General features: G+C 35.7%; 1 protein-coding gene across 1 annotated transcript; it reads right to left on the minus strand.

Moving 5' to 3' along the window:
• Positions 1-4,262: 4,262 nt before the first annotated feature.
• LOC100889966 (methylcrotonoyl-CoA carboxylase beta chain, mitochondrial) lies at positions 4,263-23,932 on the minus strand. The gene is made up of 10 exons (XM_030995784.1): positions 23,358-23,932; positions 22,499-22,677; positions 22,069-22,149; positions 20,446-20,624; positions 18,745-18,934; positions 7,025-7,116; positions 6,280-6,553; positions 5,424-5,519; positions 4,851-4,973; positions 4,263-4,349 (listed from the first exon to the last, which is right to left on the minus strand). The coding sequence occupies exons 1-10, from the start codon at positions 23,803-23,805 to the stop codon at positions 4,263-4,265; spliced, it is 1,749 nt and encodes a 582-aa protein (XP_030851644.1). The 5' UTR covers positions 23,806-23,932.
• Between the last annotated feature and the right edge of the window lie 48,157 nt (positions 23,933-72,089).

Genomic DNA, 72,089 nt, shown 5'->3' on the forward strand with positions numbered 1-72,089 from the left:
AGGGGTCTAAAGTGTGCTAGCTTTGAAAGACCCTATCCGATGAAAATACAACTTTATATCAATGGAAGACTGAATGAACGTACAATACAAATAAAATATAAGAAAAACGAATTACTTATTTCCTTTTAGTATTGCACAAAAGCAAAATAAAACCTAATTTTCCGCACACCTCTGAATTACGAGTCAACAGGGGTTCGTACATGTAGTTACGGTGACGACATTGCAGTTTAATTGCAATTACTGCAGTCATTCTCAAAACCCCACATAAGATAAAGTCATCAGTTGTAAGCTAGTTTTTAGGTTGACAACTATAGATTTTCAAAGGTCTAGACTTTGAGTTTTCAGAGAGCTGTTACTCCTCTGACAGACACTAAACTAGCATATAATTGATTGTATTGCAATCTATGACTTATATAAGCTTTCCTTTGAATGTAATTCATCTATTTCATTTCCACTGCCTACATGGTCTTAAATCACTCTGCTGAACTGAAAAATAAAACCAGTTTGTAGAATATAATTTTTCATTCATAACAATATCATTTTTGGTAGGATTTTAAGTAAAATCTTCACTTCAAAGATTTTGAAACCATTTCTTCATTCACACACACATGATTTGCCAGCCAATAATTCACAGTAAACATTAAACAACTTTCAATGTAAATACAATTGTTTCATTGCATAGTTTTTAATTCCCATTTAAACTCACAAATACATCAAATAATTACAATTTGAATATCATTCTTAGATGTCATGGAATTTTTGTTTAATGTGTTGAACGGTAATCAATGTACCAGACCAGTACAATACAAATTTCCAAGTAATTAATTTCAAAGTATGGTACAAGCCTTAATTGCCCATTTCAATGTCTGTTTAACAGACAGGGCAGTTAGCAAACGAGCAAGCAATCAAATAATTCATATATTTACAATCAGGCGCGTACGCAGGATTTTTTCAAGGGGGGGTTTTAACATTTATAAATCGGGCCGAAAATTTCGCAACGACTCAGCCAGCCGCTGAATAAGCGGGGGGGGGGGGGGGGGGGGGGGGGGGTAAGAGGACACATTTTTTTTTTGGGGGGGGGTCTTGAAGTTTGAAAATTTGACATTTTGCTCCGTTGGGGGGGGGGTAAGGTCAGCTTTTTTAGGTCAACCATGGGACTTTTTGTTTTTGTTTTTGTTTTTGTTTTTGTTTTAATAAAAAAAAAAAAAAAAAAAAAAAAAAAAAAAAAGATCCAAAAGGGGGGGGGGGGGGGGGGTTTTAGAGAAATTTAGGGGGGGTTTACACACAAAAAATTACCAAAGGGGTGGGGGGTTTAACCCCCCAAACACCCCCCCTGTGTACGCGCCTGTTTACAATATATCATAATTCACACACGCATACCCTGAGTTTATTGCAATATTTATTATTTACATGATATGCCCTCATTAAAGTGGATTGTTTCCTTTGGTCATTTCATTTCATAATCTAATTAACACTGTGCAATTATAATGCAAATATAATTAAATATGAATGTTTTATTCATCTTGCCAGCACCTTTTTGCACATGGCAAGTACACATGATTATTTAGTATGCACTGCTAATCTTGTAATGATTCATAAAATGTCATGCAATAAACTACAATGCATTTACTGAATTGGACCCAAATATGATGATGCATATTAACATAATACAGTCTTTAAATCAAGGTTCAAATTATAATTTAAGTAGAATTTTCAAAGTAAAGTGGTCCAAGGAAACTGACCGCCTGACACCCACGTCAATTAAAAGCCATTATACTTGTATGTCCCGCCACCTCAAAAGTAAAAACTATCAACAATATCTCAGAATCAAGTTTAAAATCTTGATTCCATAGACAAATAACTTGAATAGGTTGCACTGTTTATTTAAAATATTTGTACTTTTTCTGAAACGGAAATCACTATTATTTGTTTATTTTACATGTGACTTGACAAGAGCCCACTAACACATGTTAAGCATATCAATTTTCAAATATGAACTTTCATGAGACAAATTGAACCAGCTTTAACTTGGTCCATTTTTATTAATATGAGACAAAAGATTATAAATTTATAGAGTTATATCAAGTGTTTTGTCATTCCACCTTGAAATTAGAATGTACATGACAGCAACAGTTGCTATTTCACCAAGGCCACTTACCGTAAGTCAATTGTACATGCAAAGTCAATTGCATGAGATATCGCCATTTTCAACATGAAAAATAAAGCATAAGTACAGACAAAAATGATTTTAAAAAATGATTAAAAAGAAATTGTTTCGGTCATGAGGAAAATGACCCATGACTATTATTCAATGCTGTAAAATGTTGAATAATTTTTTTTTTAAACTTCATTTTCTGGTGTCCTCTCATTGGTTCTGAAACCATATGGTCTGTACTCCATTTGAATAAGAATTTAAGTTCCAATACTGAGGCTCCATCTACAGATGATTTGAATGAAAGATGCTAGACCGAGGTGTAAATTTCCCTTTGTAGAACAGGACTTAGCCGTTGCATCAGGTTTAAAGATAAAGTTGAGTTCTGGTCATGCGATTGCATTGCGAAAGAAACGGTGTGGGGTCGATCAGAAAATCTAGCATATGAGTATTGGTGTGTACTGCAAGGTTCTGGAATCATCAAAATGATAAGAAATTTGGCCCAGTCTTGGTAAAGTTACAAACACTGTACACAGAAAGATGTATATGGGACTGCACGAACATGTGGCATAAAAATATGTCCCATTTTTATACTGTTAAATGCCATATTTAGAATATGAAAGCATTTGAAGAGCCATGCTTTTCAAGGAACATGTTTTATCTGATGCTCTTCCAGACTAGCATAATAACAATGATAACGCTCACAAATTATTTTTCACCTCTTCCAAGAACTCAACCTTCTCTTTAAAGGTATTACAAAGTTTTGGGAAATATTGAAAAATGGATGGATAGTGATTCTTTACAATTTTGATATAAATGGATGCCCCTGTGGATGTATTAAAAGCACTAGATAATTTATCCCCTAAAACACTTCTGCTTTCGAGAACAATTGAATATAAAGATTCACTGGTGCTCCCCAGGTAAATTTTGATGAATTTCAAAATAGCGCCTGCGGCCGTTCAATGGTAGCTGCGACCATGAAAATCTCAGAATATGTAGTTGTGATATATAATTTCCGAACGGGAATTGCTAATCGGTCGATTATTGTCAAGAAACAATGTTTTATAGCTTAATTAATATCTCGACCTTGAGAGGGAGCTATACAACATAAAGTGTTTATTATTTACAATTTCATAACTTTAGACTCGATGTCGACCACGACGACGATCACTGAATATTGTAGGATCGCATATGCTTCCAATATGTTCATTTGAACCAAATTCATCACCATTACCAAAACTTTGTATTACCTTTAAGTAAATTACTGAATAAGTTAATACTGTCTTGGTAATAAAATGGCAGTAATACAATTTTAGCTCCATCAATTATTCCTTTTCAACTAAAATAACCCACAATTTCTAAAGTGCACACCATGTCTATTATATGTTGTTTGGAGATAGAGAGGCCCAAGGGTCGAGTGGTTTTGTCCTCTGAGTGGAACTGCCGATGTGTTGGAATCAAGCCCCTGCACAGCACTTTAACTTCATTGCTCCTCTCTACCAATGTCTTTATTGATAGGGTGCAAACACATTGTGATTGGATTAGCATACTATAAACACTTGCTGCATTCGATCATATAAGATACATAGGTTTTTTTTGTGGAAGCACACACACTTTGCCTTTTTCATTTTTGTAAATCTGAAAAGGTATACACAGAAAGGCATAATTTCAAGAGATTAAGTAATTGCATATATAGAGTACCAAAGTGTGACTTCATACTGGCCAAGTGGTCAAGGTTGCTGGTTCTCAACATCTCGGTGCTAAACAATGGTTTGGTGATCACACCAGCGCCAAACACTGAATTTGCCCTGCTCCAGCCAGTTGCTTGAATGATTTCGCAATGGACCTCTTGCGCAGGCACTGTTGTTAAGAACCAGTAAATGAAGGCGAGTGAATATGATGTACCGGTAAGCACTTTGGAACTCTATATGAATAGGAAAACAGTAATTTTGAAACATTCCAAGCATATCAACGTAGCACTTGATTAGCACTTGGGTAAAGTTACAGAGCATTTCTTACATGTAAAACCACAATGCATTCTAGCAGGGTTTTGGAATGCATTACATGAATACACACCAGCATGAGGGTCCTATGACTGCACCTTGAGGGATCACATTCGAAGCACAGCTCTGTTCTGATAGGCAAATGGCTGATTGCAAGCTTGTTGGGAAACGATGCTCAGGCATTGGCTCAAAACCTGGTGTTACAAAAAATGTTATTAATTTGGTCAATCTGCAATAAAAAGCACTTCCAGATAATAATTGATGCACTGATTTAGTTGGAATTTAGAGCTACCATAAAAACTAGGAAAAAATGTGTTATAACGAGACAAATTAAGAGTCGAATATAATTCATGTTATGGAGTAAATGCTCTCTAAACTAATACACATTTCTTTTTTACGTACTTCATGATCATCCTTGTTTTAATTTTTGTGAAAGTTCAGGTTTCATTGTTACCAGAACTTCAGATCACATTTACAGAAAGAATGTACAGAATATGTCTCAAAGAATCAAACTCCAAACTTAAGACTTCTTCCAATTTTGTATCCAGTATTTCCCCATCGCCATCACCTCCATCCACCCCCCCCCCCCCCCTCTCTCTCTCTGTATCTCAGTGTACATAACTGTGTAATTTAAAAGCAAGCATACTTGGGGAGATATCGATGGTACTCTCAACATGCTATTTCAATGCACTTACATTTCTGGTATCTTCTGGTGCAATGACCCCATCGTTCCACATTCTGCTTGAGGCAAAGACGGCAGTAGACTGTTTCTGGAATTTTTCTCTTAGTTTTTCTTCATCTTCAGGCTTCCCAGACTCCTACAAATTATACAAACAAAAGAAAATATATTATTTAAAGGGCATCATCGATAACCATAATAGGTGTCAAATAGGGTAATAAATTCTAATGACACAAGCGGTATAAAGAAGGTCATTACCATTCTTATTGCAATAAACATGAAAGTGTTATTCTTCTGAAACTTCTGGTGATCCAATCTGGTGATCCAATTTGCTCTTGCGATAATTGCTACAGGCTTTATTTCATCACCGGTATAGGGTTACGATTAGGATTAGGTATAGTGTTAGTTCCGGGGTTGAAGTGAAGAATTGATTAGTATGGAAAATTGACATGGAGTCATTGCCTGGGGAGCAAATGTGAGACAACTGAAAATTTGGCATTTTCAAGTTTCTAGGGTTTTTATCATCACTCCTCTGACAATATTCTCATCATAGAATCTGTTTATCCCGGTGAAAGTTGAAGCCACATACCTGAGCAGCAAGTGTTGCCATCTCTTCTGGATGCTGGAGTCCTACTCTCGCATTCGGCCACATGAATACAAAGCGAGGGTCAAAGGAGCTACTGCACTGTACATACACAAAAACAAAAAGGGAGGGAAAAGAATGCATGATTAGAAATGAGATTAATGCAACTGCATCTCAATTCTGCAGCCATCTTACTCCAATAAGCCATTTTCGTAATAAAACCAAGTTTTCATGAAGTGCTTCAATGTCAATTATTTCATAAAACTGTTACAATGCAAATTGCAAACATAATCATGTTGCCTGCAATGCAACTGTTCAAATACATTTATTTATACCAGGTAAATGAAATCATTCGTATCCAGGCACTTCAAACTCTCACCAGCCTACTTCTGTGAATTTTCTGCTCTGCTTACTTTAAAAATTGGTTGCTCTTAAAGGCATCGTTTAACAATGCTAAATCTGAGATGCATGGCCCTACGTGTTATCAGTTTCTTTGATATGATGTAATATTGAAGCCCTAAAAAAAAATTGCGCTTCAAAATGATCATAAAGTGCCTCAAAAAATTAAAAAATCTTTGAATGACGGGTTTTACCATACTAATTTCCCCCAAAAGACTGTAGTGTTATGAAAACCGTTAGGAAAACAAATTCTGAAATTTCTAATTCCAATCATAGGTATCTTGATAATCAGACAGGGGATCCGCTTGTAAATGTCATGAGTTTCCTGACTGACCTAAAGGTTTATAATTATCATGGCAGCATGAGCTAAATCCAGGATTTTGTTTTAGAATCTGAGGCAATGTTACTGAGTCACTTTATGGTTGGATTTTCCTTTAAGTCATTATTGCCAAATAATGCATACCATAGCGAAGCTACTTGAGCCATAGCTGCTTCCCACCATGACCGTGATCTTGGGCACCGTCATGCAGGCCACCACAGCAGCCATTTTGGCCCTTGCCTTGATGGTCTCGCCCATCAGCTCGTGGTCACCCTTGGCCCAGCTCTCGTCCTCGGACACCGACTGCAGGAAGATGAGGGGGATGTTACGATGCTGGCAAAGCTCTGCGAAGTGCGCCCCCTTGGTGGCGGCATCGTGGGACAGCTCACCGTCGTTTGCTGTGATTCCCACAAGGTGTCTAGCGGAGAGACAAGACAGACACTTTGTAATTTAGCGGATGTATGAAAAAGACTTCATAGTTCATCATTAGAATTTGTTGAATTACATATAGTTCTTCTAGAGAGAGAAAACGGATTATTGTACCCCTCAGAAACCATGCATGCTTCAAACATAGACATAGTGTGGAAAAAAAGTGTGTTGAATCGTTGGCAAAAAGTTGCAACCGCATCTCCTTTTTCAAATCCTCTTAATTCTTCTTCATGATGTGGAGATCAGGGTCCCGTCTTCCAAAGAGTTGCGATTGATCCAAATCAATCGCAAGTCCTCTAATCAATCGCAAGTTTGCAGTCTCCTGTCTCTTATGTACCTAGTTGCGATTGATATCAACTCTTTGTAATTAAGATGGGGGCCCTGCAGAGAAGTACTGCATAGACATATTACAGGTTTATAGATACAAAACCTTATTGGATATGTAGAGTAGAAGACTTACCCCCTCACAAAGGCAAATCCGGTAATGAGAGTAGGTCCATAAAGTTTTTTGAACTCGTGGAATCTGCTCCCATCCACTAATCTCGCTAAGATCTGAAATAGATAAAAGAAAAAAAATCTATAAAGAACAATTTATAGAGGCAAGAAAGCAGTCATCATAGACAGGTGGACCTTTAAACATAATTTAACATCAGAACTGGTTTTCAAGGACATGTACATAGTACTCTCTAGGGTAAATTTGAAAATATGTTTTTTAATTTTTTAATTAACATTCTACAAGATTAATTACCTACCAAGTGCACCTCTTTTAATGCTTTATCTACAGAATTTAAATTTTCCCAATTTTTTACTATCGGTATGAAAAATTGTTACATTTTTCAAATTTCCAAACCTTTTTGATATTAGAAAACATACCAGTAAATTGAATAATAATTTTGTTTTCTTTCAAGTTAATTCTTGGTAATAATCCTTTCAACAACCTTTTCAAGATCTCCATATGCAACACAATCTACATGAGTTTCAAAGCTAAACTCAAAGTCAAGGGTTTTCTTCAAGCTTGTACAAACAATCTGAGCTAACAAGCATGCCTATAGATAACTCACTAACTTTATGATTCAAGTGGTTTGATAATGAGGTCAAAGTCTACTTTGATGTTTGTTTTAAACATTACTGTTAGCTCACTTCTCATTCATAGAAGGCCATGCATAGAGCAGAAAAACTTGTCAATAAAATAACCCTTTTCAGTCAGACTGGGCATAAAGGCTCATTCACATAGTTCATAGTTCACGCAGTACACTGCGGCGGTGTATCTTTTAACAGATTAGTGAGCGTGTGTAGGACCTTTGTTGCAGGCAGCTTCTTGTTTCAACTTTTAAACACCATTTGAAATTCATTTAGTAGAACGGCTCGGTGTAAAAATGTCAGAGGAAAAAATGTCAGAGGTAAAAATGTCAGAGGTAAAAATGTCAGAGGTAAAAATGTCAGAGGAAAAAATGTCAGAGGTAAAAATGTCAGAGGAAAAAATGTCAGAGGTAAAAATGTCAGAGGAAAAAATGTCAGAGGTAAAAATGTCAGAGGTAAAAATGTCAGAGGTATAAATGTTAGAGGTATACAATAAAAACAAAAGCATGTGACAAGCTTGTTATAATTACACCCGGGTTATATATTTAATTAGGCTTATCGAAAAAGAACAGCGAGGGATATTCTGCAGTCGTTATTTCACTGCTGCTTTATTTTCCACTTTCCCAGTTTAAATTTATTTACCTTTCGGCCCAAAATTGTGACTTTTTGCCCGATTATTGCCGAAGGAAGACGGGGGGGGGAGGGTATTCTTCTTCTGGGGCACGGTGACCCGGCTGCTCTCCCCGTCCTCTTATATATATGCTTTGCTTTATATATCCTTCCGAACAGTGGTCAATGCCTAGGCAGAGCAGGCAGACTAATGGGACATGGTTTCTACTCCGAGTTTCGTGCCTTGCAAGCAGTCATCAGGCAACTGATAGCATTCTTAAAAGTACATGATTATCCTACAACCTTGGTACAAATACCTCTAAAAGACTAAAGACTTAACTAATAAAAATACAATTGGAATTACTCATGAGTATTCTTATTGCATTGTATTCAGGTATTGTAGTCTTATTTTTCATTTCATTTCATTTATTTTCATATTTCTCATAAACATACATTTATTTCAAATGAAGTACAAAATTGTTTTTATTTTAATAACAAATAATAATAACAAAGATAAGTGGTCAATATGAATTTGTGATTTAACTAAGAGAAATATGATGGGACCTACATGAAAGCAAGCTTGTAAGGCTGTAGGCCCCAGTAAAGTAATTGTGGTAATAAATGGAGGACGGATATGCATGTATTGTATAGCTCTTATTTTGAGCGTATTTGTACCAAGGTTGTAGAGGAATCATGTACTTTGATGAATGCTATCAGTAATTTGTCTGATGATCGCTTGCAAGGCATGAAACTCGGAGTAGCAACCATGCATGTCCCATTATTCTGCCTAGTTCAATATTTATTTACCGGTATATTATGCTTTTGTATAAGCAAATGGTACTGGTACACTGAGCAAACTTCCGGGGGGAAAGATTTCTAAAATCGAGAAGTTTGGCCATGTTTTATAGGCTGAGTTGTCGCTCCATGGTGTAATCATTAAATAAAAAGAAAAGTCAGTACAGCCCACAAAATAGGATCAGATATCTATGAACCTTCCCCCCCCCCCACTTCTCCTTCACTTTTGAAGATTGTTGGACATTTCAACTGCGTGGCAATGACTACTATTATATGTAATTTCCAATAAATGCATATTTCCGACAATTCCACTTTCTTGTGGGCTTGGTATTTTGATACTCTGAAAGTAGGGTCCATGCTGAAACAAAGCAGAAAGCCATGTTATCAGTGCTAACCGCACCATCACATTCCCGAAGTGCGCACGTTGCAATAAAATATTGTCGATTACTATTGCGGTATAAAATAGTCTGGGAAAAATCAATAAGCAGCTTTGTTACTCCGATACAAAGCAGAAAGCCGCCCACGTTACATCAATTAAAGAGAAGGTTGAGTTCTGGGGAAAAGTGAACAATAATGTGAGCGTTTGTTATCATTCTTATTATGCAAGTGTGGAAGAACATCAAAGAAAAAAGTTATTCCTTGAAAATCTATTTCAAATGACTTCATATCCCAGATATGACAAGTAACAGCTTTAAAATGAGGCCCGATTTGTATGCCATAATATGTTTGTGTAGTCCCATATCAATATCTTTCTGTGTACAGTGCTTGTTACTTTACCAAGACTGAGCCAAAGATTTTATCATTTTGATGACTCCAAAACCTTGCACTACACACCAATACTTACATGTTTATGCTAGATGATCAACCTTTTCTGATTGCTTCCACACCGTTTCTTTCACAATGCAACTTCGCAAGGCCAGAACTCAACTTTATCTTTAAATGCCAACCGCACCATCACATTTTAGAGAAGTGCGCGCTTTGCAGAGGTTCGGTTTAAATGACATCGTTATTTATAATTGTCGGAGAGTTTAAAATGGGGATGAGCTTCTAAATCGAGACAGTCTTTTACTTTTTGGAGCGGGTTTTTAGTTTTCGGAGCGACTTTTTACTTTTCGGAGCGACTTCTTGATTTTCTTATTCTTACTCCACTTCCTTTGCCGCCATTAGGTGCTAAAGCTTTAGCAGAGTTCGGGGCGCCCAGCCCTTATATGTAACTTTTCGTGATTCCTCGGGATTATGTAACTATTTTGTACTAAATGCACTACTCACTTTAACACTTGACTTTTGTCGAGAATTTTCATTTCTTCGTTTGGACTTTGTTCGTCTCTGGAACGTTACACGGGCTATGTTGCAGGCTGCCACCGGCCAAACCGGTCCGTTTCACAAACATTAACACATCAACCAAATCAAAATATCAAAAAATGTTAGACATTCATTATATGCAAGCCTGATCACAACAAAATAAATTTCAAAATCTATTTTCCACATTGTATTATCCTCAGGACATGTACGAAACACTTTGCTAATTTTTTTGCTTGTACCTCTGACATTTTTCCGACTGACATTTTTTCCTCTGACATTTTTACGACTGACATTTTTACCTCTGACATTTTTACCTCTGACATTTTTACCTCTGACATTTTTACCTCTGACATTTTTTTCCTCTGACAATTTTACCTCTGACATTTTTACCTCTGACATTTCTACCTCTGACATTTTTTCCTCTGACATTTTTTCCTCTGACATTTTTACCTCTGACATTTTTACCTGGCACCAGTAAAACATGTCGCAGTTAGGTTTATTTGTGATCTGGCCTTAATTCAGAGCTCCATGCTAACTTCGTTTAGGGAGTCCAGATTGACATTTTTATAGTCTGTATGCATGAACCCTATGTAAAAATTCAAAATTATGGGGGTCAGGATTTTAGGCACCTACATGTGTCCCAGGCTCCTCTTAGTGTCGAGCTATGCTTCATTGGATAGAAACACACATTTATCACCACCTTTCCTTGCAGATATGGCCTAAAGTCAGTTTATTCCTTTAAAATCCCTTAAATACCAAAGATCACAAAAGTTTTAGAGATTCAAGAGAAATTTGATCTGGTTCTCTGGTTCTGGTTCTGGATTTTACTCCGACAAAGCGGGATCCCGCATCACGTCAGAGGACTGACCTGGGGGTTGACCTGGTGGAGTTATTTCCGATTGGTGTTTGTGAAAAAACTGGAATATTTCATTCAATCTCATTCAATCACTTCTGCACTATTGTGATAAGCTTAAAAAATTAATGTCTCAAAGCAATTTCTATTCTTTCAAGTTTAATGATTCAGTATTTAAACTCCTGAATTTCACCCAGCATTCTAGGAGTTATCAGGTAAAAAGTAAGAATAAGAACAACGAACAAAATAAAACATGACGTACTGAACACAAGTCTGACTTGGGTTTTGTGTGCCACATTCTACTTCGAGCAATTACAGAAGTGGGGACTAGTCTATTCACAAATCCCTTTTCTTTGTCACTAGTTTGAGTGTATCTCAACTGCCAATATCTCTTTTGATACTATTTGAAGCTCAAATTTGTAACCCCAAACCAGAAAATCAACAAAAAGTTGCATGGTGTCAACAATGGTGTATTTGGTCAGGTTGATCAAATTTATTTGTTAGCATTTCCTGAAATCTACTTTCTTCCAGCTATCTATCTTTCAACATTTTGAATCACCAAACAATCAAGAAAGAGGAATTTTTGTAAAAGTGTTGTGTAGGCCTATGTTTGTCTGATTTTGAGTTTTTTTATACAGGATATGGCACTGGTTTTTTTAACTATGACCAAATACCTAAATGGCCCTTTGAGAGCCTGAAACTTTCCAAAGATAAAGAATTAGAAATCAGTAACAACTTTTTCTTGTAGCATGGACCTAGGTTAACCTCCCATAGCTTAACGAAAAATTTTCATCGTTGCTTTATGCTCATGAGGTATCCCTGAACAGCAAATTGTTTACGGAATTTTGTAACAAAATTGACATGCCATTTTTGTCGGAGCTGTAAAAAATATATAGCCACAAACAATATTTTTTTTTTCTATTGATGATTAATGAGCATGAGTGGATCTTAAAGAAACTTAACAGTAATCTGAATCAACTCCCCTATTTCAATGGAAAAGTACAATTGAAAATGGCGTTTCGGACGTTACATTGTCCGTAAACAATGTAGACCCTCATTTAACCCACTAGAACAACAAATTAATGAGATTGTATATGGTTTGAGTGAGTTTATTAGTTGCCCCAAGTGATTATATTAAAAGAAAATATAATTTAACTATAGTAGCGCTTATATTAGAAATATGCTCAAAATTTGAAAAAGTCGTCTCATTTTCCGTAAACAGTTTTGTAACGTCCGAAACAATTTTCAATTTGAAGTAGCAGAAAATATATGAACAGCAGGATATATCTATCATAACATTTTGTTAACATCTCATGGCAGCTACCCACCAAAACTAAACTTGCAATACATTACTACAATACTATTTTATAGTTAAAACCAATTTCCGTTAACAGTTGTAACGTCCGAAACAAATGTAACGTCCGAAACAAAAAATACCAATAAAATGATAGTAATCCATAGAGTGAATAAATCATAATGAAATAAGTTATTATAAGTCCTAACACAAGTCAAAACACAAATCAGTTCTTTCAAATCCATTAATTTTTTTTAATCACAAGAATGGTGTTTCGGATGTTACACAATTTTATTGTTAACACAAAGTCGACAAATTTCACCTAATTTTCGATCATATCTGCAAATTACCATTTCACAATGGACACTCCTGTTAAAAACACTATTTTGATGATTTTATTCAGATTTAAATATAAAAATGTGTAGAAATATGATGCCAAAAATCAAATAATCCGTAAAATATCTAAATTTTCTGCAAAATTGACTTATAAAACATAAAATATTGAAGCCACACTTTGTGATGCAAGGCATAGCTGGTTGCTTCAGTATATCCTTAATTGTAATTTATCAGAAAAAATCTCAACAAAAGTGACTCATGACAAATATTCAGCCACTTTAACAGCACTTTCTGGTATGCTGTTAGCACGTTTCGGACGTTACATTAAACTGTTAACAGACATTTTCATACTTTAACTAGTTCAAATGAGGGGCAATGATAGATGTGAGAATAGCAAATTTCATTTGTTCAACCTCTCCTTTTGCTATTTACATTAGTGTGTGTTTGCAAATCATGAGGTTTTCATTTTTATAGAGGTTGTTCCAAATGATGTCATATAACCAAAGATTGTATGGTCAATTTACACTATCTGGTAGGTTACAAAAATCAAAATCACCCACTTAAGCAATACCCAGTGTGCATGGTCATGACATGGATATGATACAGGTATATGAAGTTGATAAAATCAAGCAAATTAAAATGTATTTCTAAAAATTTATGAGAAATATGTATTTTCAGCTGAAAATACATTTTAAAAAGGGCACTCAGTACATGTAACTAATCTATGTAGAAAGGATTTCTACTGCCATTATCCAAAACTGGAATTGGCATTTACGCTTAATAATGATAACAATTTATCAAGCAATTTTATGAAATTGGCTTGCACACTACATGACACACTCATCGGTTGCATACATGTATATGTACAATTGATGAGCACAAAGGCTTCCATTATAAAACAATAATCAGTAATCAGTATCTGATACCTATTATAGAAACTTGTACAACATAATGTTGACATAGCTGTATATCTGCCAAATTTCCAAATGACAAGAAAATGCCAATTTGTGGGGGTAATTTAAGCATGAACATGAAAATAAGGTGTAGCCTCTTCAAAATTAATTAATTCATAATTTTTTCCTTTCATTGGATGAATTACCCTCAAATGTACTAGCCTTATTGTACAAATAATTTTCAAATGCTTGACCCTCATAACAAAATGTACATGTTAATGATCATTTCATGATCCTAAAGATACAGTAACTTCCTCAAATTTATGCAAAAATATCGGGATGTACAATGAATTAGGATTCCCATATTTCTTATTACTTAAATGGCTGGGGTTACTTTTGTATACTTTTATTTGTTAAAAGTATTTTTGTAATGTTTTGCTTACACTGTACACACTGTACATGTATGTGATAATGATATTATTGAATGACACACTACATGAATCTAGTTTAAGGCAAAGTACAAAGCAAGCCGATTAAACATCTATGTTGTAAAGTTTGAAGAAATTGATGATCTGATTGAAATGTTCACATCTTGTAACATCCGAAACAAACTATAGCATATATTGTACACTGTTGTTCATAACCTGCAAAAGAGAGTATGTTTGTAAGTGAATTTTCTAGGAGTTGTGATGACTACTATTGCTATTAGCTCCATATTTCACTTTGTTAGATCACATAAGCATTTTTAACTACACGTTCCTGAAATGAACAGTATACCTTACATAAATTGAGTATTCGATGAAGACAAACTAGGTATATGTGAAAAACTAATTAAAACTGCACAAGTTTTTCAATAAATGTTAAAGAAATATTTTTCTGCAAACAATTAATGTAACTTACATGTAGGTCAATAATACCTAAAGAAAAGCAATTAACTTGAATAAAGTTATGATGTTAACAGTGTGTAACGTCCGAAACACCAGTGGTGTGACATATGGAAATTATTAGGCAATGCACTGGTTCCCCAATTTTTTTGGCTGTATTTAACTTGTATCATCAGTTGTTATAATAAAATAAGTTTGACCTAAGAAAAAAGCATTTTACCTATTGAAATAAAAACATTTTATTGTCAAAACCCTAATTTGGAGCTATTTTTTACTTTCAAGGGACACAAAATCTGTATTTTTTAAGATAGAAACTCAAAAATTTGCATAAATAATCTCTGAATCATATTCTTAAAGACCAACATATTTGTTGGTGAAGTTAATAGCAAATGAGTTTTATATCACAGTTATTAGATATGCTATAGTTCACAATAAAATTGTAAAAACTCAAAGTATTCATATCTAGTGAATAAATAAGGAGATAGATTAAGGTCCAAAATTCGCATTTCTCAAAAATATGAATAGTCCTGATCCTAAAAATACATGTTTGAAGTGAGTAAACATGATTTCATTTCAGACCCTATTGTGGACACATTTGGTATATGTTAAAAAAACCAGTGCCATATGCATAATTGGTGAGCCAACTTTCAGGACAATCAGATAATCCCTTTATATGAATTTCTATAGAGGTCTAATCTCCCCTTTGTCACCTTGCACAATACTTGAGGAGTTAGATTGCTTTGAAACTCCTTTTTTCTAAAGTAATATTCTCTGTAACAGGGCATTCTCCTCCCTTTTGTGCTATACCGTTACATCATTTTAAAGCTGAGGGTTTACTCTTTCAGAATAAGACCTGAACTTTCAAGCCATTTCTGGCGACCTTACAGTATGTTGCTTTTGTGGTGCAGGGTCACATTTTGACTAATGTTGAACCCCTAATACATACAGAATAAAATATTTCTTGGCAATTGGTACACTTTAAAATCACAGCAAGGTGAAATCTATTCTCTTTACAATGACAGCTCGATGGCATAAGAAGGTGACACTTGAGATTCCTCTGGCTCTGTTTAGTGATATGAGGGTTAAAAAGTCACCCTTTCAGTACCACCAAGATCATGGACTATCATAATGATAGCAAGGTCTATTATAATGTTTGCTTAAAACACGACTCTTTTGGTCATTTCTCAACTTCTCATTACAACTCCAAAACAAAGTCTCATAGTAATAGAAATATTATATGGAAACAGTATGATAGTAGAATGAAATTGATAGGTAACGCAATAGTTTGACTCCTTTAAATCTCTTCAGACATTAGATGGCAACTCCTCTAATGTTGCAGCGAAATGTCAGCTATATTCAGTTAACATGGATAGCATGTAAGATTTTTTTTTTAAATAAAAAACTATAAAAGGCTTCACACTCATAATGTTCTGAAGACACGTGACCTTCTGAAATGTACATTGACCTTGAAATTGTAGTAATTACTTTAATCATTGAAGCACAATATTAAAGGCTCCTTTTCTATTACCGTTTTTATTCCCATTATCATTGACCTCCTAGTGCGACACACTTTTTAGAAAAGGTGATCTAGTATATGAGAATATGTTCTTGATATGATCCATTGATAGAGGTGTTATCAGTAGCAAACAATGAGATCAAAGGTGTGGAGATGCTATGATAGTAGATGAAAATTAATCTAAAAAAGATGTCACCAAGAACTCACATTATCACATAAGATCTAAACCTTTCATATTAGACCTACGGTACCAGTAAATCAATAAGGCCTGTTTTGAAAGCCCCTTTTTGGTAGTCGTCTACACAGTGATTTTTGGGGACGATTAATCGACTAGTCAGTAATACAGGTGCAGCGTTATAGCTACGGTGGGCGGCGCTGGGCACAGGGGATTTCCGTCCACCATTCTGATGGAAAACACTGCTTTGGCCCAGCACTAATTTCGCATAAAACCTGCTAAACATAACTATTTGTGAAGAAAAGAAGTACTTACATTCATATTTCCGTCTTTAACTTGTTTTATTTGCAATTGTAAAAGATTCCTGTTTTCGATTTGACAATAAATGATTATTTTTACCGATTTGCCGTGTGTTGTTCGTCTAAATATGTTACGATTCACGAAAACTTCCACAATGAATTTACTGTACGTACCGATGTATACCGGTACGTATTATACGTATACATGGGTAAATTCAATATGTGACCCGGCACCACAAAACCACCAAAAAGTCGCAAAAAATTATTTTCCTGATTTCATCTGATTATGAAAGAAGAAGTTCTCCTCATTAAAATGGTATATTACTTGTCCAAATTGAAGCTTTCTAACCCTTTCAATTTAGTGCGTGAAAAGAGCTGGTGAGGGAGGTTACTGGTATTAAATTGTGAGAAAGAGAGCTTTAAAGTTTGGGGCTATTCAAGCATGCGGAGCAAGCAAACCACAGGGAAATCAATAGAAGGGTGAATCAAAAGGCCATAGCAACCACTATGAAGAGATTTTCAGATTAGGCTGAAATTTGGCCTGATGGTCAAACATAGTCTGTTCATTATGTTTCTGAGGTTTCAATGTGTGGACTTAAGTCTTTCAAAAGTTATTATGTTGTAAATGTATAGAGTTGTAATTGGACAGATTAAGTGAACTGCAACATAGTGCCGAGACACCTGCACTAGACAATGCCTATTCATGGTGGACCCGGAGTCTTTTTGTTCCCCCTTACATAACACTGCTTGTCACCTATCTCGTTTTGTATACATCTGGGCAATTATTTGTAACCACATTATGAACTTGCTTTATACTTAATTCCCATACTGTTTTCTTTCTCACAGGAGGTTCAAAGTATTTTTACTATGACTTGCTCTTTCATTTCCAGTAGCCATCCTGATGATAATTAATGGAAGCTCGTTGACCGCCCGAGCTACCCGGGCATCTGCGTTGGTGCACCCCGGTACCATCCCACGGCTCTGCTGACGTACAAAACCTGGCATTGTAACGACGTTGTAGACTTTTTCGCAACTTGTCACTCTCAAATGTATAAAATATAATAATGTTCTTACTCTTGATCAACAAATTATGGATATGTGATGTACAATCAAGCTACTCGAAGTCGTTAACGGAGAATATAAGACAAACGCAAATCTGGAACTCGGATGTGAAAGCGGATACAAACAAAATGGCGCGCCGCACTGATTGCTATAACGGACCAATCACAGCCCGCGTAGCACGACCCGTTAGCAACGACCGACCATTTCCGGACTACAATAATTTCGCTCGGGAAAAGTGATCAAATTTTGGAAGAGACCGAAGGCTGTGCGAAAAAAACTGGTCTAGAAAAACCGTTTAAAACACATCTTCTACTATGTTTTAGACTTCCAAATTTTGATACTAGGTACAGAAAAGACCACTCTTTCAGAAAATGCAAAAAAACAAAAATCTATTTTTTTCACCTAAATTGACATTTTAGCTGATTACGGAGAATCGCTGGTTGCGACTTTTTGTTGGTTTTGTGGTGCCGGGTCACATATGGCCGCCCAGGCTCGTTCGATTACTGTTGCTATACATGTTTAGATCGTAATTTTCCAGAAGAAATGAATTAAAATACTATAATATATATTTATTTCATTATTTATATTGGAAAATTTGTCCAATATTATCACAATTACAGTGTTCATTTTTTGATTCATTGGGTTTGAGCCAAACTTGTTTTGATCAGCGCCTAGTACGCACATGTATTTATGTGTATAGCTCGTGATCGCGATGTTGCAGAGGTCAGAATTTGGGATTTAAAGATTGAGGGCATGTGTATCATCAAGCGCAGGCTCGGTACTCATGAAACTCATCAGCCAGCTAGATGTTTGCTTCTAAGTTAAGGTAAGGTGGGAATTTGATTTATTTAAACTTCCTTGACAATGTCTTAGAAAGTAGAATTATTGTGACCGAATTCTATTTCAAATCTATTTATGGTAGATTCTTTTTAGGCGATGTTCTCAGGTTCCCAATGAGTCATGGAGTATTTGGTTATCAAGTTCATTATTTGACTACTGGCTTTACCGGGCAGGTAGTTGATTAAACATTTAGTACTCGAAACGGGCCTAAAATCAATATGCTGGAAAAAAAATTGATTTACCTTTCTCATTTGACCTTTGACCTCTCCTGTCTTGCTGACCAGCCCAAGCAGCTCATCTTGGCTGTAGAGAGGTTCATTCCACTGGGTGGGGTCCGAGGGCGGGGTGACGTTGAGGGTAGAGATGGAGTCCCTTCCCATGGTGAACCCCTCCTCCTCGGTGGATGCAAAGTGATCCGTGCATCCGCTTACTCTGATCAATTACAACCATGATATTCAGGGTGGAAAAAGAAAGAAATACAATAATTTCTGCCGACAGCTTAATGGGGTTTAGGGTTTAAACTTAAAGTTTATGTCTAGTTATGGTAGCAAGTCAATTGGATCACCCCAATTTTGAGAAATCTACATTGGTTACCAGTACGCCAGAGAATAACATTCAAAATCTTGCTGATTGTATATAAAGCACTTCTTGGTCAAGCTCCCACCTATATCAAAGAACTGTTGAATTTCAAACCTAATCAACACAATCGCAACTTGCGCAGTTCCCGAGATACTTTGTTGCTACAGATCCCATCTATCAAAACAAAAATAACGCTAGGTGATCGAGCATTTGCTTGTGCAGCCCCAAAACTCTGGAATAACTTGCCATTTGAAGTCAGGAAATCACCATCTGTAAACGTCTTTAAGTCAAAACTGAAAACACTTCTTTTTAATTAACTGTACCGTAAATCTAAGCATATCAGGAGCTCTTGTAGCGCAGTAGAATATATACCTAATGTTGGATAGTTTCTGCGCTTTATAAATGTACTATTATTATTATTATTATTATTATTAAGTGGATTAAAAAAATTATGTCCTGGTATTTCTCCACTTTTATTACAAGATACATGTGCCAGATAGGTTGAAATTCCATCCATGCTTTCAGGGAGTGTTTCACAAAGACTAAGATCGACTTACGTTTGACTTGAACTATGCCAGGCCATTCATGCCACTGCTTGCTTTCACCATTTGTTGGCATTGGTCAAGAGACGTATATATCTACATAATTTACATTTTTTTATAATTCATTAATGAAGGAAAAAAATGTAAATTCTGTAGAGTTGTGACGAGCATTGAGAGACCAATTGTGAGAGCAACTACTGGCATGAATGGTCTGCCATAGTTCAAGTCCAACTTTGGTCGATCATGGTCTTTGTGAAACATCTCCTGGTAAATTTTGGGAATGAATCTGACAGGAATGTCTTTTTGAGGCCATCTGCTTGTTAGTGACCCGTGCAACAATATCATAGAGATTGATTTGTTGAACCTGAGCTACCCTTTCGTTTTATACATGGCAATCGTAAGAGGGGATTTATGTGCCTAGGCCAGCGACATAAGCTATTTTACCTCTCTTATTTCTTTGATATTCCACATGGGGACAAAAATTACACTGCAACATAAAATTGTCATTTTATCTACTAAATTCACAGAAATCTGGCTAAAGGTTTGAGGGCCTTAGCAAAACTATACATACTGTAGGTTTGTCCTCATTGGTCCATATTCTAATAATTCGGTTAAACCTGACTCTAGGTCTAAAATCATGGTTATACAAAAGGGAAACTTAGACCTCAGGCTATCATCACTTGTTAAACCTGATTTTGGACAAATGCCATAACCTAGCACTAGGTTTGACTTCTAGTACAATACGGGCCTTGTAATTTTACACAGAGTTCACAACTTTCTGGCTCTCTCTAAAAAAATTGTGAGTCATATCATACTAATTACCTGCAGTGTAACGTTGCTCCACCGAGATCCTCGGCCGACACCCTCTCACCCGTTGCTGCATGGACCAATGGTGGTCCAGCCAGGAAGATGGTACCGATCTTGTGCATGATGATGGCCTCATCTGCCATGGTGGGTACATATGCACCACCAGCGGTGCAGGAACCACACACTATTGCAATCTGGAAAGGGAAAAGGAAAGTTACGGCATTACAGCTAGAGTATAGTGTGTCCCTGGTTGGGTTCATAACCAGGAAGATGGTACCGATCTTGTGCATGATGATGGCCTCATCTGCCATGGTCGGTACATATATGCACCACCAGCGGTGCAAGAACCACACACTATTGCAATCTGGAAAGGGAAACAGAAAGTAATGGCATTATAGCTAGATTATAGTGTGTCTTTAGTGGGGTTCATAACCAGGAAGATGGTACCGATCTTGTGCATAATGATGGCCTCATCTGCCATGGTGGGTACATATGCTCCACCAGCGGTGCAAGAACCACACACTATTGCAATCTGGAAAGGGAAACGGAAACAGAAAGTTACGGCATTATAGCTAGAGTATGGTGTGTCTCTCTATATTATCATAACAAATAAATGCATCTGGGCTCTGTCTTGAGTTGCAATTGATTATAATCAATCGCAAGTCCTCCATTCAGTCACAAGTTTGCAGTCTCTTATCTCTCATGTATATGATATATCACTATCACTGTCTATTAGACAGGGTCCAGTTCAATCAATAATCACCATTTTTCTTCTCGGGACCTAGATATCTGGGGCTGTCATGCAGCATTGTCTAAATTACTACATGTAGTAGTGCATGCCTGATCCAAATAATTCAACTCCTGGTAGGGAAAATACAAATATAGATCGGTCAAACGCATCTTTTTGTTTAAAAAACCAACTGAAATGTGCGACGCATATACATGTTCGCTCCAATGTCAGAAACTTAGAAGTAGTGTTAGCATAAATATTGGAACATGTACATGTACACATGACAGAAGATCTACAGTACTTGTATTCTAAGATTTAGCACAGAAAGTATGAGGAGATCCTCAATAATCAAGCATTTTCACATCATCATGAAATGTATCTGTGTGCCTTAAAGTTCTTACCTATCGATAATAAAAGATAATACTGTAACTGATATTTCTAATGAAACTGAAAGTAGCTGATTTATGCATTTTCATATTATTATATACGGTAATTCTAAATGTAAAACAGAAGTTCAGGCTCTGTCGTTCCTTGTTTTTTTTAAGTCTGTTTGAGTAAATGCACAGAAATGTCAGAGAATTACTGAACAGTACAATGTCTTTCCACTTAACTTTCTTTCATTGGACTGCCCCCAGCCCCTAAAAAAGAGTATGTTTGGGTTAATACACAAAAATGTCAGAGAATACAATGTCTTTCTTTCATTGGATTGCCCCCCCCCCAAAAAAAAAAAAAAAAAAAAAAAAAAAAAAAATTATACGGTATAAAAAATATTAAAAAAATAAATAAATAAATACCGGTAAATAAATACATGTACTTATAAAATACATACCAGTAAATAAATAACATACAAATAATGTAATTAATACAAAATAGAACAAATTTAAGTATCTTGTTTGATGAGAACATACCTGGGATATTCCTTGAGCTGAGAGGATTGCTTCATTGTAGAAGACCCTGCCACCGTGATTCTTATCTGGAAAAATTTCAGACTGGAAGGAAGGATAAAGCAAAGAGACATCCAAACAATCTATTCAGGAATTCAAAAGTAGTGTTAGCTGATTTATCAAAAGAGCAAGTTATTTAGGAAAGGGATTTTCACATTGGCAAACTGTATTTTAATAATTTTTATTGGACACTTTCTAAAACAAAAATGTATAGAATCTGAATATGAAATACATGTCAAATTTAGGAAACGGACAAAGACGTAAATAGTAAAGGAGTGGTTTTCCAATGTTATCATCTGTTGCTAATTTACACATATTAAAAATTCATGGTGTTCAATAAAGAGTGGACAAAAATGTTACAAATTATTTGCTCTTTTTGATCGGCACAAGTCACCTGCAACGGTAAAAATGCTCCGCCACTGTCGATGATGTAGATCGCAGGAAGGGAATTCTGCTGACAAATCTCCTGCATTCTGAGCTGCTTCTTGACCGTGATAGGATAGCTTGTTCCTCCCTTGATGGTGGCATCTGATGCAGACACCGAACACCATGTACCCCTCACTTTCCCAATACCTGCAAATTTTGATAAAGTCGTACAAATAATGTAGATCTACAAATATTCAAGATAAACATAATGTTAGTCATTTCTCAATTGTTCTCCATCCTCTTATCAAGTCAAATATTAAAAAAATTAAAACCCCCAAATTGAAATACAACTGCAATTTAATAGGCTGCAAATCTAGATCTATAACTCCTAGTTTCATTTTCCATTCATACACCTGTATGAACAGGTTGGGGTCGTATATGAAAACAATTTATCTTAAATGCTAGGGAAACAATGTTAACTGTCATAACAAAAGTCAACTTGCGCAGAACTAAAACTTACTATTGGTGCTTGCGCAGATATCTCTAGATTCTAGAGGTCTATGCGAGCGCAGCTAGCTTTGCAGTCATTAACCTACGACTTGTCCCAAGTTCGATTTTCTCTATGCCATTTAATATTCATGGCAATTAATATCCTTTATCTAACATAAAAAATAAAATTGTTTTTAATAAAAACAGACCGCCATTGGCATACTATTGTATTGTCATATCTTATGCTTGTCAAGTGTTGAGTGTTCAGTGCAAGAAGAAGAGCATTTTAATGTCTCGACTAGATCTATACTTAACAGATATCTCAAAAAAAACTTAAAGTGCAAGCTTAAAAAGGGTTAAATCAGTGAGTGAGTGACAATAAACAGTAGAGATATTACCACAAACGTTGCTTGCAGCTGGAATTCTCCCGTACTCCATATCCCACCCAGCTAAAGAAGAGAGTTCAAGGAATTCATTATCGTAGTCATCCAAAAGAAGTCTTAATCTGTCTCTCACAAATATTTTCTTGTTCAACTCTGTGTGTTTTTTCATAGATTTTTCTCCACCTCCAGCATGCACAATGCCTAGAATTTCCTGAAGTTGTTCATTTAACTGATAATTGTGTACAAAATTAGTCTGGAAATCCACATGTCCTGTATCAACATCTCCTTCCAAGGGAACGAATGGTGTTTCTGAAGATTTTGATGCCGCACTGGAGCAAGTGCGGAACCGTGTACATTGCCATGGCGCGGTTGGTGTTTTCTGGAACTTCGAGGACGAGCAAGGACGGAAGACGTTTAGTCTTGGAGATCGAATCTTGCACAGCATTTGCATGAAAGTAGTCATGATGAATACGCTATTTTAAAGCAAAGCATTGGTTATATATCCCGATCACAATATTAAAAGATCAATAATTATGCAAACCGTCTTCTTCTCTGTTTTGACTTTGAGTGATCCTCCTCCCTCTTTTTCAGTCAAATGGTAGAATTAAATGGACAAAATAAAAATGAAATATAGAAGCGGCTACGCTTTTTGTTATTTTTGTAGTTGGTGTTGTTGTTGTTGTTGTTGTTGTTGTTGTTTTTGCTTCTGCTACAGTTGCTGTTATTGTTGTTGCTATTTTTGTTTCTATGTTATCATTATCGAGTGGAAAATTCATATCATTACCTGTAATTTCATCAGTTTAAAGTATTTTATGTAATTTTGTATATATTTTAATATGATTTATCAACCAGTGCAATATGAATTTATAATGTATTTTAATCTTTGTAAAACATGTATTATTCAGTCTTTGTACTGAGAAAGATGTTCGAATAAACCTTTATTAAATTGAATTAAATTGAATTATATCACTCCTTTTGTTACCCCCTCCTCCCCCCTCCCATCTCGTACAAAGAAATTCTTTGAACAAAACATGACATAGTTTGTGTTGGTATATCACATTATTAATTCTTCAGCAATAAAGGAACAGAGACATTATGACAAAGGCATACACGGAAAAGGAGAGCATAATAAGAAAAACACAGGACTTGATTAACGGTCCACGCAGGGCAGGAAACGTAAAAGTATACAACCCACTAAAAATATACAAATATACAACCCATTTAAAAATCAGCATAGTACGTAGTTTACAGATTAGGTAGCAAATGTGATAAATGTCAATAAGTATTTACAAATGTTGGAATATTATAGTAAATATTAAGTTCTTCATACAATCAGGGGTAATCCAGATAATGATAACTTTAATTGGCAAAAGAAATATAAATAAGGATTCAGGGATTAAAGCCCAATTAATTCAACATCCCCTTTCTTGTTATTACCGAACAATATTATAATACATGTATATTTAATTACCATGATTTCATTTACAAAGAATAATTTGTAGCGTAAAAGGAGCAAAACTGAATGGATCAAGAGGACACGTTATTACATTTTGTGAGAAATAAATGATTGAATGATAACCTTTTATTAAAATGCAAATAGCCTTTGGGATATCGTTTTGGTAACTACATTATCATTAGGAAAGAAAGAGTTCAATAGGTTTCTGGTATCCCTTTTAGGTTATACATTCTTTTTTTCTGACAAGAAAAACTAAAAGGCCATCAGCCCGTAACTTGTTCTTCCGTGATTCTCCTTTGGGGACAGGGGTGGGAACATGGGCCCCGATCACCACTAGTCCCCACCATGGGCATAAATCCTTACGTAATACCTATTGTTCAGGGGGGGGGGAATGAATGAATAGATCACCCCCCCTGAACAATAGGTATCAATGACAGATTTACGCCCATGGTCCCCACCCATTTCGATTGGGTAGCGAAAGGTTTCAAAACATCGAAATTCATCGATCCCCTGCCTGGAAAGCATCAAACGGGGGCCTGGATGGTCTCTATAATCTTCTTTACCCGGATGCACATATATGACATTGTATATCGTAATCTCTTTCTCTCTCTCTCTCTCTCTCACTGTCTCTCCCCTCTCTCTCTCTCTCTCTCTCTCTCTCTCTCTCACTATCTCTCCCTCTCTCTATCTTTCCTATTCTTTCTCCTATTCTTTCTCTCTTCTATTCTCTCTCTCTCTCTCTCTCTCTCTCTCTCTCTCTCTCACTGTCTCTCCCCTCTCTCTATCTTTCCTATTCTTTCTCCTATTCTTTCTCTCTTTTATTCTCTCTCTCTCTCTCTCTCTCTCTATTCCTCTTCCTCTCCCGTCTTCCTCTTTCTTTCACTCTGTCTGTTTATATATTTGCCAAATCATTTTTCACCAACGGATAAGTCCCATTGGGATGAATTGCATTTATTAAATAAGCTTTAAAATGTCAATCCCGATCGCCTCTCATCACGATAACTTCCGTTTGCTGAAAAATCAATAGTGTTGCGTAAAAACTTGAGGAATAATATTCCTCTCAAAATGATATGATTATAATCATCTTTATTTTGCAAGAAAATATTCATTATCAAGATACAATAATTATATATTTTACTTATACAGTAGGCTTGCGGGTTTTTAATTATTAAATTTACTTTGCCTTACGTGAGAGCAAAGTCGAAATGGATATAGGAAGTTTATATATTAATGGCTTTATTATTCGTAAATAATATTGAAAATCACTTCCAAACAGTTAAATATATTTGCTATCGTTTGTTAACATTTTTCCCACGCAGGCGCGGATCCAGGATTTCTTAGGGGAGGGGGCCCAACTTTCTTTTTTTTTTTTTTTTTTTTTAGTGAGCACAATTTTTTTTTTTTTTTTGCTCCCGAAAATTGAAAATCGCGCCGGCCGAAAAGTCGCTCAGTGTGTGTGTGGGGGGGGGGGGGGGGGGGGGGGTGGTCCTCGAAATTTTTTCAATTTGCACCCCCCCCCCCCCTTGAGCGCCAGGGGGGGCCCAACCCCCCAAAAAGGTAAAAATCACGTGATTTTACATGATTTTTTTTTAAAGGGGGGGGGGGGGGGCCCGGGCCCCCCGGCCCCCCTGGATCCGCCACTGTTCCCACGAGCCTATTGGTAATAAATTACCAGTGTTTGTTAGCTTTCAGTGGCTATCCTCTGAACATATGCACAGATATTCCTTTGAATATTATAGTTCTCGAGGTTCAAATGTATACAAATTTTCAAATCAAATCCAATAATCTTATAAAACGTTTGGTTCGTATTTGTTAGCGAGATCAGGAAAGAAGATAAGAATGTGACTTTAAGATACATTAGCCATATGAAATGTGAAAATACATTTCCTGGCCTCTTGCTTTTAGCTTTAATTTTAGTTTTGATTTATAGAATTTTAACAATTCTAGTAAATAGTGATGATCCTGTTTTGTGTTCTGCATAGTTTGGTCTTTTTAGACTTCTCTACATGAACATGATTTGCGAGAGAGCGCTGAATACCTGCAAAGCGAAGCAATTATGGCATACTAAAATGTTGAAATACACAAATTCACAAGAGTAAAAGTCTATGAGTGCGCTCAGTTCTAACAGAAACAATGCAGTTGCTATGTAATTTCAATTCCTTATACGATGTTATCAGTACAAAAAACAAATGAACAAACATCAAGTAAGGTCTGTACACTATTCTAACATGCTGCAGGTGGAATAGAATGGAAAAGCCAAATACAAATATATAAAGTCCCTGTTCATAACTGCTAAACAAAATTATGTTATTTACAATTTATTGTATATATTCAGAGAAAAAAAATATACCACGCACTGCATTTTAAAGATCAATAACGTAAAATCAGGTTCAGGAATCAGGAGAAAAAAGGAAAAAGAAAAGTGAAATCAGGTTGCTCTTTTCAGTAAAGATAGCATATGTATTCCCTTTCCCTCTTTCGTATTAAAAAAATAGGAAATACTACTAAAATGACAAAGGGCATAGCGCGTTCCTATACAAAAAAAAGAACTTATATTCACTGAGCACGGCACATTTGCATATACAGTCATTTTGAAAAGTTAACTAATAGTACATAAGGGATTCTCCAAACAAATGCAACGATAACATACAGTAGCATAGTACTATATTCGTATTTACAATCTCTATCGACTCTCTCGGGGTATAAGAGTACAGCAACAAGAAAACATATTAACTAATATTACACATACATTCTAAGTGTGGACAAAGCAAACAAACACTGTGAAACAAAATATATTTACAAAACCAGTCGTTTCAGACTGTTTGACTATTCTACATCACGAGTTTATAAACATGTTCTGTTACACTTACGTAGCAGTCCCTTGCGTTGTTGCAGTGCCTTCTAAACTTTGTGTGAATTTAACGAGAATACAAGCTACAATAAGCTCATTCCGACCTCTTCATTTACTTCTCTTTCTCATTCTGAATTCTCCTTATTTTGTAATATTCTTTTTCGTATTGCTCTTGTGTGTTAGTGTGTTACTGTGGGTGTGTGATGATAGTAAATGGTCGATCTAGTATTTTTTATATTTATTTTGCTATCTAACTTAATATTAACTTGCTAGGGGCCTCATGTACAAACACAAGTTGCTTCTTAAAGATATTGGCCTATTATTTATTCCATATTTATTACTTGTAATATTTGTTATGATTTGAAAATAACATAATTTAATAGGCTATTTTCGTAATGTAACCAAATGTAATGCATAGGTCTGTGTGAAGCGCCTCAATACAAATTATTTCATTCACCTGATAAGAATAATAGTATTTCAGTAATCAGAATGCAATCTGCATATATTAAGTGTTGCTAGGTAGGTCAAGCCATAATGTTTGTCCCACCTGGCAACAACTAATGTATGCAGTTCGAATTCTGTCTATTGAAATACTATTATTCTTATCAGGTGAATGAAATAATTTGTATTGAGGCACTTCACAAAGACGTATGGGCATATGCATTAAATTTGTTTACATTACGAAAATGGCCTATTGAATTGAATTGAAATAAAGCTATGAAAAAAGAAAAAGAACACAGTTGGCGCGTTGAATAGCACCAGTGCATCCCTGTCATCTGAACTTTTTCGCGCAAGCTCTCAAATCAAAATCAGTTTTTGCTACAAAAGATAAGCAAAGAAAATCGATTACTGTCATTTAAGACTATTCAAAGTATTCAATATTTTTTTATGGAGGCATGGTGAACAATTAACATAACAATAGGGGGAACCTGTAGAGGTATGTAAATCATCAGTTACCTTTTACACAAAAATATCTTGGAACATTATCTTTTGCTTCTCGTACTGCACAAATATTTTGGATACATATTTATACCAATTTACAAACAAAATATCAATCTTAAATATGTCAGTGGTGAACTAGTCAAGAATTGTCTTCAATTGTAGAAGCAAGAGCTATACGCTTAATTGGAACCGATTCTATTGAACGCGTCATTACTGTTATCACTGTCATTATTACAACACATTCACAATAAAAATGATACGCCCGGCCGTTTATTGGTTAAAAAAAACTTCATTCTGATTCATACATTAAGTCTGTGTGATTCAAATCTTTGTCCATAACATATTCCATGACAGTCTTACGCAAGGGTGTCGATTTGTATCCATGGTTGGGGGGGGGGATGATATGTGTCAAAATATTTTCGGCAATGGATCAAAGCAACCAAGAGGTAGAAGCGTGTGGCAAGTTGCACCCCCCCCCCCCAAGCCCCGCGAAGCGCGGAAGATTGACGTTTAATTAAATTATTAGAGAAAGAAGAGGAATCGTTGGACCGTTCTCGACTCTTAATCCTTGTTTGAATCAAGTTTCCCTTCCTCCGCGCGTAGCGCGGAAGCTCTGACGTTTCATTAGATTATTAAAGAAGAAGACGATTTCATGTACCATTCTCGATTCTTATTCCTTGTCTGAATTTAGTTCCCCCCCCCCATCCCGCGCGAAGCGCGGAAGCTTTGACGTTTCATTAAATTGTTAAAGAAAGAAGACGATTCGTTGGACCGTTCTCGACTCTTAATCATTATCTAAATTCAGTTTCTTTTGACGTTTCATTAGAGAAAGAAGACGATTCGTTGTAACGTCCTCGACTCTTAATCCTTGTTTAAATCAAATTCCCCTTCCTCCGCGCAAGCTCTGACGTTTCATTAGATTATCAAAGAAAGAATACGATTCGTTGTTCCATTTTCTAAATCGACTCTTAATCATTGTCTGAATTCAGTTCCCCCACCCCCGCGAAGCGCGAAGGCTTTGACGTTTTATTAAATTATTAGAGAACTATTTAGCTCGTTGCTTTTTAACGCTGCGTCTTTGTATTTGGCGCACTGCATTTCTATGATGCTGTTGATTGAACAAATTGAATAAATTCATCAATTCCTGATGAAGCCGACTACGAGCAAGAATTCAATTTATTCATGTCTCATATACGGTTGTCTCGTTTACTTCGTATGTATGTATTATGAAAATGAGATAGCAAAATGTGTATATTGATGGTCATCTTGCGAGTAATAACCATTAACTACTCTCATCGGGCTCTCATCACTAATTTTTCTCTTAAATTTTTTTTTGAGAGTGAATTGTTGTTTCTATGATCATGATCTCACGTGCTAGTTCTATGAACCCTTGCTCTACGAGTTTATCATTTAGATCTCTGTGCCTCTTGGTGGTCTTTTTCATCCCGGGAGTCATCTCTGACAAGGCATTACGCCAAGACCCCTTTATTCCCGTAGTCCAGCCTGCCACCCAGTTGTAGATCTGCTTGGATATCTCATCGGACGGTGTAGTCGTATGCCAGTCTTTCTCTTTTCCACTCAGCTGAAGTAGCTCACCTAGGATTCTTATTTGATCTTGATTCAATCGCCAAACCATGTCTTCAATGAATGCAAGACTTGTCTGTTCGGTGATGTAATTGCCTGACAAAAACAAGACGGTAAAAGCCACAATAAAAAGGTATTTTATGTGCTATCAGTATGTTTACGCAATGAGCAACATTATCCGTAGTCATGCATGGAAGACGTTTCTTGTCATGTTATTTAAGCTTCTACCAAGATTTCAATTTAGAAGGCGAAAAAGTCTGCATGTGTGGACTAAAGCTCCTCTGCTAAATGTAGAAGTTAAATGTTATGATTACCCCAATCAATTCAAGGGAAAGTTGAGTTTTGTTGCAAAGGCCGCTACACAAATTTGTTTGTTTGTTGAGATAATGAAAAACTGAGTGTCAAATGTAAAAGAAAAAACAATTTAAATGACAAAATCATCTTTGTTTCAAGTTGATCAAAATCGGCTCAGAGACGGCTGAAATATCAATAAATATAACATATTCTAATATTTGTGGTGCTCCACAAATATTCGATAATCAGTGAACCAGTCGTTGAAAAAACGAGATAGCGTCCTGAACGGTTTATTCCAGCCGGTATGCCGATGTTGGCTTTTTGTTGGCTTTTAGTTGGCTTTTTCGTGTTGGTTATAATACGCACAATTAGCCGGTCCGTGTTTTGTTATTATTAATTAATTTATTATCAAACGGTCACCGTATTTTTTGGAAAGTGGAGCTGAATTGATATTATTATCGTATTGAATACATTTTACACATTTTGGGGTCTAAAATTACCTTCACAGAAATGTTAGGTCCTAGAAGAGCACTAGAAGGGTCATAAATAAGAATAGGAGCAATAACCATGTACTTTGAAGGCATTTGCGGTCTCAAACAAGAACTCAACTATCCCTTTAATGTTTTCAGTGACATTCCTTTTTATCATTATTTGTTACACTCACACCAATCTTATCATTGATTATTTATATATTACACTTGGCATTGAATCAAGATACTGAGCATAGGAGTGGTTACAATAACAAAAAAGTTTTGTGGTTGGGGGGGGGGGGTGGGCTTTGTGGAGGCTTGGGGTTCTTGCATTCATGTTCTACATTTTCCGCAGAAATTTATGGGGGTAAGACCCCCCCCCCCCCGGACTGCTACTGGCTGCGCTATTTCATTTAGAGATACTCTCTTTATATACCCGCAATGATTTCATCGGCGAGATCAGGCATCTGGACTCTCCGTAGTTCATGAGCTAAAGCTGTACGATAGTTGAAAAACGACGGACGTGGCTTCTCTTTCCATATCTTTAACAGCTCATGTGATGTCAATGATTGCGAGGTATCAATATGGTCAGCTTTGTCTTCATCAGTCAGCTGTAGCACATCTTGAAGAATAGGAAGTTCTTCGGAGGTATTCATCCCTGGACCTGGAAGCATGACAGAGGTAGCTTCTAAATAAACAAAAACCAAAAACCAAACAAAAACTAACAAGATCAAATTCGGTAATGTCATCATTCAACTTGATATTGATTGCATTTTTTTTTACTGTATTAAATCAGTGACATTCATTACGGATTCGACTATCGGCAGTGCTCTTTTCTGTCCTTTTTTGTTTAAGGGGGGGGGGGGGCTCAAAAATAAAAACAGTTTGGAAAACCGATATCAATGTTAAATGCTTTTTTTATATGGACTTGACTGATGATATGATGAAAATGGAAGGAAAAACCATATCATCGTGTCTAATGAAAAATCATAGCGAAAGTAATGCACCAAGCTGTATTATACAGTGCCTCCCAGAAAAAAACGATACCGATAATTATTGATGTTTTATCATAAATGACACGTATTTGTAAAGCTCAGATCCTCCTCTTTGATTTGATGCAACTCATATGATGCATTTGTCACGCACGAGTGAATAAATCCAATTTGAAGAGAGGGAACCAAAAAGTCATTTGGCGGACGGTAGCTGAATTTCAAAGAGAAAATCACATTTCTAGAAAGTTAAGTTTTTGCCCTTTCAGAAAAAAATGAGCAAGGAGTAACAAACTTCTGTTTGTTTAAAGTAATGCTTAAATTTCCATATTTTTTTAAAAACGAATTTGTTATCACTGGCTGCCTGCCGTAGCAACAAACGGGATTGACAACAGACTTAACTTTGTTTCGTTGACCATCAGTCATTGACGAAAGACTTCATGCATGGCTAATTGTCAAGGAAACGGAGTTAAGTCTTTTGTCGATTCTGCTTGTTCCTTAAGCCCCCATCACACCAAACTAGTCCTCTCTACGTTCTCGAGAATGTTGCCAAACAGTCAGTTCATATGAAGTTCAGATCGGGTAAATTTGGCATTTCCAAGCAGTCCAAACCATTCTTACTAGTTCGCAACTTGTTCTTACTAGTTTATAACCCAACCACCCCGTTTAGAGACAGTTCAACTTGTCCTCATCTCGTTCTTAGTGCGTTCGAACGCGCTCCTATCGTGCGTGTGCAATCCCGTTCTGGTTCGAGGGCTATACAAACCCAGCGCGTTCTTGCTAATTGATGCTCGACCACATCACGTTGTAACACATCCCTAGTAGGATCGAAGTACGGGAATTCTGTTCGTAGTACGTCCATCTCGTTTTAAGTACGTTGTCACTCAGTCTAATTGCAGGACGGGGAAATGTTGAACAGGCTTCAAGTTTTCCCGTCCAAGCCAGTCCTAGCCCGTCCATGATGTTCGTACAAATATCGTAAATACTTGCTTATACGTTCATTCCGTCCACACACAGTTTAATCCCGTTTGGCAGGTGTCATCAATTGTCACTCAAGTACCTATTTTTAGTGAAATTAGTTGAGTTTTGTATAGTGTTGTTTGAAATGTTGAGTATCAATAGCACAGCTTTTAACATACATCCAGGATAGTTATGCAGCTATGTGTGGGTAGAACTAGTTAATAATGGGTTTTAACTGACTACGGACTGGCTTGGACTGCCTGGGAATGGCAAAGTAACCCGATCTGAAATTGATATGAACTGACGGTGGACGGGGTACAGACGAGATGGACGTATTGAGGACTGTGTATGAACGAACTAGGATCGTATTATAGACATTATTTATACATTCCTTCCCGACAACAACCCGTTTTACGATTTTCTACACACAAAAAAATATTTTAATAATCTTACTCAAATAGGGAAATAAACTCTGACACTATAGTGACACACTTAACTGAATGCATTAACTCATTAACTTGAGATTGATAACGCACATGAATGAGTTTTTTAATTTGACATTATAGTGACATGGCAAATGAGTATTTTAAATTAGTGAGTTATTTAACCTAATTTTGTGACTAAATCGCTCCATCTCAACTAGTGAGTAATGCTTCAATTACTCAGTCAGTCAGGTTATTAGGCTCATCACATGTGATTATATGGCAAATGAGTAATCTAGATTAGTGAGTTATTTAAACAAATGTTCTGAGTAAATAGATGCGCAGACATAGGGCTCCCCATTATATACACACCAAAAATGACACATTTGCACATACATGTACAGGAGGTTCTATGCGAGCTGGGGATCATAAGAAGTAGTTAAGATGAGAGAGAGCCCCACATAGCCTTGCTTATGGGCCTCGCGATTGCAGGACTTCGCCATGCACTCCATACACTTCGGTCGTCATCATATCAGTTGCACCAAATGAAAGAGGAGGAACTAAGCTTTACAAATATGTGTCAAATGTGATTAAGTTATGATAAAACATCGATAATTCTCGGTTTCGTTTTTGCTGGGACGCACTGTATATCTCCGAAAACCTTTAGTGGTTCACCGGTCAGATTCTTACCTTGATCAGCACGTCCTTGTGCGTTTTGATATATTGCTTTCGAGATAGAACACAGCTCCCCGTAGCTCATGTCGTACTCTTGAAAATCAAAACAGTAACAATTGCTAACAGGATTTGTTTTGTTTTGTATATACTTTGAAAATAATTATTTTATCTTTTATTGATATATATATATATATTTGCGACAAGCTCATTTTAACTGTACCATTATCAGCAATTCATCATATAATATGGATACCAATTCATGCTTGGCAATAAGTAGCCACTTGCTTGCTTAGTTGCTAGGTGCCTTGTCTTTTCCAGACTCATTGGCGATCAAGGCTTTCAATCTACTTCTATATCTGGTTCCACTTAGATCAATCAATGTTTGTGAGATCGTGTTACTAAAAATTAAACTTACCATAACTTATTTATTACTTTTGTACTCTACATGATGAAATACATTTCAGATTCGTTAGATATATATATATATATATATATATATATTCTTACCAAACATTCCTTTAATTGCAACATTTCGATAATGATGTTCCTTTATTATACTGCAGAGGAAAACTTGTAGGAGTGGACGTTCATAGCATGTGAAGTATTCAACGAGTAACTTGATGGTACCTATCCCAAGGTGTGAAGGATGGAAGGCGGGTCGATATGATACCAGTTTAGTGACATTGATACCCAGCTCTTTAGCGACAGGAAAAAGATCATGGATGAGCAGATGAAAAGCCAGATCAACCAGCTCAGCTTTGTACATGTATGGTCCTCTTAAAGTTGGCAGCAAACCTGGGGATTATAAACCGACAACCCTGTTAAAGGGATAGTTGAGTTTTGTTGCAGAGGGCGCTACACAACAAAACATTTTTGGGAGATAATAAAAAAGTGAGTGTCAAATTGGTAAGAACATTAAATGACAAAATCAACTTTGTTTGATAAAATTCGGTTCAGGGACGGCTGAAATATCCATCAATATAACCATATCTAAAAATGGGCCCCACAAAGATACGATAGTTTTGAACCAGCCGTTGAAAAAACGAGATAGAGCCTTAAATGTTTTATTCCAGCCGATGCCAATATTGGCTTTTTGTTGGCTTTTTCGTGTTGGTTATAATACGCACACAGTTCTGCTTGCCCGTGTATTGTTTTTATTATTAAATTAGTTAATTAACGGTCACCGTATGTTTTTGAAAGTGGAGCTGAATTGGTATGATCGCATTTAATCTAGATTTAACACATTTTGGGGCCTAAAAATACCTTCATGATAGCAATTTTAGATCCTAAAAGGGCTCTAGAACTGTCATAAATGAGAATAAGAGCAATAACTATGCGCTTTGAAGGAAATTGCGGTCTTAAACAAGAACTTAAGTATCCCTTTAATGATTACAGGGGATTACAGACCACGAACACAATTTACACTGTCGCTCATATAGTTTTTAACCCCTATTTATGGAATTATTCTGAAAATGATTAATTCCTAATATATCTAGATAATAGTATACATACTCAGATTTTATTGAATAATAATTTGCCAGTGTTTGTTTTGCGTGACTGCTAAAGCATGTGTATGCTACTATGCTTATCAACTAGGGGACCTACGCCCTTAAGTCATAAATGACAGTAATGAGGAGTAATGCCCCACAAAAGGGCACTAATATGGCACATCGAAACGGTTTTGATCCTGGGGCCTCAAAGTTACGAGGTCATTGCTTTGCTACTGAACAATGACTGTACGCAGCGGGGGCTAGGGTAGGGGGCAGTTCTCACAAATAAAAAAGAAAGAAAAGAAAATGCAATAAATTTTCGAATATTCATTGAATTTCTCCCCGGTCCCCAAGAGAAAAAAATCTTCTGTGTGCCCATGCCTTGAGCCATAATGCATGGTCGTACAGAGGATTGTTTTATGTAGGGGACAGGGGTAAAATGCAATAAATTATTGAAAATGTATTGCATTTTCTGTTTTTGTTTCATTTATGGAAACTGCCCCCTACCTTAGCACCCGCTGCGTACAGTCATGGTTCAGTGACAAAGCAATGGCCTCGTAACTGTGAGGCCCCAGGATCAAAACCGTGTCGATGTGCTATATTAGTGCCCTTTTGTGGGGCATTAATCCTCATTACTGTCATTTATGACTCAAGGGCAATTTATGACTTTAAATATGACGGACAAAAAAAGCGGACAAAATATATAGTTCCTCAGGTAGACAAAGGAACATCCCTTCACTGTTATTACGTAAAAAGGTGAATATGCATGTGACACCTGTTCTACATATTTTTACACAATAGCAGTGAAGAGATGTTCCTTTGTCTACCTGAGGAACTGTATATTTTGTCAGCTTTCTTTGTCAGTCATGTTCATAGTGATAGGTCCCCTAGTTGGTAAGCATAGTAGCATACACATGCTTTAGCAGTGACGCAAAACACACATTGGCAAATTGTTATTTAATAAAATCTGAGAATGTATACTATCATCTAGATCTACTATTTTTAAATTATTTAAAAAATAATTCCATAAATTGGGATAAAAAAAATATATATTCCACCTTTATGAGCGACAGTGTATATATGCATTTGGTAAGAAGATACCTCTGAGGTTGTTTGGTTCCAAGACTGAAGCGAGTTGTTCGATTATCTGCTCTGAAGAATCCTTTAACTCCTCATCCTTTGACACCTTTGTTCTCCATTCACAAAGACTGTCAAGCCTCTTCCCTTCATCTTTAGCATCATCATCACTGTAGGTAATGTGTAGTTCCTTGCACATTTCCTTCATCGATTCTGAGGTAAGATGACGTGAGATCAGTTTGAGTTCTTCGTAAGTAAGCCAGGTGTGATCTGAGGCAGGGGCTAAACATTGTTAAACAAAAAATAGAAATGTAATGTGACTGTTAAATTGAAACATCGACCAGTCAATTAAACTTTGTAAAACAAGATATGATTAAAAAAAGATGTTTAATTTGAAGACAATTTCATGCATACGGGCACTTGACCAGGGGCGTAACACCATGGCCAAACAACGAAACTGCCCCCCCCCGCCCGAGAACGTACAAGTACAAGAGTGTAGGCAAAAGCGAACGAGCAGTAGATTATTTTTGCAGTACGTTAGCAAGTACAATGAACTAAGCAAAAACCCGCAAAGCGCGAATTACCTTGCATTTTACCCATAGAAAAAAATCGCAAGGGAGCACAGGAATCCTTGGTGAACGGACATGCTTTCATGGAGATAATGCTTCTCGGCTCAGTATCATACCTGTCTATAAATATCGCGAGCGAGCTAATTTAGATATGACACTTTCATGATGACGTGGTTATTATTCTCTACATAAGATACAACAGTTAATTTCAAATATGTGGTGATGGGGGCTGCAGCAACCAGCACCAGCCCCGACGATTGCAATCGAACGGTTGGGTATATACTTTTGAAAGTTGATAAGCAGTCTTTATCTTGAATTGTTACATTTTGAACCTTAAAACGCCATTTATACACTCGGTATATGAGGGGGGGGGGGCAAATATTTAACAAGAGAATGATGAAACATATAATAAGGAGCAAAGCAACGAGAATGACAAGTTCTGTAACTGGTGTATACAGTGCGAGTCAAAAAAAGTTTACACCTAGAAAATTGCTAAATATTTAAAAAATCATCGATGTACATTAAACTGTTATATATCTTATTGAAGAGTGTTTTATCCCAAATTATTTGGTACCATTTTTGTGTGGTATGTGTTCACGCATGGATGAACAAGAGACATTGTTTGCGAGAGTGCAAAAATCGAATTGCGCCAAAGTTGCCTATGTGATGTTTGAATAAAACAATTGGGATTTGGGTATTAATTCGGTCTTTGCAGATCCAAATAACACCCGTAACAAAATTAATCATGCCACACATATCAAATATCGAATATCAAATATCAACGAACATTTTTGCGCGCGTGTGTGGGTGTGTGTGACTTTGCTTTTTTCCAAAAAACATGTTTAATGCATTTCATTTGATAAGTTCAATCCATTCTCTCACTCCGCTAATCCCAACATAATACATACTGAAGGCATCACTTTGGCGCAAGTCGATTTTTGCACTCTCGCAAACAATGCCACCTGTTCATCCAAGTGTAAACACATACTACACAAAAATGGTACCAAATGATTTGGGATAAAACACTCATTCATTAGATGTATAATCATTTACTGTTCATTGATGATTTTAAAAATAATTAGCAATTTACTAGGTGCAAACTTTTTTTTGCGTTTTAAAGATGTTCATGCGTGGGTATATAGTCTTTTGTGACGTAGGCAACTTGGCGATTACTACTAGTAGGTGTAGCACACCAAAAAATTACAACAAATACATGTTATTTGATGGTTGCAAATGATCAAGCTTCATGAAAGCTTCAAAAAACAAAAAAACAGAATAGAAATCGGTCAATGCGTAGTGATTTTATACCATTTTTTTGATATCGTAAAATTACCGAAAAACCTGCCAGAAATGGTCAAATTGGCAAAAATGGCATAATTCGACAAAGTTGACAACTTAATTCATCACTTTCTTGGACACAAATAATAAATTAAATTATCAGACACTAAAATATCATCTTTGTGGTGAAAAATACAAAAACAAATTCATATATCTATTATCGTTTTGAAAACAGGAGCCAACAAAATAAGTCATTTTTGCCATTCATTTTTTTTTTCGAATCTGCAGATAAAAAAAGTTGTGAAAATAACTAAGTCCGCCTAATTAATATGCGCATATGTAATCAAATCAAAACCGAACATGATACATCAGTGAAACCTATGCATATCAGACAGGTATGGAAATATATTTCATTTGAAATAATAAAAAACATGAATATTCATCAAATATGCAAATGAGGTCATTTCAGCTAATTATATATTCGCGCACTCATTATGCAAATTAGGAAAGTCAAACTGTTCATTTGGGGGGAATTTTTTAAATCATATATTCCTAGATCATATTAACACCAAATATTAACCTTACATTCCAAATATTTTGGCAATGCCAATAAAATATGGCGATGGAAAATACTTGGATCACCGTCACATCTATTTCCTCAAAAGTTTCACAAATTATTCAGAAAAAACGATTATATGATAAGAATTTGTAGACTTCCAGCTACATCACATTATATTTGCCTATTTGAAAGATGTCAGATTTGAGGATTTATGACGATTTTCCGAGAAACCATTCAACAGGCCATAACATTCTACAGGGACTGAATTTCAGAGTAGCAAAAACTTTGGTGACCCCAATACAGTTGTGGCTACCTTGGGTATAAATAATAAATTGATTCAATGAGTGAAACACATGAGAATATTGCATTTTTGTAGGGGAGTTTTATACATTGAGGTGCATTTTCACCACGCAGAATATCAGCGCTAGTCAATGGGCGATCAGCGGGCCATGTCACACATGGCTGAAAAGACAATATTCTAATTAAATAATTATCATATTTCTCACATGCCTATAACAATGAAACTACACAGAATTGTAGTAAAAGGTATGCTTGAAATATATGTGAAATACAAACTTAAAAATATTGTTTAGTTTTTTAAAAATACAATTACAAAAATTGCTATTTCTACTAACTGACTGCTGTTGTGTGTGTGTTCGCGGGGCAGACTGTTTGCACAGGCAGTGTGGTTACCCTATTACTACATAACACTGAGCCAACGGTCTTACGCTCACGTGCGTAAGTCCGTGAGCTGGCCTCTATATACCCACGCAAGAACAACTTTAAACCCTCAAACATCTATATTTCTATTGCACTTTACGCTACGTAATATAATCATTATTTTTCTTATTTACCTCCAATTTCTCTTTACTTCTTTTGCATTGTTTTCTTCAAATTAATGACATTTATTTATACATTCAATCGATCACTTTTTTCTGATATTTATACCAGTGACTTATTTCTAAATTAATTTTGTGGTCTTCTATGATGCCATGATCGATAAACAAAGGTTTCAAACAATTATGAATGTAGATTCATTGTCCTTTGTTTCCGCTCTATATTGGCTACATTATTTACCGTTACTTGTGTTTACCTGACTCATCTGGCTCGGAGGAGGTAGCTTGGAACGCCATAAGATATTGCTGATATGTAGATGTCTGTCTTTGCTGCCAATCAGTGAGCATTTGGTGAGTATCGAAGAGAGCTTGCCTGTTCTCACTGATAATGCTCTCAGCCCAATAAGGTTTCTCCATAAGAGCACCATAACTTATCGTGTAGTGCTTCATTATGACTCGGTTTATATGTTGTTCAAGAGCTTGAATTTTTTTTGTAGTTAGGTTGTTTACTTTAACAGCTGAAATTCAAGAAGAATATTAATACAAAATAGCTTTCCTAGATGTCTTTGATTCACAGTGATTTTTCATCATCGTTGACATAAATACCAAGATAAATTTCATTAACTTGAGTAGAAATATGTTTTCCAAGAATTTATGTTGTCCAATATTGCATTGATATTTCATAATAAATTGCTTCCATATCCAAATAGCGTAGCAAGGCATCGAAAGCCATTAACATTAAATCCGATGATACTATTTTGTTAAAGAAACCTTGACCGAAAATGTATGATAGCCGAGAAAACCGAAAAAACATGAAAACATTTATTTCGTAGTTGAAACCACGGGATTATCACATTAATTCTTAATGTGTTATCCTTTGAGGTTTTGTTAGTTTGATTATGATGTTGCCTGTCCAAATAGCCCATCTTTCCACCCATGTGTTAAAGCGCATAGAGACGTTACATCAATAATTGTATTCCCCGGCAGTTTACTGGTACTTTGGATTCAGCAGCGATGCGCCGCCGCGTCATATTCTCGCGTGCGGTCTTTCAAATGTTGTATGGAGGCATATCTTGGTATAAGCTACAAGCCTACAAGCCTACAAGCCTACAACACCTTTAACTATTGGTGATGCTGCCCCCACTGTTCCGTCTTCTATAGGGTAAAAGGCCGTATTTCACGGTGGATGGTTTGTGTGCGCTCTATAGGCCACATTTCTCAAAGGATTTCGTTCAAATTTTGAACGAAGGTGTATCTTGGTATAATCTACAAGCCTATAGATTTTGGAGATGCTATCTTTAGTGTTTCGTTTGTTATAGGGTCAAAAGTCATATGTTGATATATGTATTGTGTGCACTGAAGTGTGCGGTCTAACTGCATCATTCCTTGACGGATTTCTTTCAAATTAAGTATGGAAGTGATAAGTGTATGTTGGTAAAATCTACGCACCTATAGTTTTTGGTGATGCTGGCACCAGTATCCCGTGTTTTTTAGGATCAACAGGTCATATTTGGGCGGGTGTCTAGTATGTGCTCTGCCGGTCATATTTCAAGACGGATTTCTTTCAAATTTTGTATGGAGATGTATCTTGGTACAATCTACACAGCTACACTTTTGGTCGATGCTGCCCTTATTGTTCCGTATTCTATCTGGGCAAAGGTCATATGTCTTTTATTCGCTCCAAACTGCCGCATTTCAGTCTTGACGGATTTCTTTCAAATGTTGTATGTAGGTGTGTATTAGTACAATCTACACATCTTTAGTGTTTGGTGATGCTGCCACCTGTGTTCCGTCTGTTATAGTGTCAAATGTCATATTTCGGTGGCTGTCTTTTGTGCGCTCTAATAGCCCCATTCCCTTACATATTTCTTTCAAATTTTCTACAGAGATGCATTATACACTAATCTAAACACGAATTGTTTTGAGAATGCTGCTCCTAGTCTTGACAATAATCCAAGCAACCATGCAGTCTCTACGCCATCCTTTTGTTTCAGGGAGGGGTGAGGGGATGTTTGTCCCTCCTTCGAACATAACGATGACACAAAATCGCGGCCACAGTGTCGGGGGATACATTCGCATTGCGTAGCAATACAGATTGCGATATTTCTAGTTTGATATGCACTGTACAAGAACGGTATATTTGTATTTATTGTAATCTTATCTATTTCATTAAAAAATTTATTTATCCACTTTGTGTTACTCGAAAGGCAATGCATTCTCCATAACTCTTGTTAAGCTTTCAGAAGTACATAAATCATGATGATTAAATTGTTAAACTTGTGTAACTTTACCTTCCAATTCCAGGTAACGATCACTTTTTCGGAAAGAAGTGTAGACACCTGGAAAACAATGTAGATGTATATTGTATATTAGAATAGACTAATGCATGGGTGTCGATCTGTCACTGATACCTATTCATCAGGGGGGGATGATCTATTCATTCATCCCCCCTGAACAATAGGTATTACGTAAGGATCGACACCCATGGACTAATGCAATGTCAGTGTTTAATGCATTTCGCAACAATTTATACACTTTAAGAAAAGACTATTTCAAACGTCGATGAGAGTTAAAACGGATGTACAACTTTACCTTTTGGTCTTTTACAGTACTTGTAATCAAGAACGTTTAACCCGTTGACTACTGAATTATCTAATTCCCATAGGCTTGACACAGGGGCCACCAGGTTCCAGTAAGCAATGGGTTAAATTTCACCAATTACTTAGAGCTTCAAATTTTGATATTATCCACATGTATTACGGATTGAGATAATCTGAACCCTTTTATGTTCGTTTGAGTCACAGAAATAACAGAAAGTAACTTGTGAATAACACTGACAATTTTTCCTTTGAAATTGACATGAAAGTAGACCTAATCAAAGTTAAGTATCAAATGTAAAAACAATTTTGAGGCGATCAGGGGATGTTCTTACAATTCATACAATTAATCTTGTTATTTCCTCCTAAAATTTGCTTAACTTGCAGTTTACACCATCATACATATCTTGGTATCGAATGACTTACGGTGCTTTTTTCTCCAAGTGAAATAGGAAATTGAAGAGATGAGTATCAATGCACCAAACACTGTACAAAGATAAGAAGATTACATTGAGGAACACGTAACTATTGCAACAATTTTACATGCTATGAACTGCTCAAAAAAAATTCTCATGAATTTCTTTTTATGAAACTTTGGTATAAACAAAATTGTTGTTTATAAAGTAATGAAAGAAGATACATGTAAAACTTAGAAGAAGCTGCGTATATATAAATATGAGCAAAGAGCTGTTTTGTGAATATAAGCAAAGTTCCCATGGTATTCCGTTGCACAAAAGCTGTACAAATTGTTTATGATAATGTACACGTGAATATTTAGTTTGCTTTTATATATCAAACATAAACAGGTATGCCACTTTGATAGTTTATTGAATTCATGAATATCCCTTCCTTTCTTACAATGTTCTTAAACTTTCACTCTGGACTGCTTTTCATCTTCAAGATAGTTTACATCAAGTCCGTATAGAGTTTACTGGTTACTGAATTAGCCCTTTTTCAATGGCTTCATAATTGCACGTTACATATTTTAAACATTTTGATTATTTCTTGGATTTCTTCAAATCAATATTCATAATGAACAGTCTTTGAAATAACTTACAAACTAAGATTATCACCAGAGTTGATGTCACTGGTTCGTCACCTTGGAGTAAGACAGAAGTGGATTTATTTCCTTTAGTTCCTGGAATACTGGAAGCCACACAAGTATATAATTCTTTGTTACCACTGGTAGCAATAGTGATGGATTTATTTTTCGTCCCGTCTGTGTTATTCCACTCTCTTGTATCTGATGGCTCAAGTGCTTTGGATCCATATAGAAATACAAGATTGATGGAGGGGTAATACTTCACCGCTTGACATGTTAAAGTCATTCCAGATTTGGCGACGAGGGTGCAGTAGTTTGAGTCATGCTGTTCAGTATTCAGACATTCCTGGATGGTTGGAAAGGGTTCCAGAGGATGTGCTAAATTTGAAATATAAGCAAGCAAACAATGGTTTGTCACGTTGTCCTTTAAACATTTTAATTCAATTCTACAAATTAATAAACTAACGAATCAACATAGGCAATAATACTTTACGTAGGCCTAATATTAGTGGTTTTTGTGAGTGTGAAGTGTCCCCCCCCCCCGCCCCCACAAAAACCGCTCTCTCTCTCTCCCTCTCTGACGCTCACAGATGTACCTATACAGTTGTGCTCCTCCAAAGAAATGTGCAGTTATCAGTGGGTAAATAGTTCTTGTAGGCACTACAATCAAAGATATCGGGCATTCAAACTCCACAGCATGGGTCTGTCGGGATATATACAACTTCAGACAGCTTAACCGCATAGCTGCTCGACTGGACCACCTGCAGCATAAGTTTCTTTCTTAAAGAGAGCCCCTGTGCTGTCATGCAGACTTTACTCAAGGAGGCCTCTAAGCCCATATGTTGAGAGCCTGGAGATAGCTGGTGCTACAGAACCAGATATCCCCGAGAGATAGGTCCATGCTGAAACTACATATTAAAGCTGACAGCAATCTTCCCATGGACCTCCGGTTTCAGCTGAACCGCCTACAATCAGGCGCATGTCGCTTTGCAGCAAGCATACAGCTCTGGGGTCTCAAAGACTCTGACATGTGTCCATGTGGTCAAATTTAGTCTGTTAAATATATTCTGAACGAGTGTGCTATAACAGACCCCATGTCCCCTCACTGATATTGACAATCCACAGCTGATACCACAATTGTCACTTTTGAATAGCTATGGTTCATATACGAAATATTGTTAATAAATATAGATATTTCAAACTCACTGGTAATGAAAATACATTGATTTTTCCCTGAGCAAAACAAAAATAATAATTTTGTTTTATTTTACTATCGTTTTAATATTAGTGTGGCAAATGATATGCGGCACGTTATGAATACTTACCAACCACATTGACATATGTGTACTTCCGGAAGGATGTCCAAGTATAATCGGTCACCTCACAAACATATAGACCTTCGTGATGGATCTGTACCTCTTTGATGACCAGCGAGTAATCTTGGGTGATGTTGTACGTGCCCTCGTCGTATCCGGCTCCACTTCTTTCATAAACACCTTGGTTGTTTTCGATTACAACCAGGCTTTCGTTTGCTGAAGAAGTAGTTCCCTTTTTCCACGAGACACTTCTGGCCTTGATGTGAACAGTGCATTGCAAGATTCCATATGTGGCTTGACGCATCTGCAGAGTGACTTGTTGATTTGCAGTGATTGCATTGTCTGAAGGTAACATGATAATAGCTACTTTACAATGAAAGCAAATGCTACCAACTTGCATCATTAAAACATGTATGAAACTAACTTTTACCTATAATCCTGATAATTGAGGTGTAGCCCATTTAATAGTTTCAAATTACTGCAGTTTATTTGATTACCAGGTAGCTATAATAAAATGAAAACAGTCCACAACGTAACTTAGAATTTTACATATATCCTTAGCGTTTCATGAATGTATTAGTTGTCCAAAAGGGAATATAGTACTAAGTTTTAGTTTGTAGACTGTAAGGTTGAAGAATATCAAACTAATTTCGAGTTAGTTTTGAGCAAAAAATAAAATCTAAATAGTTCTCGTAATATGTTGTTTTGTAGCAAATCAAGCTCTGGTATAGCTGTATGGAAAAGATGTTTTAAAAGAAAAGGGGTGCTGGAAAAATATTATAAAGGAATACGTGTAATAACAAATGTTGGAGAAGAGCAGAGATTAACGGGATTGGGAAAAGGGAAATCTACCATTTTAGAAACAATGTATGCTTTTGGGAAATGTAATGAAACCTGTATCTCAAAATGATCGAATTTCAGCTGTACAGATTTACAATGCAATTAACATTAGTTTTAAGTAGGTTATTGGTTTGTTTTTCTCATCATAATACTGATCAAAAGCGTAAAACATGATTCTCTTTTACACTTTGTAGGCCTACAATCATTATAATATGACTTTAAGATTAAAAAACATACCTAGAACTAAAATATCAGTGTAGTTTTTCATTAGAGGTCCCTTGTTGTTAGAAACTGTGCAGTATATTCTTCCAGCATCTGCCGTTGAGACATTGTTGATGATTAAGGAATAATTTTCGTCGACGTCGCAACTCCCATCGTCATATCTTGGACCTGATACTTCTCCATCATGCCAAAACACCATGAGGCTTAGATCATCAGGATCAAGGCCCTTTCTCCAGTAGACTGCAATTGGGTCTCCATAGAAGCGACACGTTAGAACACCTTGTGCTCCTCGGACCAGAGTCTTCTTGACTTCGGTGTAAACCAGACCATTTGGAATTACCTGGGATGATTTTAGACCTGCATCAAACAAAATAGAGTTTTATATCCGTTGTGAATCGATTAATTTTTCATGTTTTCAGAAAACAAAAAGGTCTCAGAGAATGATGATTCGTTAGGGCTTGCTTGCATAGTGGGTTTCAAAATTGTCCAGAATGCATTACGAGCTAACACCTTTACTTTTCGAGTTGTGGTATACCCCCCCCCCCCAAACCTCCCCCAACATAAAAGTGTGATCATGACTGACTTCGTATGTGGTGCGATACATTCTAAACAAAGAAACAAATAAATATAAAAGGCCAGTATCACAAATTTGTTCACTGATTGCACTTTTTGAAATTCCCACTAAAGTAGGCCTATTAGTATTACCGTGACCGCAGAACTAATGGCCCATGAGAACGCCTGAAAGGCCTACTACAAACGCTATTAAAGAAACTCACATGATAAATTGGGGAAAATGTAAAGATAGCAAGGGGCACGCAGGTGTGCCCGAATAGACGAACGGCATACGGGATCTAGCGAACCTTCTGAATATTGAAATTGACAGAAGACCCAAGAGACCGATATGTCTGCATGGCCTGTCACATGGGCTTTCTAACAATTGATTTTCCATTTATTGAATTAACAATAACGTTGTATAGATTATAATTTCTAAAAGCCATTTTATACAAATCTTGACCAATGAAACCTAGCTATCACTTACCAGATGGCCCACAGATTACGATGAATAATCCCACAGCTAGTGCTACTTTAACCGCCATGTTGAGCAACTTGTCTACAGAGCAATTAATGATAATACCTCGCGTGGATATTTGCTCATCGGCCTCGCTTTAGGGGTGGGATGGGGAGTTTAACTCCTTCGTAAAGTTCTGCTCGCGGATCCATATAAACATTCGTCGGAAAGTTAAAATAAGGGGGTTATACTGCTTTTTAAATTTGTTTACTGACATATTGGCAAATCCGGGCCTCTTAAGTAATAGGCTGGGTTTAAACGATAATTGTAGCATAACAATCGATTTGCTATCATTCGTAATACTACAATGTCTAAAATGTAATAATCCCCAATATTGATGCCATTACACACAATCTTATTATGGATTATTCCTATATCTGTGACATTGAATTAAGCGTAAATTAATAAGATTAAAGTAAATGTGATTAATTATTGACGGTATCTCTTTTAATATTTTACAGGGTCCTGGGCAATAGCCTATGCACCTCCCCTGCCCACACAGACATAGATACACCCTCTACAAACTGTTTAAACAACGCCTCTGCTGGCTTTGCATATGACTATACCTGGAATAAATGCTTGATTTCAGTCGGATGTTTACTTAAATATTTGATATCATAAAAAAATCTATCACTGATACCACGTGAGGCATGATCAAAGTCCGTAATTTGAGCCAGTGACGTAGCAATGGGAGAAGAGACACGGAGACAATTGCCCCACTCCCCCTATCAAAGGGCAAAAATACGCTCTTTAAAGATTATATGACTCCTTCCCCCTCATAGTTTGACCATAAAGTAAAGCGTTTTTCAACAGGGCGCCGCGAAATTATTTTAGGTACTTGTATTTAGATAATGTTTTGGAATAACGTCATCTTCATGAAAACCGAGTATCAGAAATTACAAGATGCCAAATTATTTATGACTTTGGCGTATTTTGATGAGGAAATATCATTTCAGAAATAGTAAAATTGTATTATTTTAAAAGGGATAGTTTTAGGCAGTGAGGTCCATGCATATCCCCATATGATGATTATATGACGATATTCAGACCCCATCGCCCGAATATTGTTATGATTCTAGCAGCACATTCAGTGAACAACATAATTTTTATAAATGAGTAATAACTTCCAACTGTATATAATCATTTCATGTTTCTTTGATCGTTAGTAACTAAACGTATATATCTTTCAAAGCATTTTTAATGATTTGATAACGAGATGTAAACATGAAAAGGGTCATTTTTATCATATTTTCATTTATTTTAAAAGTAATATAATTTCAAAATCTTGTAATATTGTGTTAATTTATATTATACTATCATTCTGTTAATATTTGTGGTGCATTGAATAAACTATAAACTATATTTCAACCAAAAAAAGCATATCACCGACTATAACCTTCTTTATTGTAGATTGATATGGGCTTTAAATGCAAAGATAAAAGAAAGCGCTTTGTACATTTGTTGGCTCCCATTATCTAGCCCATACAAACCAATTTTTATGAATTTATAACATTGAAAATAATATCGTTTGTATTTGTATATCGAAATGAAAGCGCTTTGTAAATGTGCTGGCTTCCATTATCTAGCCCATACAAACCAATTTTTATGAATTTATAACATTGAAAATAACATCGTTTGCATTTGTATATCGAAATGAAGTATCCTTATTGATAAAAATCTTAGCGGGAATGCACACATTCGACAAATAGTTGCATGCATTTCTAGGGATATTGGTATACTATTGATAGACAAAAAAGTATATTTATAAAAAAATAAATTTTGCCAGTAATGCTATATAACTCGCTCATAGTGCCTTACGTTTCATATTGTAGATTGATATGGGCAAAGACAAAAGAAAGCGTTTTGTACATGTGCTAGCTCCCATTATCTAGCCTATACAAACCAATTGTTATGAATTTATAACATTGAAAATAATATAGTTTTATATAAACGAACAAAGGAGTTTGATCTTTATGTTTGAATTAACGATTAACCTGGTTTCTGATTCATTTCAGAAATTCCATGTATTAAATTATAGTATCCATTCTTAGCCTACACGGAATTCATTACAATTTCATTTGATCATTCCTTATTTGTTTATCCTTCAAAAATCAATAAAACTGTATGGTCCAGATTTATGGAATACACTCCCAGACTCGATCATTCATGTAACCCACTGAATTCAATTAAATTCAATAAGAAGAAGGCATTTGTGTCAGAGTACATTATTAGATCTTTTCCCGGTGCTGAATTAATATTTGCTATCATTTCCAGACTTCTTTAAACATCCATTACTATTTATTATAATTATGTATACTCATATAAGTTTTCTGTGTCAGACATGTTTACATCAACATGTTTAAATTCCACTTTTCATCATATCATCAACAACATCATCATCATCATCACCACCACCAGTTGTTTTAATAATCCACCCCTCCCCACCCGTGTCATTACGCTATCACGAACGCGCTTGCTGTGATAGCCCTTATCTGGAGATTTGTTAATGAATAATTCTTAGTAGTTTGTTATTATTACATTTTGATAAATAATTGTTTAACATGTATTATTATTATATTATGTACGCGATAAAACGAATTGTTACAATTTGGTTTATGTTGTATCACTGAAATATAATATGATTTGAATGTTGCACAAGAAATGTATTCGATTCAATCTCTTATTGAAGCTACATAACATTTCGCTAGCTCACAATATTTGAGATCCGGATTTTGGGGTAAGAGGCCCTTACGGCACTAACGCGAAAATGTGCCAGTATACAAATGATGCACAGGTTTGAGTGCGTCGATAGGGATTGTGTGCACAAGGTACCTTTGAAAGGTTTTAGACCAAATTCAAAGGTACCGCGTGCATAAAATTCCACCGACCCACGAATTAAACCTGTGCATCATTATTCTGTTTTATAAGTTGGGGCCCCCAAAATTTTCAAAAATAAAAATTGTTGTTATTTTACACATTTACCGGATGCATGGCAAAATCATGCGTCCGGTAATTTTTTTTACCGGACGCATGATTTTTTTAACATAAAATTCAAAAAAAAAAAAAAAAAATGTCAGTGCACATTAAACTGTAAACTTTAAAAAAAAAAAATTATAGAAATGTTTTAAATTTTTTAAACAGATTACAATTATCAAAAAAGACGAAAAGAAATAATTATCACCCCAAAAAAAATTATCAAAAAAATCATATCAAAAACAAATTATGTAAAAAAAAAAAATATATAAAAAAAAAAAAAATATCGCCGATATCGCGTGCATCCAGTAAAAATAATTACATGGTAATTGACCAATCAGATCTTCTACCCATCTTGTCTACGTATATAAATGAGGGATGTAACACACATCCTATTTGATGAATTGTGGATTGCGGTGACGCGAAACTCCATAAAGAATGCCGTGACAATAACAAAACAGCTGATCTAGCATATATACTAAAGACTGGTGTACCCCTATCTCATGACTGAGCCCAGGCTACGCCACTGTCCGGAGTGTGCATAATTATAATTGTATGACATTATGGCATATGCAAGCATGACTTTGAACTGTGGTTGGCGTTTCCAAACTAATTTCTGTCCAGTTTAAATATTTACCGATCTAATGTATTCACGGTCTTTGTAAAATCGGATAAAAGGCCATTACCTGGCTGGGTGATTTGTTCCCCCTATTGATTGCTGTGCAATTTCATCACAAAAAAGACAAATTTGTTGATGCGTATGAATTTGTCGTTGTTGAATGGAGCAGCCCCTGTCATTGGCGGATCCAGAATATTAAGATAGAGGGGGGGGGGGGGCATAAACTACGGATTCATACTAACCACGTATATGATTTTCAATATAACATCATCCCCTTTAAAATCTTGTTTGACGTGTATTATAGTTCATACTTTTATCAGTGAAATAGGCACAAATTTGAAATCTCGTTAAAGATTATGACTGACGCGACAGAAGTAAGAGTCGAAGAGGGAGGGAGTGTTTGACGAGAAGGCTATTGCCATCTGAAAGTCGTGCTTTTTAATCACCATCCGAGCCATTCTGCAATTATCAGACAGCGATGTGACCTACGTTAAGATTTTGGATTTAAGTAAATTAATGTTCATAATGGGATTGCACTGTAAATATAATACATTTGTACAATTATTATGTGTGCGTGAAAACTTGTCGCGGTCACCAAGGCATATACCAACAGGAGAAATATCATTATATTTTCGACCTTAGTATTGAACCGTGACATCAGAAAGATTATTTTACTAAGTCCACAAATCAGACTCATGTAATGCACAGCCTCACGAAGATGTTTCATTAGAATAGAGCCTGTGAATCCAATGAAACTTTGCTTTTCTTTCGATTGCATCCACATTAAGAAATGATCAATGTTTCGTATATTTGCACCTATATATATAATTCCCCCTCTCTCTCTTTCTCTCTCTCTCTCTCTATCTCTATCACTCCCTCCCTTTCCTCACCCCTCTCTCGCTCTCCCTAATTATGTATGACGTGTATGTAGTCAGCTAAATAATATTTTTTGGTTATCCCCGCTGCCTTTCATGATCTCATAATTTGTCCGTTTTATCCTGTTTAGTAATTTCTGGAATATTTCTCTCAAAATACGATGACAATAATCATCGTTTCGGCAAGAGCGTGTAGGATTGGAAATAATGATTGTGATAAACTACAATTTTCCAACAATATACCTTGAACCGTCCGTCATTATTCATAATCCAGATGCAAAAATAATCAGGGATGTGGCCTTTGGCATACGTTAGAGACTGAGACATGTTGGAAATTAGAAAGGTTAATTATTAATGGTATCATTCTTTTAGTTACAAAAGGTGGAAATTCGCTTCCAAACATATAGAAATCTGCAATATATAATATGTTTGTATATATTTTCTTTTTTCTAACGTAAATGTTACATTCTAAGCCTGTTGTTAATATATTCAAGCTCATTCTCAGCTTCGATCCATGAATAATATTGTTAAAAAATGCATTTATTTTCGATATTATTTAGTTATAATGCTTTAATAAAACATACCCTCATCAAACAAAATAAAATGAAATAATTATGATGACATTTGGCATCCATAGAAATTGGATTTGATAGCGAGTTTGGATAATGGGTCTTGACATCATTGATGAAGATTATGTTGAAGTACATGCAGGGCCCTGTAACACTATTTACATACCTATAAACGACGACAAATATTGACAAACCTCTTAATTCTTAAGTTCCATAAAGCTATAGCATTTTGAAAATTGTGATGAATGTATCATTGATTATTCTCATTATGTATTCTGCATAAAATAATATGATATCTTTAGCACATAGAATAAGGCTTTGTGACAGGCCCCGTACTTCGATGTAATTACACTGTAAAACAAATATGGAACACACAACTGTTACAATAAAACATCATTAAATTGACGCAGTAAAAGTTGAAACGAGCATATGACTCGTAACTGAACTAAATTCTAAACAATAATGTCTATTATAGATACATTTATTTTCATCATATTTACCCTTCCATTGTACAAAACCCTTTGGAAGTGATTTCTTGTTCAGAGGTCTGTAATGGGCTTGCTTAAAACACCATGTGTAACAGAAATTCATGTTTTGTACTTTAAGTTTCGCAGGCTGATGTTCACAAAGAAGAAGAAAACCGTTAACAAATATACAAAAATCGAAAATAAAGCGACATAATTATGTACAATATATTACTAGATGCTACAGCTACAGAGGGATGTAACAAATAGATGAAATTCATCATTACTGATAAACATAATAACGAATTGATGAAAATTATGATGAGGAAGAGGACCCAGTGACCCAAATAACATACATAATTAAAGGCGACAAATGTAATACATATTTACAGACCTCTTGCCTTTTTACAGTTAATTACACAAAGCTATAGCGTTTTGCAAATTATAATGAATGTAGCATTGGTTACTCTCATTATTTGTTCGGCATACAATAATATGGTATCTTTAGCACATGGCAGAAAGCATTGCGACAGCCCTTTATACCTCAATAGAATTACACTGCAAAACAAATATGGAACACCAAAACATTACAATAAAACATCATTAAATTGATAAAGTAAACTTGAAAACAAAACATGTCTATGACTTGTGACCATTATCGTAACTGATATAAAACCATAACCAATAATTCCTTCATTGATACGTGTATATTTCATCATACTGGCGCTTCCCTTGTACAAAGCGTTGTGATAACTTTTACAACTACAGAATAAGTCTGTCATGGGTTCGCTAAAAATTACGTAACATAAGTTTGTGTATTGTATTTAAAGTTTCGCATGCTGATATTCACTAATACAAAGAAAAGCGCAAACAAATAAACTAAAAAGGAAAATAAAGAGACACATGTACAATGCATCACTAGATGCTACAGCTTCAAATGGAGGGAGCAACTTACTGCTAAACATAATAATGCTATGTATTACCATTCAATTTGTTAACTCATAACAGAAAGAGTCTAACAATAATGAACAATTCAATGCGCATTGCAGATCAAAACTGTAAGTCATGTTGCTATTGATAACTAGTGTCTGGCTATCTCACTCTGTCTCTCATTCTGTATTTCATATATACATACAGAGTCCCAATTTTTTTCTAGCATTCTGTTTGGAACGTAACCTTTTACACTCAGGTTTGCAGTATATTGTCGATGGTTTATAAACGTCTACACAAGTATAATTAAAACACCTGAGTAGAGACCTCTGACATGTCTAAAATGATGATTATCTAATTCCACAACGCTCTCCCCTCCTACCAATCACCGTATAAAAGGCAAGCTTACTATAATGGGCACTCTTCCCAATATCTCTTGGGGAAGGGGCTCTAGATAGGGGAGGTTATACAATAGTAGAAGGTTCACACACACAAAAATTGCCAATGATACGCCCAATCCAAATATTAAATTGAGAACTTTGTTTCCATGCGAAGATTAATTTGGTTGGATTCCTATTTTCAAAAGTCTGCTCTATTTATGTAAACAACCCTGCAACCGACCGTTGCTCTATGATCATAATCTCACGCGCGAGATCTAGAAAACCATGCTCTACGAGCCGATCATTAAGATCCCTGTGATCATGGGGCATATTTGACTCAGAGAGTTGGGACTCCTTGGTTGACTCCGTCATGCGTGCTAACAAGGCGCCACCGGGGACAGTCAACGTCCCGCCTCTTTTGACGCGTTCTTCACGGGGACGGGATTTCCGATAAATCTCCGTTTCCGTTGTCCATTCTGCAACCCAGATACAAATCTCTTTGGAAATTGTATCGGAGGGTGTTCCACTCAGTTTTAGTAGCTCCCCAAGGCAGCCCAGTTGATCTTGAGTTAATCCCTGAACCATATCTTCAATGAATACGAGACTTGTCCTCTTTTTCATGTATTTGCCTGTCACATACGAATAATCGAGCATGTTTGGTTCGTTTATACATAGGGGAAACCGACATGTTCGTATATAAAATATCAAAATTAGTTTTAATTCTTTCATTTTGATTGTTTGCTCTCTGTTTTGAGATTTCACTTTGATTTGAATTTCGCTACACAAACACATTTTAATATTATTATTATCATTTTCATTTAATGATTATTATTATTATTATCATCATCTAATATTTTGACCTACTTTGAGATTTCTTAACCGAGATCAATATATGATAATCGATTCTAGTAAGTTTACTTTGTATTGAGATCGAAGGTTCACTTTTTAAAAGAATCATTATCAGATTGGTTGAAAGCGTACACGTGACCAGGCATTTATTTTGCCTAACGCGTAATTTGGATAATGACCGGTCATTAGTAAAAAATCATGTTATAAACCTTTTATAAAACAAATAAAACATGATCTTATAAAACAAATAATAAAACACATCATTTTGTTCGGGCATTGTTAAAATCACCCACACTCGGTTATCTTCAAAACGGTCCAAACACCCTCGGCTACCGCCTCGGGCGTGTTAGAATGTTCAAAATGTACCATGTGTGAATAATTCTTACTAGTCTAACGAAACTCTGGTTTGGGCATCCTTTCGAACTAGAACTCAATATAGAATCACACCTAATCACGGAAAATGTTGTGTGTGGACAGGGGGTTATTTGTATACTATCCCCATCACAATAATGGATCCACCATTGACATTTGATACAGATCGGGACCTACACAGACTCTAATCCTAACAGGGAAGCAACTTTCCTTTTTTATAAATTGTAACCGTATTTCTTCAGCCCTAGCATAATTAAAATATCATATTCTCATGGACTGACCTGCAGCTATTTCATCTGCGCGACCGGTCATATGGATTCTCTGTAGTTCATGAGCTAAAGCTGCACGATAGTTGAAAAACGACTGACGTGGCTTCTCTTTCCATATCTTAACCAGCTCATATGCTGTCAATGGTTGCGAGGTATCGAGACGGTCAGCTATGTCTTGATCACAAAGCTGTAGCACATTCTGAAGAATACGTGCTTCGGGGATCCCTGGACCTTGAAGCATGCCAGAAGTAGCTAAATGAAAAGAAAGTCAACAAGATCTACTTATGTAACCTTATCATTAAACGTGATATTGAGTTCATTTTGATTCGACTATCCAAAGTTTTGATTCGTTGTTGTTTTTGTTTTTTTGCTTGATTGTTTGCTGAATTTCTCAAGTGTTAACTTTTATCGTGCTATAATTAATACAGCCCAGAGCAGTGGCATACGCAGGATTTTTTCAAGGGGGAGGGGTTTTAGCATTTTTAAATCGAGCAGAAAATTTCGCAACGACTCAGCCAGCCGCTTGATTGTTTGCTGAATTTCTCAAGTGTTAACTTTTATCGTGCTATAATTAATACAGCCCAGAGCAGTGGCATATGCAGGATTTTTTCAAGGGGGAGGGGTTTTAGCATTTTTAAATCGAGCAGAAAATTTCGCAACGACTCAGCCAGCCGCTGAATAAGCGGGGGGGGGGGGGGGTAAGAGTACACTTGTATTTGTTTTGGTCCCCAAAAAATCGCAACGACTCAGCCAGGCGCTGAATATGAGGGGGGGGGGGGGGGGGGGGGGGGTTAAGAGGACCTTTTTTTTTTTTTTGGTCTCGAAATTTGAAAATTTGACAATTTGCTCCGTGGGGGAGGGGGGGGGGGGGTAAGGTCAACTTTTTTAAGGTCAGCTATTGGAATAATTTTTTTTTTTATTAAAAAAAAAAAAAACACAAAATTAACAAAGGGGGGGGGGGTTTCATCAAAATTACACACATACAAAATACCAAAGGGGGTGGTACGCGCCTGGCCTTGAGCCACAGGGCTAAATAATCTCCATTGTGCCAAGCCACAAATCCCTTCCCCTGTGCAAAGTTTATTTTGAGATATTCTGATAATCTGATGGTGCGATCAATAGCGCGTGGGAAGCACTCGGCACAGTACAATGAGCATGAACAATAACTGCTATTACGATTGCGAGCAAACATACACGAAGCAGCGAGGCAGTAGCTCGCTTGAGTGAATCAAGCAGCCAATCGATAGCGTTCTCACAAAGCACTATAACGATAGCGTGCATGCAGCCTTATGGCAGGATATGAAACAGGTTGGAATATTCGTTAAAAACCGTATAAAGTGTCTCTTAATATGGGCTTGATTGATGAATTGATACAAATTGACGGGAAAACCGTAACATCGGATCAGACCAAACTTATATCGTATTGGATCATGAATGCATCACACTGTAGGGGTAATAAATCCAGTATTATTCTATATAAATGCTGTCATATTTTTCCACATTTTACCCTTCACCTATATCTTGCCTTGATGTTGTTATGCATGCTATATCTCCATTGCTACTATGTTGCGGTCTCTTCTTTTCTCTTTCTTCAAGCTCTCTATCCTCATTTCCTCCTTGCCTACCCCTTTCTTCCTTTCTTCTATTTATAATGTAGTATGTATGTATGTATTCGGGCGTACCCATTACAAGCTATGCTTACCGGGAATCGCACCTTCTTCCTTGTTATACAAGTTCTTAAATAGAACATTTCACGGTTAGCACATTACTGCAATGACCCTGAATATCCACAGATCTTCAAAACATGAAGAGGTCCCACTTTGTACATTTTGAAATAATCACTCCTACAGCGATGGAGGTGCTACATAAATAGCCTTTATTTCCCATTTTCAAAGAATACTTCCACTTGTGTATCATGGAGTGCATAAATGAATAATGATTACATAACTTTCATGAGCAAGTATCCAGTATTTCGTCTCCGTGTACTTCACAATTTATTTTGCAATGACCTTTATTATATTTATGTTCTTACGTATAAATTGCATTATTTGAACAGATGTCAAATATGTTGTCAAATTGAATGGAAGAAAATAAATGCTCATTTGAATTGAATTGAATTGAATATTCCATAAAAAAAAAGTTTGCTTCAGCAGATAGATTCTTACCTTGATCAGCACGTCCTTCCTGGTTTTGATTTATTGCTTCCGAGATAGAACACAGCTCACCATAGCTCATGTCGTACTCTTGCAAATAAAAAAAAATACTTTGAACATTTTTTTCCTTCTTAAACGATGTCAATGGAAATATTTGCGTCAGTTAGTTAATTACAACTGTAACAATATCAGCAACTAATGTTATAATATTGATATAATCTCTTGCTAGCCAACAAGTGGTCAATTGCTTGATCGCTTGCAAGATGGCTTGTACGTCTGTTCCAAAACTACTTGTATATGTAATTGGTCTCCCATTTTATCAAGCCTTATGGTTCTAGAGGCAGCCTAACCATTAATTTTGTATTCCTATTTGTAATTTATGGTTTGTATATTGTATTGGATTTTTTCTTAATGGTGGAATAACATGGACTTGAAATTGAACTTGAAATTGGCGACCAAGGATTTCCATTTACTTTTATCTCTGGTTCGACTGCGATCAATCAATGTTCTTTGCATTATATGTTACTCCAAATTTACTATTGCCTCTTTATTACTGGGGGTCTTACCAAGCAGTCCTGTAATAGCGACTTTTTGATACGGAACGTTCGATATTTTACGGCCAAAGACAGATCGTTTATCTTCTCTCCTCATAGGTAGGGGTGAAAATTCAATGGATGCGAAGAATTCAATGAGTAACTTGATGGTTCCCATTTCAAGGTGTGAAGGGTGGAACTTGGGTCGATATGATACCAGTTTAGTGGCATTGATACCCAGCTGTTTAGCGATAGGTAAAATATCATGCATGATCAGATGAAAAGCCAGATCAACAAGCTCAGCTTTGTAGATGTATGGTCCTCTTAAAGTTGGCAGCAACCCTGGAGATTATACAAAGACGACCGTTTTTATGATTACAGGGGATTACCAGCCTTAAACATAATATATGATCCAAAGCTTTTATTACTAATAAATGTTACATGTAACTTAACGACTCAATCCTAAGTCAGCAGTGAATGGAATAACATTCTGTTGATAGTGACATGACAACAAGTAAATTAACATAACTCTAAAGTTTCAAGGTAATTCTAATTTATATTACGATTACATGCACTGACACAAATCTTCTTAAACATTTATTCATTTGTATATGATTTTGGTAAAATACCTCCAAGGTTGTTTGATTCGAAGACTGGAGCAAGCTGAGTGTATTTCTCCTCTAAAGATTTAAGTAACACCTTGGTTCTCCATTTACGTAGGCTTTCGAACCGTTTCCCTTCATCATTAGCATCATCGTTTTGGTAGTGAATTTGTAGTTCATTGCAGATTTTTGTTATTGATTCTTGTGTGAGATGACGTGAAATCTTTTTCAGTTCCTCGTTAGAAGGCCAGTCATAAGCTAAAATGCAATATAAAGTTAATACCAAACTAAAGATAAAAAAGAGTATTTTCTTTCCATATCCAACACACTAAGAAATTAGGGTGCAATTGGGGTTGAGCTTTGCACCCACCTACCCGCATTTGGCAGCGGGTGCTGTTCTGCTTCTTTTCGGTGCATATATCTGACAAGCAGCGTAAATGAGCACGTAATGGGTGCGAGACGTTGGAGGGTGCACAATTTGCACCCGGTGTAGTCTGTATCAAGGCCTAATGATAAATAAATGATAATTTAAAATTGAATATGTACTCAAATTTGAGCCAATATTCCAAGAACAAAATTAAAAATGTTCAAAGATACAAATTTATTTCACTTTTTCATAATATGATTATACAACTAGATGGACCTTCGACTGCAAAAAGTCGAAAATGATGCCTCCGCCATAGAGCGATTTCACAAACCAAAACAAGAGCAATTTTTCAAATTCAAGTTTAATTTTAATCCATTAACAAGTTCTCAGAATATCGTGATTACAAGCTTCATACATGTATGAACCTTTTATCCTTGACCTCATGACCCTAAAATCTAATCAGTTCATTCGCTTTGCAAGATACATACATGTACATGTCTTGAGTTTGATGGTAATCCGTCATTCGGTTCCAATAATAATGCGATCACAAGCTATTTATGTATACATACTGAACCCTGTGACCTTTGACCTTTGACCTAGTGACCCCAAAATCTAATCAATGTATTGGCTCTGCAGGATACATACATGATCTAAGTTTAACAAGAATCCATCACCCATTTCTTGAGATAACACGATCACGAGCTTTTTTCGCATACATAATGAGCACTGTGACCATTGAACTTTGACCTCGTGACCCCAAAATCTAATCAATTCTTTGGCTCTGCAAGATACATACATGACCTAAGTTTGGCGGGAATCCATCAATCGGTTCTTGATATAACGTGATCACAAGCTTTTTTGCATACTTAATGAGCACTGTGGCCTTTGATCTTTGACCTCGTAATCCCAAAATATATTCAATTCATTAGCTCTGCAAGATACATACATGACCCACGTTTGGCAGAAATTCACCAATCGGTTCTTGAGATAACTCGATCACGAGAACGGAAGGTACGTAGGCCTACGTACGTACGGACAGACGGACAACCAGAAAACATAATATAAAAAGCAACTAGACTTTAATTCGTCACTTAGACGAATTAGGTGATACGTATGATAATGGTCTACATAACGAATAATGCATTACACGATATATTATTTTGTAAAATGCTTCTCCAATTCATATGCTTCTCCCATTATGATCTAGTCATATGTCAAGATTAAATTGTGTCTCCTTGATCATCATGGATCTAGGGAAGATAGACTGAAACAATATATGACCTTTGACCCTGTGCAGTAACCAGTTACACATTTGACTCTAATTTACATCATGAAGAACACCTTTTGACGATTTTTATCTTATTCAAAGAAATGAAAATGTAACTGATAAATGATTATCATCATTATGATAATGATGATCACGATGATCATGATCATGATCATGAGCGCGATCATGACATCTTATTGAAAAAATGAGGGTTGATTTAGATAGCATATAGTCTCAGCTACAACATACTCAAAAATCAAAAAAATCCAAGCCGAAATAACGGCGATATTGCTCGCAAAAGACAGGAATGTAGACTCCAGATTTTAGAAAAAGTCATCTCCCATAGGGATTACACGCAAAAAGTAATGGATTAAGTAAAAATAGGGTAATAATAAAGTAAAAAGAGTTATTTATGACATTATTTGCGAATCTACGTGTTTAAATAATCAAAGGAGATGGTACAGTGAAGGTCAAAAGGAAAAAAAAAGTGAGAAAAAAAAGTGTTGGAGACACCCGGACTCAAACCAGGGATCTCGAGGTTGGAAGTCAAGTGCGTTACCGATATACCAAAAATCTCCCATAGCGATTACACGTAAACGGGAAATGGAATTCAGTAATCCTACTTTGCAAGTGAAATATGAGCATAATTCTGGCATCTAATCGAAAAATAAAGGACACACTTTTGATAGCTCATTGTCTCAGCTACAACATATCCAAAGCTCAGCGAAAACAAAGCTAAAACAACGGAGATTTTGCTCGCGAAAGACAGGAGTGTAGAATCCAGTTTTGAGAAAAAGTCATGTCCCATAGAGAATACACGCAAAATGCGAAAAATTGACATGCCTCATTTAATCGCAAAAATACACCATGATACTTTTGTCAAAAATAAAAATTGTGAATACTACATTTGTAGAAAATTGTCTCAGCTAGAACATATCAAAATTAAAAAGAAAATTGATCGATATTTACAAAGATACAATCAATTTCCCAAAAATATGCTGACGTCATAATATGCAAATTAAAATTTTGAGTTTGGAGGCCATTATGATGACGTCATGAGTTAATTGAGGATAAAATGAGACATGAAATCATATCTCCGACTCATAATCTATATAAATATGAAAAAATATTAGGAGTTTCTATCTATTCTAAAGAGTTACAATGAATTTTATATAGGCATGTTTTTGCCCATGTATTGTGGATAAAGATAACGCAAATCCGCGCGTGCTGTCAACTTTGACGGACGCTCATTGCGTTAATAAAAGGTGAACAAATTATCAAAATGCTTGGAAAAATGTACCGAATATGATGACAGAAAAAAATCGGCGATTCTATCTTGCAAAATGCCAGTACGCGCGAAAACGCGCGCGCATGCGCGTGTGCGTAATTTTTTTATCAAATGCTCCATATGGCCTGAAACGTATGTAAAAAAAATTTGGGATGATTTGGAGCATTTTTAATTTTTGCGCGCGCGTAAACGCGCGGACGAACGCGCACGCGCACATTTGCGCACTTTTATTGACCTCAACTTGACCGGACGGATATTTATCTTAATCGTAATAATTATGAATGAGAAATACTTTTCCGTTATGAAGATATGATCATAAGTTGATTTTCACAAAATGGCGCCTTGATGACGTCACGATGACTTTGAGTTTTTGAAAAGTCACGCAGTTCTAAGTTAGAGTAAGATCTATCATCATGGCAAGTTTCATGATAATGGCTTTAGCCATTCTTGAGATATCCTGCGAACAAAATTGAGGAAGAATAATAATAATTTCTTCTATACAGACACAAAATAAATACTAGACTTTAATTCGTCACTTAGACGAATTAGGTGATACGTATGACATTGGTTTACATAACGTAGAATGCATTACACGATATCATATTATTTTAGAAAATGCTTCTCCCATTATGATCTATCCATTTGTCAAGTTTTAATTGTGTCGATCCCTTGATCATTATGGATCTAGGGAAGATAGATTGAGACAATATATGACAATTGACTCTGTGCAGTAACCAGTTACACCTTTGACTCTAATTTACATCATGAAGAACGCAATTTGACGATTTTATCTTCTTCAAAGAAATGAAAATGTAATTGATAAATAAGAGCTTATGCCTGAATAATTAAAAGTGAATAGTGTATGACGTCACGGTGTCCCGGCGTAAATGAAAAGTCAAAATAAATAAGGGAATACATTAGCGATCATTTTGAGTTGTCGACAAGAGATTCGCTAGTTGCTTGAAAATAAAATCTTTAAATATTGGATGGATATATATTGTCACTGTATAAAGAATGTGGATTAGAGGGATATTGATCTGTTAGTCTTTCTCGAAGGCTTATCAATTAAAGGAATACAAAAAATTGAATGTATTGCGCTCAAGAAATTATGTACAATATTGCCAATAAATTTCACGAGATCAATGTTAAAATCTCCCATTATATAAACCTGTTTATGTTCAGTATAAGTTTTCTGTGAAAAAAATTCAAAGACAGGGATGAAATCATTGATATTTGAGTGAGGTTTCCTATATATGACACCTACAATAATATTCTTATGTCTCGGCAAGTTGCTTTTAATAAACAGTGATTCATAATTGTATGATGGGTATAATATAAATATATCATTGCGTATTTCATATTCAAAGTTGTCAGCGACCAATAGACCAACACCTCCACCCTTTTCTTCTTGGCGACTAGAATGTATAAATGAATAACCAAACACATTGAATAATAGTGGCGTACTGTCATTAATCCAAGTTTCAGAGAAATCTATACATAAAGTACAGATGAAATTGGATAAAGCATTAAAATGTATGTTTAAAATACGGGAATTAAAATGTAAAATACTAAAATGATAGTCAATGTTACTGAATTCAGTCGTAAAATCCTCATCAATATAATATTTACAGTTCAGAAACCTACTGAAATGAAACTCATATTCTTTTTCGGATAAATAGTTTAAATCATTGATATCAGTATAAGTATTGAATGAAGTTCGTCATTATTCAAGTCTTGAATAAGAAATGAGCAATAAGAACAGAGTGGGTTATTAATGTAGCCGAATGCTCATGTTCTCTATAACGCTCATTTTATGTATTTTATTACCAGAGAAAAAAAGATGTCAGTCAGTCACTCAATAGTGTCTGAGAGTAAAGTCTAGAAAGTAAAAGGGTTTCCTTACATAATTTCAATACGAGGACACTGCTAACGTTTAAGTTTCACAAATAGGACATACGTGACATAATTCATCATTTCAACATTCAATTGAAAATTGTGACATGATCCCATCATCTGATCGAAAAACTAAAAGCACCGTTTTTATAGCCCATGGTCTCAGCTATAACATACTCAAATTTGGGAGAAAACAAAGCACAAATAAGAAAGATAGTGCTCATAGATCAATGTCATGTAGATTCATGATGTGAACGAAATTCACCTTCCATAGACATAACACGCACATTACGAAAATTCTGACATGTGGCCTTTAATTGAATTTTTGACTATGATGACATCATTTAAATGAAAATTGGTGTAGACTGATCTTGTAGACGATTGCCCCGACTACAACATATTAAAATCTAGAAGAGAATCGATGAATATTAAGAGAAATACACTACATTTTCCATAAACATAATGACGTCATAATATGCATTTTTGTATTTTTGACTTCCAAGGCCATTATGATGACGTCAAGATGTACTTAATGGCCAAATGAGCTATGAAATCATATCTCCGACTCATACTCTATCAAAATATGAAAGAAACTTGGCATTCCTTATTCATCCCAATGGACTTTTTATAGGCATGTTTTTGCCCATATATACTATGTAAAACATGAGCTCGCGCACAAGGATATTTATCTTGAACTGACGCTCATTCCGTTATTAATAGTGATAAAGAGATGAACATGGTATCAAAATGCTTGGAAAAATGTGCCAAACATGATGACAGAGAAAATTTGGCGATTATATGTTGCAAAATGCCAGAACGCGCAAAAAACGCGCACGCATGCGCGTTTCAGTGATTTTTTGTCAAATGCTCCATATGGCTTGAAACGTGTGCAAAAAAAATTGGGAATGATTTGGAGCATTTTAAATTTTTGCGCGCACGTAAACGCGCGCACGAACGCGTACGCGCGGATTTGCGCACGTTTTTTGATCTGAAATTGACCGGAAGGATATTGATCTTATTCATGATAAATATGAATGAAAAATTACTTTCCGTTATAAAGATATGATCATAAGTTCATTTTTACAAAATGGCGCCTGGATGACGTCACGATAGTTTTGAGTCTTTGAAAAGTCATGCAGTTCTAAGTTAGACTAAGATCTATCATCATTGAAAGTTTCATGACAATGGCTTTTGCCATTCTTGAGATATCCTGCGAACAAAATTGAGGAAGAATAATAATAATTTCTTCTATACAGACACAAAATAAATACTAGACTTTAATTCGTCACTTAGACGAATTAGGTGATACGTATGATATTGGTTTACCTAACAAAGAATGCATTACACGATATCATATTATTTTATAAAATGCTCTTCCCATAATGATCTATCCATATGTCAAGTTTAAATTGTGTCGATCCCTTGATCATTATGGATATAGGGAAGATAGATTGAGACAATATATGACCGTTGACTCTGTGCAGTAACCAGTTACACCTTTGACTCTAATTTACATCATGAAGAACGCATTTTGACGATTTTTATCTTATTCAAAGAAATGAAAATATAATTGATAAATAAGAGCTTATGCCTGAATAATTAAAAATGTATAGTGTATGACGTCAGATGTCCCGGCGTAAATGAAAAGTATGAGAATACAATAGCGATCATTTTGAGTTGTCGACGTGAGATTCACTAGTTGCTTGAAAATAAAATCTTTAAATATCGAATGGATATATACTCTCACTGTATAAGGAATGTGGATTAGAGGGATATTGATCCGTCAGTCTTTCTTGAAGGCTTGTCAATTAAAGGAATACAAAGATTTGAATGTATTTCGCTCAAGAAATTACATACAGCATTGCCAGTAAATTTTACGGGATCAATGTTAAAATCTCCCATTATATAAACCTGTTTATGTTCAGTATGTGTTTTTTGTAAAACATTTTCAAAGACAGGGATGAAATCATTGATATTTGATTGGGGTTTCCTATATATGACACCTACAATAATATTGTTATGTCTCGGCAAATTGCTTTCAATAAACAGTGATTCATAGTTGTATGATGGGTATAATATAAATATATCATTGCGTATTTCATATTCAAAATTGTCAGCGACCAATAGACCAACACCTCCACTCTTTTGTACTTGGCGATTAAATTGTATAAATGAATGACCAGATACATTGAATAATAGTGGCGTACTATCATTAACCCAAGTTTCTATACATAAGTACAGATGAAATTGGATAAAGCATTACAATGTATGTTTAAACTACGCGAATTAAAATGTAAAATACTAAAATGATAGTTAATGTTACTGAATTCAGTCGTAAAATCCTCATCAATATAATATTTACAGTTCAGAAACCTACTGAAATGAAACTCATATTCTTTTTCGGATAAATAGTTTAAATAGGACATACGTGACATATTCATCATTTCAACATTCAACTGAAAATTGTGATATGATCTCATCATCTGATCAAAAAACTAAAAGCACCGTTTTGATAGCCCATGGTCTCAGTTATAACATACCCCAATTTGGGAGAAAACAGAGCACACATAAGATAGATAGTGCTCATAGATGAATGCCATGTAGATTCATGATGTGAACGAAATTCACCTTCCATAGACATAACACGCAAATGACGAAAATTCTGACATGTGGCCTTTAATTGAATTTTGTACTATGATGACCTCATTAAAATGAAACTTAGTGAACAGTGATCTTGTAGAGAATTGCCTTATCTACAACATATCGACATTTCAAAGAGAATCGATGAATATTGAGAGAAATACACTCCATTTTCCATAAATACAATGACGTCATAACATGCAATTTTGTATTTTTGACTTCCAAGGCCATTATGATGACGTTAAGATGTACTTAATGGCCAAAGGAGATATGAAATCATACCTCCGACTCATACTCTATCTAAATATGAAAAAAAAATTGGCAATCCCTATTCATCCCAATGGACTTTTCATAGGCATGTTTTTGCCCATATATGCAATGTATTACAAAAATCGCGCGTACGGACGGTTATCTTGAACGGACGCTCATTCCGTTTTTAATAGTGATAAAGAGCTAAACATGGTATCAAATTTTCCGGAAAAATATGAGGAATATTCGGTCAAAAGCTTTTGCGGAGAAATTATTTTTCGTTCGGCCGTGACGAACGAAAACGTGCAAAAATGCGTGTTTTGCGTGATTTTTTATGAAATGCTTATAATGGCCTGAAACGTATGCAAAAAAAATTTAAGACGATTTTGAGCAATTTTAAAATTTTACGCGCGCATTAACGCGCGCGCCTACGCGTACGCGCATTTTTGCGCGCATTTATTTACCTCAAATTGACCCGACGGATATTGATCTTAATCTTGATAAATATGAATGTAAAATTACTTTCCGTTATGAAGATATGATCATAAGTTGATTTTTACAAAATGGCGCCTGGATGACGTCACTATGACTTTGAGTCTTTGAAAAGTCACGCAGTTCTAAGTTAGACTAAGACCTATCATCAGTGAAAGATTCATAACAATGGCTTTATTGAGTCTTGAGATATCCTGCGAACAAATTCGAGGAAGAATAATAATAAAAAAAAAAAAGAAAATCTTGACGAAATCAATAGGTGATACGTAGACTTCGTTACGTATCACCTAATGATACGTATCACTCAATGATTCCTTCAAAATTTGCAATTTCAACTTTCGATTGAAAATTCCGACATGATCCCAACATCTGATTAAAAAACAAAGTACACCGTTTTTATAGCCCATGGTCTCAGCTATAACATACCCCAATTTGGGAGAAAACAGAGCACACATAAGATAGATAGTGCTCATAGATGAATGCCATGTAGATTCATGATGTGAACGAAATTCACCTTCCATAGACACAACACGCAAATGACGAAAATTCTGACATGTGGCCTTTAATTGAATTTTGTACTATGATGACCTCATTAAAATGAAACTTAGTGAACAGTGATCTTGTAGAGAATTGCCTTATCTACAACATATCGACATTTCAAAGAGAATCGATGAATATTGAGAGAAATACACTCCATTTTCCATAAATACAATGACGTCATAACATGCAATTTTGTATTTTTGACTTCCAAGGCCATTATGATGACGTTAAGATGTACTTAATGGCCAAAGGAGATATGAAATCATACCTCCGACTCATACTCTATCTAAATATGAAAAAAAAATTGGCAATCCCTATTCATCCCAATGGACTTTTCATAGGCATGTTTTTGCCCATATATGCAATGTATTACAAAAATCGCGCGTACGGACGGTTATCTTGAACGGACGCTCATTCCGTTTTTAATAGTGATAAAGAGCTAAACATGGTATCAAATTTTCCGGAAAAATATGAGGAATATTCGGTCAAAAGCTTTTGCGGAGAAATTATTTTTCGTTCGGCCGTGACGAACGAAAACGTGCAAAAATGCGTGTTTTGCGTGATTTTTTATGAAATGCTTATAATGGCCTGAAACGTATGCAAAAAAAATTTAAGACGATTTTGAGCAATTTTAAAATTTTACGCGCGCATTAACGCGCGCGCCTACGCGTACGCGCATTTTTGCGCGCATTTATTTACCTCAAATTGACCCGACGGATATTGATCTTAATCTTGATAAATATGAATGTAAAATTACTTTCCGTTATGAAGATATGATCATAAGTTGATTTTTACAAAATGGCGCCTGGATGACGTCACTATGACTTTGAGTCTTTGAAAAGTCACGCAGTTCTAAGTTAGACTAAGACCTATCATCAGTGAAAGATTCATAACAATGGCTTTATTGAGTCTTGAGATATCCTGCGAACAAATTCGAGGAAGAATAATAATAAAAAAACTAGACTTTAATTCGTCACTTAGACGAATTAGGTGATACGTATGATAATGGTTTACATAACGAATAATGCATTACACGATATATTATTTTGTAAAATGCTTCTCCCAGTATGATCTATTCATATGTCAAGATTAAATTGTGTCTCCTTGATCATCATGGATCTAGGGAAGATAGATTGAAACAATATATGACCTTTGACCCTGTGCAGTAACCAGTTACACATTTGACTCTAATTTACATCATGAAGAACACCTTTTGACGATTTTTATCTCATTCAAAGAAATGAAAATGTAATTGATAAATGATTATCATCATTATGATAATGATTATCATGATGATCATGATCATGAGCGCGATCATGACATCTTATTGAAAAAATGAGGGTTGATTTAGATAGCATATAGTCTCAGCTACAACATACTCAAAAATCAACAAAATCGAAGCCGAAATAACGGCGATATTGCTCGCAAAAGACAGGAATGTAGACTCCAGATTTTAGAAAAAGTCATCTCCCATAGGGATTAAACGCAAAAAGTAATGGATTAAGTGAAAATAGGGTAATAATAAAGTAAAAAGGGTTATTTATGACATTATTTGCGAATCTACGTGTTTAAATAATCAAAGGAGATGGTACAGTGAAGGTCAAAAGGAAAAAAAAGTGAGAAAAAAAAAGTGTTGGAGACACCCGGACTCGAACCAGGGATCTCGAGGTTGGAAGTCAAGTGCGTTACCGATATACCAAAACATCTCCCATAGCGATTACACGTAAACGGGAAATGGAATTCAGAAATCCTACTTTGCAAGTAAAATATGAGCATGATCCCGGCATCTAATCGAAAAATAAAGGGCACACTTGTGATAGCTCATTGTCTCAGCTACAACATATCCGAAGCTCAGCGAAAACGAAGCTAAAACAACGGAGATTTTGCTCGCGAACGACAGGAGTGTAGAATCCAGTTTTGAGAAAAAGTCATGTCCCATAGAGAATACACGCAAAATGCGAAAAATTGACATGCCTCCTTTAATCGCAAAAATACACCATGATACTTTTGTCAAAAATAAAAATTGTGAATACTACATTTGTAGAAAATTGTCTCAGCTAGAACATATCAAATTTGATAAGAAAATTGATCTATATTTACAGAGATACAATCAATTTTCCAAAAATATGCTGACGTCATAATATGCAAATTGAAGTTTTGAATTTGGAGGCCATTATGATGACGTCATGAGTTAATTGAGGATAAAATGAGACATGAAATCATATCTCCGACTCATAATCTATCTAAATATGAAAAATATTAGGATTTTCTATCTATTCTAAAGAGTTACAATGAATTTTATATAGGCATGTTTTTGCCCATGTATTGTGGATAAAGATAACGCAAATCCGCGCGTGCTGTCAACTTTGACGGACGCTCATTGCGTTAATAAAAGGTGAACAAATTATCAAAATGCTTGGAAAAATGTACCAAATATGATGACAGAAAAAAATTCGGCGATTCTATGTTGCAAAATGCCAGTACGCGCGAAAACGCGCGCGCATGCGCGTGTGCGTAATTTTTTTATTAAATGCTGCATATGGCCTGAAACGTATGCAAAAAAAATTTGGGATGATTTAGAGCATTTTAAATTTTTGCGCGCGCGTAAACGCGCGGACGAGCGCGCACGCGCGCATTTACGCACGTTTATTGACCTAAAATTGACCGGACGGATATTGATCTTAATCATGATAAATATGAATGAAAAATTACTATTCGTTATGAAGATATGATCATTAGTTGCTTTTCACAAAATGGCGTCTGGATGACGTCACGATGAGTTTGAGTCACTGAAAATTCACGCAGTTCTAAGTTAGACTAAGATGTATCATCATTGAAAGATTCATAACAATGGCTTCATTCAGTCTTGAGATATCCTGCGAACAAAATCGAGGAAGAATAATAGGAATAATAATAAAAATCTTGACGAAATCAATAGGTGATACGTAGACTTCGTTACGTATCACCTAACTAGACTTTAATTCGTCACTTAGACGAATTAGGTGATACGTATGATATTGGTTTACATAACAAAGAATGCATTACACGATATCATATTATTTTATAAAATGCTCTTCCCATAATGATCTATCCATATGTCAAGTTTAAATTGTGTCGATCCCTTGATCATTATGGATATAGGGAAGATAGATTGAGACAATATATGACCATTGACTCTGTGCAGTAACCAGTTACACCTTTGACTCTAATTTACATCATGAAGAACGCATTTTGACGATTTTTATCTTATTCAAAGAAATGAAAATATAATTGATAAATAAGAGCTTATGCCTGAATAATTAAAAATGTATAGTGTATGACGTCACGATGTCCCGGCGTAAATGAAAAGTGTGAGAATACATTAGCGATCATTTTGAGTTGTCGACGTGAGATTCACTAGTTGCTTGAAAATAAAATCTTTAAATATCGGATGGATATATACTGTCACTGTATAAAGAATGTGGATTAGAGGGATATTGATCCGTCAGTCTTTCTTGAAGGCTTGTCAATTAAAGGAATACAAAGATTTGAATGTATTTCGCTCAAGAAATTACATACAGCATTGCCAGTAAATTTCACGGGATCAATGTTAAAATCTCCCATTATATAAACCTGTTTATGTTCAGTATGTGTTTTTTGTAAAACATTTTCAACGACAGGGAAATTGCTTTCAATAAACAGTGATTCATAGTTGTATGATGGGTATAATATACATATATCATTGCGTATTTCATATTCAAAATTGTCAGCGACCAATAGACCAACACCTCCACTCTTTTGTACTTGGCGATTAAATTGTATAAATGAATGACCGGATACATTGAATAATAGTGGCGTACTATCATTAACCCAAGTTTCTATACATAAGTACAGATGAAATTGGATAAAGCATTACAATGTATGTTTAAACTACGCGAATTAAAATGTAAAATACTAAAAAATGATAGTTAATGTTACTGAATTCAGTCGTAAAATCCTCATCAATATAATATTTACAGTTCAGAAACCTACTGAAATGAAACTCATATTCTTTTTCGGATAAATAGTTTAAATCATTGATATCAGTATAAGTATCTGTAGTATTACTACCAAATATTGAATGAAGTTCGTCATTATTCAAGTCTTGAATAGGAAATGAACAATGAGAACAGAGTGGGTTATTAATGTAGCCGAATGCTCATGTTCTCTATAACGCTCATTTTATGTATTTTATTACCAGAGAAAAAAAGATGTCAGTCAGTCACTCAATAGTGTCTGAGAGTACAGTCTAGAAAGTAAAAGGGTTTCCTTACATAATTTCAATACGAGGACACTGCTAACGTTTAAGTTTCACAAATAGGACATACGTGACATATTCATCATTTCAACATTCAACTGAAAATTGTGATATGATCTCATCATCTGATGAAAAAACTAAAAGCACCGTTTTTATAGCCCATGGTCTCAGCTATAACATACCCCAATTTGGGAGAAAACAGAGCACACATAAGATAGATAGTGCTCATAGATGAATGCCATGTAGATTCATGATGTGAACGAAATTCACCTTCCATAGACATAACACGCAAATGACGAAAATTCTGACATGTGGCCTTTAATTGAATTTTGTACTATGATGACCTCATTAAAATGAAACTTAGTGAAAAGTGATCTTGTAGAGAATTGCCTTATCTACAACATATCGACATTTCAAAGAGAATCGATGAATATTGAGAGAAATACACTACATTTTCCATAAATACAATGACGTCATAATATGCAATTTTGTATTTTTGACTTCCAAGGCCATTATGATGCCGTCAAGATGTACTTAATGGCCAAATGAGATATGAAATCATACCTCCGACTCATACTCTATCTAAATATGAAAAAAAAATTGGCAATC

The sequence above is a fragment of the Strongylocentrotus purpuratus genome, unplaced genomic scaffold (genome assembly GCF_000002235.5).
Source record: "Strongylocentrotus purpuratus isolate Spur 01 unplaced genomic scaffold, Spur_5.0 spur5_scaffold_3, whole genome shotgun sequence".
In the NCBI taxonomy this organism is placed as follows: Eukaryota; Metazoa; Echinodermata; class Echinoidea; order Camarodonta; family Strongylocentrotidae; genus Strongylocentrotus; species Strongylocentrotus purpuratus.

What these genes read in the sequence shown, in the direction of transcription:
- LOC100889966 (XM_030995784.1), bottom strand. Translation starts at nt 23,805, where the DNA reads ATGACTACTTTCATGCAAATGCTGTGCAAGATTCGATCTCCAAGACTA. An exon ending in GCTCAAGTAGCTTCGCTATG is followed by an intron (nt 5,520 to 6,279) that starts GTATGCATTATT and finishes GTGTATGTACAG; the next exon opens with TGCAGTAGCTCCTTTGACCC. An exon ending in CACCAGAAGATACCAGAAAT is followed by an intron (nt 4,350 to 4,850) that starts GTAAGTGCATTG and finishes TTGTAACACCAG; the next exon opens with GTTTTGAGCCAATGCCTGAG.